This window comes from Thalassophryne amazonica, chromosome 15 (genome assembly GCF_902500255.1).
Source record: "Thalassophryne amazonica chromosome 15, fThaAma1.1, whole genome shotgun sequence".
NCBI classification, from domain to species: Eukaryota; Metazoa; Chordata; class Actinopteri; order Batrachoidiformes; family Batrachoididae; genus Thalassophryne; species Thalassophryne amazonica.
The window spans coordinates 18385360-18457448 of NC_047117.1; the positions used below are offsets into that span (position 1 = coordinate 18385360).

The 72089-nt window shown below is 40.6% G+C and overlaps 1 long non-coding RNA gene across 1 annotated transcript; it reads right to left on the reverse strand.

The window, feature by feature from the left end:
- Positions 1-23278: 23278 nt before the first annotated feature.
- LOC117526417 lies at positions 23279-51405 on the reverse strand. Its single transcript, XR_004565282.1, has 4 exons — positions 50918-51405; positions 39432-39442; positions 25928-25938; positions 23279-23289 (listed from the first exon to the last, which is right to left on the reverse strand). It is a non-coding gene; the product is annotated as an uncharacterized LOC117526417 (long non-coding RNA).
- Positions 51406-72089: the final 20684 nt, after the last annotated feature.

The window sequence follows — 72089 nt, forward strand, 5'->3', positions numbered from 1 at the left end:
TTTGATAAAAATGGTTTTGACCATTTTTGTGGGGCCAACTATTTTCAAACTTTATTTTACTCATACAAATTATTCTCTGAGGGGTGGGAGAATTGAGGAAAAAATGTCAGGTTTACGAAAAAAAAAAAAAAAAAAACAGTCATTGAATGTTGCTGTTTGTGTTGTGATATACAGGATAAGGAAATATAATCAGTGCACATTGCATGATTTCACTGCACTTATGAGGCATATATAACGTTGTTCTTGTGCGTGTTGGGACGTACAGGATGAGGAAAATATAGTCAAAGTTATGGTCATGCTGCATAGATGAATCATTGGATGATGCTGTGTGTGTTATAACATTTTTTTAATAGTTTTAAACATAATAATTTATAATATGTTGGCATTGTTCAGAAAACACAAAGAAAGGTTGAACTGTTAGTAAGAATATTATCAAAGAATAGCTTAATAATTGTTAGATTCCACTAGTTGCATGAATGGGCTGAAGTCTTGTTGCCTTGTTGTTGTTATTGTTAAGAGGAGAGACACTTTTGTATTGCATCAGTGGCAAGTGTGCTGAAATGTGGGGTGTCACAGTTTTCTATTCTCTCCTTTTTTCCTTGGAACTTTTTACATCTTCATTTTTAGTAGTAGTAGTTGACTCTTCTTGGGCAACTTTAGTCACACCCTAGCAGTTCTCTGGAATCTGGGATAGGTGGGAGGTGATAGCTTTGTTAGTGAAGATATTTTCATTTTAGTCTGTATCAGACCCACCATGGGGTGGGTGATTGGCTTGTTAATAAAAATAGAATTATGTGGAATGACATTTTGTCATTTACTGACTTTTTTTTTTTTGGAATAGTCAGGTTGTCTGTGTGTATATACCTGGGGGGAAAGGGAGGATTCAAAAGAAAATTTGGCGTTGGGCCCCAGTTTGATCGGAGCAGTCCTATTAAGGTCTTTGGGGGCAAGTCCAAATCTTTCATCAATGACCTACCTGTCCTACAATGGGTGGATACCTCTACATTTGGACTATTTGTAGCAGTGGTTGGCATACCAAGGAGTGGCAGTTGCTGTGGCTGATCAGCTCCTCAGGAATGAGCTGTTTCAACAAGCATATTATGGAGGCACAGATTTCGGCATTCTTATGACCTCCTGTCTGTTGTCTCAGTCTACGTTCTGACTTTGGGTTGAGATACCTCAGTGAGGGAGACTTTTTTCTCATGATTGTATTCAGTGATGAACAACTGCCCCAAAAGTAGCACTTCTCACACATGTGTGATTTCAATGTAACCACACGCACTGACAAAGACTGGATCTGTCCCAGTGGATTTGCTAAATGTGGAAAATTGGTCAGTGTTCCTTGCAAAACTATGATTGTGTATGTTGTGACCTTGGCTTTAGCATTCAGAGCAGCAACAGTGGACATAGAATTCCAACTATAGGACCTAAAGAAGTGCCAAGTTTGCAAATAATTATTGTCTTGCACTATTTGGCTTGTCTTTTGCACTATTTGATATTGATTTGTGTTACAAATTATGTGTGTGTGTTGCAGCTGGGGTTCACACAGAATGACATTTCGTTCACTTACATGCCCTGTATGTGGCAGAATGACACTAAATCTAACTTGAACTTGAATCTCTCTGTTGCTAATTCCAAGGGCTCATTTGCATGTGCAGACTGCCATTTACTTAGAGCTCCAGCCAGTCTGGCTCAGCTTCAAGTTTGAACTGTTTCACAGGAGTTTACATGCAATTTGTCTGGACGGTTTGCAAACATGGACACAACACATAAGACACATGACCCACATGGAATGATCTTTCACTCAAGATTCAATCCCAATTACTTGTTGCTTAGTGATGGGGAACAGTCTGGGTTCATGCCTAAGAAAGTCAACCAAAAGTTATTTATTTATTTATTTATTTTCGCATTGTCTAATTTGTTGTTCAGGCTGCTAGATGGGACAGCCTGACAGTATCTGTAATCATAAATAAGATGCTGGACATCACTATTGGCCTACACACAAGCTCTGTGAATTCTGGTGTTCATCAGGAATGTGTTTATGGTTCCTACTCTGTTCAGTGCTTGTATGGACAAGCTGTTGGGTAATATGGCTACCTTTGTTGACCAGGAAAGGTTAACAGACCTTGACTTTGGGGACGATGCTACGATCTCATTACAGCACTTTGAGAAGCCAAGCTCAACATAATCAATCAATCAATCAATCAAGTTTATTTCTAGAGCCCTTTACAACACTCAAAGTGACCAAAGTGCTTTACAACAAAATTGAAAAACAAAACATGGTAAAAACAAATATCCAGCAGTAAAACCATTACAAAAACAATTAAATAAAATATGCATAAAAACATTTAATAGCATAAAATAAAGCGCCATCATGCTACTGAGTGTTAAAAGCCAGCCTGAACAAATATGTCTTGAGCCTGGACTTAAAAAGCTCCAAGTCAGAGATGATTCTCATTTCAGGGGGCAATTTATTCGAAAGTTTGGGCCCAGCAACAGAGAAGGCCCGATCACCCCAGCATTTAGACCTGGACCTGGGCACTTCCAGTAAAAGCTGATTTACAGACCTCAAAGACCTGTTTGAGACACGAGGATGCAAAAGTTCAGTCAAATAAGAAGGGGCCAGGCCATTAAGGGCTTTAAAGACAAACATCAAAATTTTAAAATCAACTCTAAAAGAGACTGGAAGCCAGTGCAAATTAAAAAGAACTGGGGTGATGTGCTGACATCTTGATATGTTTGTTAAAAATCGGGCTGCAGCATTTTGCACCAGCTGGAGACGACTCAGAGATGTCTGAGGAACTCCAACATAAAGGGCATTACAATAGTCAATTCTAGAGCTGATAAAAGTGTGGATAGTTTTTTCAAGGTCAATGTGGTTTAAAAATGGTTTAACCTTAGATAAAAGATGCAACTTGTTCTTACCACACTGTCAATTTGTTTGTCAAATCTAAAAGAATTGTCAAATACCACCCCAAGATTTCTTACTATAGGTTTCAAAGACACAGACAACAAACCAGAACCTAGAAGGGCAGGGTCACCAAACAAAATGTAATCAGTTTTGTCCTCGTTCAAATGAAGAAAATTTTGCTGTAGCCACAGCTTTATATCAGCCATGCAGTCTGACAAATGTCTGATAGCGTAATTTGTATTTGAAGACACTGGCAGATAAATCTGCAGGTCATCTGCATAGCATACAACTACACACATAACAGTGTGTAGTTGTAAAATGTGCAAAAGTTGACCTCTTTCAACCTAATCATTTCAGGTGTTGTATTTGCAGTCCACTCTGAAGTTTTTTGTTGTTGTTGTTGTTGATGCTGCACCCAACTAATGGGGGTGAAGCCAGAGAGAGTCTTACTTGAACCCTCATCTGTCTTACCAATGTTTTTTCTTTTCTTTTCTTTTCTTTTCTTTTCAGACCTTACATTTTCTACTCTGAATTGTGTGCCTATTTTTAATTCTGACAGCAGAGATGGAAGCTGGAGCTGGTATAATGTTAGCTGGAGGAGAACAGCTTCACACTCCATTATGTAAAGCGATTTGAAAATTTCCAAATTTTCTGCTTTTTAAACTGCATTTTGTTCACATCGAAGTGGGAGAACTGGGCATGAAGTAGGTTGATAGTTTGACCTGCAGCTGCCTCTTTCTGGGTTGAACAAGACAGTGAATGCCACATGGTGTGCAGGCCTGCAGCTTACAGAGTGCATAAGTGATCTTTGTAAAGCACGGGTTTGCAAAGTGGAATGTGCCATTGCAGGATGGATGGCAAAAAAAGAAGAGAAAACATCAAAGCTCAGAACAGCATTTCTCTTTGATCTCCTGGTGCTGTTGATGTGATTGACGGTATGGCATGACAGATTGACAGATCCTGACATTGGTGCCATTTGTTTGTTTTTTTTATGTAAAATGACTCATCACACCAGCTCCGAATCAGTTTTGAACAGAATGAAGTGATATACCAAAATTATTGGGTAGTTGGAGACATTTTTGGAAATATACATCACAGAATTGATTCAATTATTTGAGAAAATAATTGAGATTGAATAATTGAATGAAAATTACAATAAATGTAGAGGATAGAATGTGTCAGGGTCAGGTCTGGCAACATGCACTGGTGATGCGTCTGCACGTGTGTGTGTGTGTGTGTGTGTGTGTGTGTGTGTGTGTGTGTGTGTGTGTGTGTGTGTGTGTGTGTGTGTGTGTGTGTGTGTGTGTGTGTGTGTGTATTTGTGGCCATATCTAGTACAGTACGGAACCACCTTGGGTCCTGGATGGCAACCATCCAGGCAGACAGCCAGTTCCTCCACCTCTCCAAAGTAGCCAACTACCTGCCAGGTGAAATGCGAGCTTCCCCTTGGACTTCTACCATCACTGAGGTCCTCAATACTGAGGGACCTGTGTGCTGGATCACACGGACAAAATGTCATAGCTGATGTTCTGTCACAATGCTATTGATACTGATCTGAGTATCCTGGAGTAACTATTCATTTGAGTCATTCCAGCAGCACCCAAAGAACCTCATTCAGATTAAAAGGGCTTATCAAATAGATACAAATGATTTAAAATTTGGTTAACTTTGATTCACCAGATCTGTTGTATGGCTGGGGGGCCTGGCTGCCTTTTTGTTTCTGTCTTTTGTTTTTCCTTCCAGGTGGCTTGCATTTGGGACTGAGTGGCTGTGTTGCTGAGGTTATCAGGACCTCACCCTGATCACCTGCGGCTCGTCAGGACTCACAGCTGTGGTGCATCTATATGGATTGGAACATGGTGGCATTTAAGACTGGAGTATACAGTGTGTATTTGCCAGAGACTCGACCTTGTGACCAGACGGGTGAGATCGTCGTCTCGGGAGCCATCTCATCATCAGTGGATGCAGAGAACGTCCAGGGTTTGATGCACGGTCTGTGAAAGAGGAGGGGGTGAGGTCTCACGCTCGTCAGCACACTTCCTGAGGTACGTTAGATTTTGTGACTAACGTTTATACAGTCAGTAAATGTGGTGTCCCTCACACCTTATTATATTGAGCTGTACGTTAGTCATGTATCGGCTTCCACTGCAGTGGAGTTTTGTGAACTGGATGTTCCATGCCTGCAGGTTGGGAAGCTGATTAGTAATTAAGCCAGGAAGTGTTTGCTGTTTATGTACACCTTTGAGTGGTCTCTCTGTGTGTAGAGTGTGGACTCACATAATGGTTCCTTCTTTCACAGACTCGGTTTGTTGCGGCCACCTGGGGGGTGTCGGCGGGGTCCTTGGGTCCGAACGGCTTCTGGCTCCGGACCGTTAGCACTGCTGGGAGCGCACCGTATCACCACCATGCCAGACCGCACACTCTTTTGTTGTTTTGTATCACTGTTATGTATTAAATTCAGTTAGCCTTTGTACCGTGCTCTGCTTATTTCACACTGGGTCCTTCAAACGCTGGTCGGTTCTCCGAGCTGCGTCCGACACATAACAAGATCAGTAGAAATGGATAGTTTTGCTTTAATTAATATGTAATATAGCTGCCTGCCATTGGATGTGTCTGTCCTTGTTGCAGGGGAATAACACTGGTCAACACGATTTTTTTCTTGCATGGAGTTTTTCAGTGAATTTTGGGTAAATTGGGGGTTCTGAATCCGACTCTGGTCTTAGTTTTTGGCAGTCACATCACACTTCGGAGATAAGAAAACATATTTCCCGTATCAAGCAATAAAGCAAAAGCTGCAGTCTCACACACCTCTTCAGAGCCATAAACAATGTTATGGCTGTTTGTTCACATTTTGCAAATCTGGTTTAAAACCTATGCTTTTGTGCATGATAAGTGGCGTCAAACTTGTGAGTGAATGAGCAACTTTTGCGTATTACATCAATACAGAACATGTAGACTGCAAAAAAAAAAAAAAGTGATGTGATAGAGGAAGTCTGAGTTCAGTTTCAGATTCAGCACCCCAAAATTATACCTAAATCAGTTCATAAAATCAATGCCAAAAAAAAATGTATTTATTTCTTTATTTTGACCAGAGTAATCTTATCATTACATACATCAAGATAACTGGATTTATCTCAACATATCTATCAATCAACATTTATAGCTCTTTACAGCAGTCAGACAGTGTCCAAAGTGCTTTACAGTACAATTACAGATCAAGAATTAAAAAATAAAACAAACATACAATAGAGTTAAAACGGCACATAAAAACAAAACATGTCACAGCATCACTAGGTATTAAAACCGAGTTTAAATACATAAGTGTTGAGCTGTGATTTGAAAAGTGTTAGGTCTGATGAACGCATGAATGGCTGTCTCAAGATCACGTCTACTAAGTAAGGCCTTTACTTTAGCTGGAAAAAACAGAGTACATCAAACCTCAAACAGCTGTCAAATATCCCTCTCAAATTCTGGTTTTAAAAGCTGATTTTAAATAATTAGCCAGAACACCAACGTTTGCTGACACATTTGGCATATCCAGAATGTCTAAACACAATGGTCTCTGTTTTACCATCATTCACTACCATTATTTAATGCTTCGATCTTAAATATGATCAATCTATCTTTGTTAGTTGGCTATGTACCACAGGCTTTTAAGGTGGCAGTAATTAAACCATTACTTAAAAAGCCATCACTTGACCCAGCTATCTTAGCTAATTATAGGCCAATCTCCAACCTTCCTTTTCTCTCAAAAATTCTTGAAAGGGTAGTTGTAAAACAGCTAACTGATCATCTGCAGAGGAATGGTCTATTTGAAGAGTTTCAGTCAGGTTTTAGAATTCATCATAGTACAGAAACAGCATTAGTGAAGGTTACAAATGATCTTCTTATGGCCTCGGACAGTGGACTCGTCTCTGTGCTTGTTCTGTTGGACCTCAGTGCTGCTTTTGATACTGTTGACCATAAAATTTTATTACAGAGATTAGAGCATGCCATAGGTATTAAAGGCACTGCGCTGCGGTGGTTTGAATCATATTTGTCTAATAGATTACAATTTGTTCATGTAAATGGGGAATCTTCTTCACAGACTAAAGTTAATTATGGAGTTCCACAAGGTTCTGTGCTAGGACCAATTTTATTCACTTTATACATGCTTCCCTTAGGCAGTATTATTAGACGGTATTGCTTAAATTTTCATTGTTACGCAGATGATACCCAGCTTTATCTATCCATGAAGCCAGAGGACACACACCAATTAGCTAAACTGCAGGATTGTCTTACAGACATAAAGACATGGATGACCTCTAATTTCCTGCTTTTAAACTCAGATAAAACTGAAGTTATTTTACTTGGCCCCACAAATCTTAGAAACATGGTGTCTAACCAGATCCTTACTCTGGATGGCATTACCCTGACCTCTAGTAATACTGTGAGTCAGAAAGGTCTTGTCTCAGAGTGATGCTGAAAAACTAATTCATGCATTTATTTCCTCTAGGCTGGACTATTGTAATTCATTATTATCAGGTTGTCCTAAAAGTTCCCTAAAAAGCCTTCAGTTAATTCAAAATGCTGCAGCTAGAGTACTGACGGGGACTAGAAGGAGAGAGCATATCTCACCCATATTGGCCTCTCTTCATTGGCTTCCTGTTAATTCTAGAATAGAATTTAAAATTCTTCTTCTTACTTATAAGGTTTTGAATAATCAGGTCCCATCTTATCTTAGGGACCTCGTAGTACCATATCACCCCAATAGAGCGCTTCGCTCTCAGACTGCAGGCTTACTTGTAGTTCCTAGGGTTTGTAAGAGTAGAATGGGAGGCAGAGGCTTCAGCTTTCAGGCTCCTCTCCTGTCAAGCAAAGCCGCCAAGACCTCCCGATCCACACACACCTCCCCCAGCTCCTCTGGGGGAACCCCAAGGCGTTCCCAAGCCAGCCGAGAGATGTAATCCTTCCAGCGTGTCCTGGGTCTTCCCCGGGGCCTCCTCCCAATGGGACGTGCCCGGAACACCTCTCCAGCGAGGCGTCCAGGGGGCATCCGGAAAAGATGCCCGAGCCACCTCAACTGACTCCTTTCGATGTGGAGGAGCAACGTCTCGACTCCGAGCTCCTCCCGAGTGACCGAGCTCCTCACCCTATCTCTAAGGGAGCGCCCAGCCACCCTGCGGAGCAAACTCATCTCGGCTGCTTGTACCCGCGATCTCGTTCTTTCGGTCATGAGCCAAATCTCATGACCATAGGTGAGGATCGCAACGTAGAACGATCGGTAAATCGAGAGCTTTGCCCCCCTACTCAGCTCTCTCTTCACCACGACAGTCCAATACAGCGACCGCATCACTGCGGACGCTGCACTGATCCATCTATCGATCTCACGCTCCATCCGTCCCTCACTTGTGAATAAGACCCCGAGATACTTAAACTCCTCCAATTGAGGCAAGGACACTCCACCGACCTGAAGAGGGCAAAGCACCTTTTTCCGGTCGAGAACGATGGCCTCGGATTTGGAGGTGCTGATTTTCTTCCCAGACGCCTCACACTCGGCTGCAAACCGCCCCAGTGCACGCTGAAGGTCCTGATTTGACGAAGCCAACAGAACCACATCGTCCACAAACAGCAGAGACGAGATTCTGTGGTTCCCAAACCAGACCCCCTCTACACCCTGGCTGCGCCTAGAAATTCTGTCCATAAAAATAATGAACAGAACTGGTGACAAAGGGCAGCCCTGGCAGAGGCCAACTTGCACTGGAAACAGGTTTGACTTACTACCGGCAATGCGAACCAAGCTCCTGCTGCGGTTGTACAGGGACTGGATAGCCCTTAGGAAAGGACCCCGGACCCCGTACTCCCAGAGCACTCCCCACAGGTTGCCCCGAGGGACACAGTCAAATGCCTTCTCCAGATCCACAAAACACATGTGGACTGGTTGGGCGAACTCCCATGAACCCTCGAGCACCCGATGGAGCGTGTAGAGCTGGTCTAGTGTGCTGCGACCAGGACAAAAACCACACTGCTCCTCCTGAATCCGAGGTTCGACCATCAGTCGAATTCTCCTCTCCAGTACTCTGGAATAGATCTTACCGGGGAGGCTGAGGAGTGTGATCCCCCTATAGTTGGAACACACCCTCCGGTCCCCCTTCTTAAACAGAGGGACCACCACCCCGGTCTGCCAATCCAGAGGCACTGTCCCCGATCGCCACGAGATGTTGCAGAGGCGTGTCAGCCAAGACAGTCCCACAACATCCAGAGACTTAAGGTACTCAGGACGGATTTCATCCACCCCAGGAGCCTTGCTACCGAGGAGCTTTCCAACCACCTCGGTGACTTCTGCCTGGGTAATGGATGAGTCCGCCTCTGGGTCCCCAGTCTCTGCCTCCTCTTCGGAAGACGTGATGATGGGATTGAGGAGATCCTCGAAGTACTCCTTCCACTGCCCAACAACATCCCGAGTCAGAGTCAACAGCTCCCCACCCGCACCAGTGCCGGTGGAGAGCTGCTTCCACCTCCTGAGGCGTCGGACGGTTTGCCAGAATCTCTTCGAGGCCGACCGATAGTCCTCTTCCATAGCCTCCCCGAACTCCTCCCAGACCCGAGTTTTTGCCTCTGCGACCGCACGGGCTGCGGCACGCTTGGCCTGCCAGTACCTGTCAGCTGCCTCTGCCTATATATATGCCTAATATAAACGCAACACTTTTTGTTTTGCTCCCATTTTGTATGAGATGAACTCAAAGATCTAAAACTTTTTCCACATACACAATATCACCATTTCCCTCAAATATTGTTCACAAACCAGTCTAAATCTGTGATAGTGAGCACTTCTCCTTTGCTGAGATAATCCATCCCACCTCACAGGTGTGCCATATCAAGATGATGATTAGACACCATGATTAGTGCACAGGTGTGCCTTAGACTGCCCACAATAAAAGGCCACTCTGAAAGGTGCAGTTTTATCACACAGCACAATGCCACAGATGTCGCAAGATTTGAGGGAGCGTGCAATTGGCATGCTGACAGCAGGAATGTCAACCAGAGCTGTTGCTCGTGTATTGAATGTTCATTTCTCTACCATAAGCCGTCTCCAAAGGTGTTTCAGAGAATTTGGCAGTACATCCAACCAGCCCCACAACCGCAGACCACGTGTAACCACACCAGCCCAGGACCTCCACATCCAGCATGTTCACCTCTAAGATCATCTGAGACCAGCCACTCGGACAGCTGCTGAAACAATCGGTTTGCATAACCAAAGAATTTCTGCACAAACTGTCAGAAACCGTCTCAGGGAAGCTCATCTGCATGCTCGTCGTCCTCATCGGGGTCTCGACCTGACTCCAGTTCGTCATCGTAACCGACATGAGTGGGCAAATGCTCACATTCGCTGGCGTTTGGCACGTTGGAGAGGTGTTCTCTTCGCGGATGAATCCCGGTTCACACTGTCCAGGGCAGATGGCAGACAGCGTGTGTGGCGTCATGTGGGTGAGCGGTTTTCTGATGTCAATGTTGTGGATCGAGTGGCCCATGGTGGCGGTGGGATTATGGTATGGGCAGGCGTCTGTTACGGATGAAGAACACAGGTGCATTTTATTGATGGCATTTTGAATGCACAGAGATGCCGTGACGAGATCCTGAGGCCCATTGTTGTGCCATACATCCAAGAACATCACCTCATGTTGCAGCAGGATAATGCACGGCCCCATGTTGCAAGGATCTGTACACAATTCTTGGAAGCTGAAAATGTCCCAGTTCTTGCATGGCCAGCATACTCACCGGACATGTCACCCATTGAGCATGTTTGGGATGCTCTGGACCAGCGTATACGACAGCGTGTACCAGTTCCTGCCAATATCCACCAAGTTCACACAGCCATTGAAGAGGAGTGGACCAACATTCCACAGGCCACAATTGACAACCTGATCAGCTCTATGCGAAGGAGATGTGTTGCACTGCATGAGGCAAATGGTGGTCACACCAGATACTGACTGGTATCCCCCCCCCCAATAAAACAAAACTGCACCTTTCAGAGTGGCCTTTTATTGTGGACAGTCTAAGGCACACCTGTGCACTAATCATGGTGTCTACTCAGCATCTTGATATGGCACACCTGTGAGATGGGATGAATTATCTCAGCAAAGGAGAAGTGCTCACTATCACAGATTTAGACTGGTTTGTGAACAATATTTGAGGGAAATGGTGATATTGTGTATGTGGAAAAAGTTTTAGATCTTTGAGTTCATTTCATACAAAATGGGAGCAAAACCAAAAGTGTTGCATTTAGTTCTAAGGCTCTCCATGAAGGAGTAATGCATTAACTGCATTATAGTGAGCCTTAGAACTTTTCAGCCTACCCTCGTGTACATATATATATATATATATATATATATATATATATATATATATATATATATATATATATATATATATATATATATATATATATATATATTAGAGAGAGAGAGTAGATCAGTAGAGTTTGGCACAGTGTTTCATATAGTACAAGTCAGAATGTGACTGAGAAATATTCTGGGAGTAAATGGCTCAAATGATTCTCATTACTGAGAAATACGTTGACAATATTGTAGAAAATTGCCAAAAGGGTATTCAAACTGTGAGCTGAACCAAACAACATAATGAATCAGTGAAATTAATGCAAAACAGTTCAGTAGAAAAGATGATGATGATTCTACTCCATCACTGATCAGATCTACAAAAAAAAAAAGAACAAAAAAATTAAACCTCTTGTAGGAAACTCATTTGTTGAAGCTTATATGTGTGACAGGAACTATTATAGTCACCCATTACAAACAGACTGTAATTATCCCTTTTTCCATTTAGCTCTGGTCCACTCAGTGCAAAGGTGAGCTGCAATGAACATAATTTTAATTGTTCTGAATGTTTACAATTGTTACAGGAGGGTATTTAAGTGTGTTTGAGTCACATGAGTCTATTTGCATTCACTCTTGTCACATTGTTTTTCTGGAACAAATATAGAGTTGAGGAAATAATTTTCAATGATTAATTGAAAACATGTTTTCCTGTTTGACAGCAAATTTTAAAATGAGTCAGAAAACATATATGACCGCTAGTTTCCAAGCAACAGATTTTTCAGCGGTTGCTTTTTCTGTAATTACTCGGCTTCATGTGGTGTCTGTTAAAATGTCATGAAATGTTCTTCCTATATACTGGGACAAAAAAAATCCTGGATATCTGCAAGTAACAGGGCTAGAATATGTGTCTAGCTTATCCAAGCAACAGCCTTTTGTATTCCACTTGGCGCACACTGGATAGTAGACAATCTCTGGAATCACCATAAGGGAACAGATGTTCTCAGGGTGCAGGACTACTTTGTGTACCTAGGGTGAATAAAATGTCTGCGGGTGACAGAGTTGAGATTTAATATAAGGACAGTAACGCTGTGACAGAAATAAACGGTGAACACAAAAATGATCAAGTTTTATTGTGTGCCTTTTAGGCCTTGATCATTCCGTACTTTGACAGATTGATCCTCTCTGGGTTCGGCTGCTTCCGACAAACTTAAATCTAAAAATCTTTGTGGAATATAAAATAAATTAAGAAATGTTGCTGCCATAGCATATGAACTGCTAAATTCACTCTAACAGTTACAACAGTGTTGTTCTTTGCCGTTTGTGTGCCAGTAATCACTCTTAAAGCAAATTCATGCTTTGTTAAGACTTCATTATTGGGTTGTTAGCGATGCTGCGAGCTGGCAGTAATTAATGTTTTTGAAGTGTACAGTGCACAAAGAACTTGTAAAGTGAGTCAGTAATACGGAATAATGCTGATGGTTTATTCATCTTTTAAATGTCAGGACTTATGCTAGAATCCTGTGTGTACTTATATAAGGTTTATTTATGTGGGTTTTAATGAAACATATCCCATTAGATTACAGCTGAATTTTATGGTCCTGACTGACTTAATAGGTTTGGTTTGATTGCAGGGTGCGTAAAATACATTTATTTCTGAGCACCTCTGCAAAACTGCCTACATGGCTGGCTTTAGGCCTAATGCTATGTCATAGAGTTCCGAAACTTTTACATTTCAGCTCAGTTCTGTTTTATGCCATTTTTGAATAGTTTTTTTAGATTTTGCACTTGATCATGAATTTGTATTCACTTTCTGCTACTCATGAATTTGAGTGTTCATGTAGACTTTGTAGACATGTAGACTCTGCAATGGGGACAGGACGACTGCACAGTATTGAAGGGAGGATAGATGGGGTCATGTATTGCGAGATTTTGGCAAACAACCTCCTTCCCTCAGTAAGAGCATTGAAGATGGGTCATAGCTGGGTCTTCAAGCATGACCAGGGAGCTGAAACTCCAAACCTGAAAGATTTGGAGATCTGTATGGAGGAGTAGACCAAAATCCCTGCTGCAGTGTGTGGAAACCTGGTGAAAAACTACAGGAAATGGTTGACCTCTGTAATTGCAAACAAAGGCTACTGTACCAAATATTAACATTGATTTTCACAGGTGATCAAATACTTATTTGCAGCAGTAACATACAAATAAATTATTAAAAAATCATACATTGTGATTTCTGGATTTTTTTTTTAGATTATGTCTCTCACAGTGGGCATGCACCTAAGATGAAAATTTCAGACCCCTCCATGATTTCTAAGTGGGAGAACTTGCAAAATCGCAGGGTGTTCAAATACTTATTTTCCTCACTGTATAAATCAATCATTTGTATTATTTATATTTGATGTATATCCCATTTAGGAGAGATTGAATTTTTTTTTAGTTGGCACAACATGAATAAATGTCTTTTTTTTTATTTTCTAATAACTTTTCTTAATTTCCCTTGTCCCTTCCTTCCTTATGTTGTTTCATTGCTGCTTTCCCTCCTCTCTGTCCCGGCCTCTTGACTGAGTAATAAATCATTCAGTCCAGCTGAAGGAGCTCGGAGCACTCACACGGTCTCTGTGACCTAGAAATACTCTCTGCTTTCTTCTCCACATGGCTGGCTCTTTGACAGAGCTCCTTCACGTCAGTCTTGGGTCTGAGAGGTCACCTCTTATCTTCTAGCCACACTTTTGCTGTCATTTTTACTGCAGTGCAAAAACCTGATGGAATGTGTGCATGCAAATAGTGGGAATTTTGTCTGTAGTTGGCATCACATGGGGAGAACCAACAAGAAATTGGGCCAATTCGATATGAAATGTGGCTGCAGTGAACTTTGTCAGTAGAATACAAGTCTTCCAAACCCAGTATCAGGACACTCTGGTACCATCGTGGAGATATGAGCATGTTGAAAACCCCAAATTGTTTTTCATCAGTTCAGCTAAATAGTTGTCTTTCAGCAGCCCCCATTTTGCCGTTAAGGGTTGCCACAGCAGATCCAGTAGAGCTCCGCATTGGGATTTGGCACTAGTTTTAAGACAGATGTCCTTCCTGACACAACTCCAGTTAAACCTGGAGAAACACCCACAGCCCCTGGTCTTCTAAAGAGGTCTCCAACCAAGCACTAATCAGGACCCACTCTTCTCAGCTTTTGAGATCTGACTGGATCAGGCCTACACAGAGCAGACCGACAGCAGCTCAGCTGAAACAGTCCAGGTACAAATGACTAAATTTTTGTAGCTTGAAACACCATTTTCCAGCTCAACCACCAGTCATTAGTAAAGGCTATAGTTACTACTGTTATGGTCCAAAAAAATTTTGAAAGATGGGGGTGGGTGGCCTGGGGATATGGGATGACCCCATGTGATTTCTATGTTGTCTACTGTTTCCTACATGTCCTACAAATTGCATGATATTGTAACCACAGTGCACCAACACCAAATGAACTGAACATGAATACATGCACCAATCTGTTTGTGATGTGTCACAACCTGTTGTCATACCGTGTGACACTGGCTTTAGCTTGTAAATTCAGATCAAGGAACATGTACCTTGGGGCTTGGATGGCAACCTCCCAGGTAGAAAAGCAGTCCATCCCCACTAGTCAAAAATTAACTGTCTACCAGCTGTAGACAGGTGGAACATTGGCATCCATTTAGAATTCTCCAGCCTCTGGGGTCCTCATCTCTGAGGTGCCTGTGCACTGGATCATGGAAAAAGGCGCCACATGCACAATGCAAGTGACACTTCTCAGCTGTTTTCCCTATAACTCTGCTCAATTGACAGAAAGTAATTCCAGAGTTACCCAAGAATCCCTAAAAAGGCCTTGACCAGAAACCAGAGAGCTTGTATGGATGGAAATTAATTACCTATTTAACTGATTCATCATGTTGACAATGGTGAACTTGTACTAAATGTGCTGTTTAACAATACATTTTGACGATTAGTGGGTGTACCATTTGTTGAATAAATCTTAACAATTAATTATACTGAATAATGCCATTGGAAAATTAATTAAATGTAAAATTCAAGTTCAACCACACAACATAATTAAGAGCAACAATAAACCTAAATGTGTGTCCAAAGTGGTTAAACTCAACAGTGATTTTGAACAGTCTCAAATAAATCATATTTTTAATTTATCTTGAAGTCTCTTAATAAACTAAACTATTCATCAAGGCAGTGATTAAGGAATGTCATTTGACTCTTAATTAGCATTAGACTTGGAAAATACACAGAGCAGCAAGAAAATGTTGTGACTTGATAGTTCCATCAATTTGTGATTCCCTCTGCTGTTATTTTAATAAAGCAAATACCAAGTCAAATTCCATCCATTATCAAAGGCATGAGGTCCACCTAAGTGCACTTTAGATGGGCACGTTGCAACATGTTAAATTTTGTAATTATTTCCTCTGATCCCTGAGTCGTGTTTTAAGATTACATTAGCTAAATTACTATCATGTTCATACATGATTATTGTATAATTTAATTATCCATCTACTTCCATTTATTTTAATTATGCAAATAAAATCATATGCAGAATGGATTACTTCTTTATACTGATGCAATGTTTACAAGCACAAGAAATACAGCTCCGTATGTTTTACACTCAACTATACTGATTAAATTCCGTAACTAAATTCCATAATCTCTTTTTCAGGCACCACGTTTTTCGGTGTAGCTTCTGGTTTGATCATTAGTGAGTATGGTCATAGTACAGACACTTATTATTACACTGGTCAATACGATTTTTCTCACATGGAGTTTTTCAGCGAATTGTGGGTAATCTGGGGGTGCTGAATCCGAATCTGCTGTTAGTTGTTGCCAATCACATCATGTTTTAGAGATATGAAAGCAATTTTTTTTAATTATATTTTTTGCTGAAAGTTAAAAAATTTACATTGCATTTAAGCACCCACATGTGGAATATTGTTTGCAATGGAAGGCAGCTACTCCCTTAAGAATGCATTTCCAAAACTACTTTTATGCTTGCACACCTTTTGAGCATTATTGACCACAGTATACAAGTAATAAATAAGAGAAATATATTGAAACTAGAAGCACTTGGAGAGTGCAAACGTCCGCCAAGGCCATAGCGTCACTGACGTCACATGGAATACCCTTTGCCAAAGAGACTTATTCCACGTCGTTTCACGCATCTACCGTCATGTTTCAGATTCAGTGGTTAAACCCTTAGATCTTCAGCAAATGTAAGACAAACTGCATGAACTACACAAGTTTTTTTTTTATTTTCTAATAAGTTTATTTAATGAGGAGACACAAGTTATAAATTATTGTTGTGTCATAACTTAATTCTTGTTCAGCCTTTGTGACCCGTCTTCATGAAGTTAGATGCAAAAATGTTGAAATTGGCGCTATCCTGCAATGATAAAGAATCCTTAAAAAAATTACTGGATCCGGATCGTGTTCCGGATCATTGCCAAAATTTAATGACTCCAAGTTAGGCCAAGATACACCGCTTGTAAAAAATTTCATTGAAACCCACTAAGGATTTGTTGAGTAATCCTGCTAACAAACCAACCAACCAAACAACAAACAAACGGACGCGACCGAAAACATAACATCCTTGGTGGAGGTAAAAATACAGTCGATCTGCTCTGTGTCTGATCCCATCAAATCTCAGAAGCTAAACAGAGCAGGATCTGGTTAGTACTTAGATGGGAGACCTCTTTGGAACACCTGATATACCAGACTTAAATTCAGTAAAATTGAATTTCATGTTCTTCTAAGCTATATATGAGCTTCGTGTAATGCATGTCTTAGTATAACAGAGGCTGTGTCCACCTGGATCTCAGAGCAAAGGCTTTGTCGTCCACCTTAACAGTAGCAGGTGGTTCGGACAGCTGCAGTGTGAACCGGAGTAACTGCAGAGACGCTCCCCTGACTCAGTGCATGTACTGTAGTTCCTGGAGTCGATACCCAGGAGTGTAATTAAATAGGAATGGCTGTGGGACTACAGCACGGTTGTTTGTCAGCATTGTGCTTTCTGTACTGATTTATGTTTGACTGTAAGAATCTTTTCGTTTTTTTGACTGCTCTTGAGTGAAAACAGACAAACAATTAAGTGAGTACTTAAATAAGCAAATCTGTGCAGCATTGACTGACTGGTATCACAGGTTGTACCCAGAAAGAGGAGACACACAGAGTTTTCAGGTGTCAGTGAAACGATCTGCAGGCATAGTTTGATTTCAGAAATTATGCAGCCTGTTAGACGTCCTGTTGTTGGTTTGTTCATCATATTACTGGAGACAAGATACAAGTCAGGACCAGGAGAGTGTGCTGGTGCCACGCGATGTCAGATTCATCAAACTAAAGAACCGCCTTTGACGCTGGTTGACAAGACAACCTGTTGATCAATCTGCTGCAGCCAGGTGATATATATATATATATATATATATATATATACAGTAGTGTTCAGAATAATAGTAGTGCTGTGTGACTAAAAAGATTAATCCAGGTTTTGAGTATATTTCTTGATTGTCACATGGGAAACAAGGTACCAGTAGATTCAGTAGATTCTCACAAATCCAAGACCAAGCATTCATGATATGCACACTCTTAAGGCTATGAAATTGGGCTATTAGTAAAAAAAAGTAGAAAAGGGGGTGTTCACAATAATAGTAGTGTGGCATTCAGTCAGTGAGTTCATCAATTTTGTGGAACAAACAGGTGTGAATCAGGTGTCCCCTATTTAAGGATGAAGCCAGCACCTGTTGAACATCCTTTTCTCTTTGAAAGCCTGAGGAAAATGGGATGTTCAAGACATTGTTCAGAAGAACAGCGTAGTTTGATTAAAAAGTTGATTGGAGTGGGGAAAACGTATACGCAGGTGCAAAAAATTATAGGCTGTTCATCTACAATGATCTCCAATGCTTTGAAATGGACAAAAAAAAAAAACAGAGACGCATGGAAGAAAACGGAAAACAACCATCAAAATGGATAGAAGAATAACCAGAATGGCAAAGGCTCACCCATTGATCAGCTCCAGGATGATCAAAGACAGTCTGGAGTTACCTGTAAGTGCTGTGACAGTTAGAAGAGGCCTGAGTGAAGCTAATTTATTTGCAAGAATCCCCCGCAAAGTCCCTCTATTAAATAAAAGACATGTGCAGAAGAGGTTACAATTTGCCAAAGAACAATCAACTGGCCTAATGAGAAATGGAGGAATATTTTGTGGACTGATGAGAGTAAAATTGTTCTTTTTGGGTCCAAGGCCTGCAGACAGTTTGTGAGACAACCCCCAAACTCTGAATTCAAGCCACAGTTCACAGTGAAGACAGTGAAGCATGGTGGTGCAAGCATCATGATATGGGCATGTTTCTCCTACTATGGTGTTGGGCCTATATATCGCATACCAGGTATCATTGATCAGTTTGGATATGTCAAAATACTTGAAGAGGTCATGTTGCCTTATCCTGAAGAGGACATGCCCTTGAAATGGGTGTTTCAACAAGACAATGACCCTAAGCACACTAGTAAACAAGCAAAATCTTGGTTCCAAACCAACAAAATTAATGCCTCGTAGATGTGAAGAAATCATGAAAAACTGTGGTTATACAACTAAATACTAGATTAGTGATTCACAGGATTGCTAAAAAAGCATTTTGAACATAATAGTTTTGAGTTTGTAGCGTCAACAACAGCAGATGCTACTATTATTGTGAACACCCCCTTTTCTACTTTTTTACTAATAGCCCAATTTCATAGCCTTAAGAGTGTGCATATCATGAACGCTTGGTCTTGTCGAATTTGTGAGAATCTATTGAATCTACTGGTACCTTGTTTCCCATGTAACAATAAGAAATATACTCAAAACCTGGATTAATCTTTTTGACTCATGCACCCATAAATGCACCACCTGCCCATAATGCCATAGCTTATGTTGCGCTAATAATGCAATTAATATAACTTAATTAAAACTCCTTGGTAACTACTTGCATGTCATTCGAGTGGAACCCCATGATCCTTCAGAGAGATCGAGTACCAAGATGTCCCATTATTGCTTTAGGTCACTGGTTTGCAGCCAAGTTTCACAACCACCCATTAATTTGGACTAGCACTCAGCACCCCCCCCCCCCCCCCCCCCTCCACACACACACTGCCTATGATGAATAACAAATGACAACAACAAAAATAGTTTTAGCAACCAACGAAGGATCAGCACATTGGCATGGTGATCTGTGTGTCATTAAATACGGATCTCAGAGATTTTGTTACTTCTCACAAATGGCAAAACAGCAAAACAATGAAGACCACTTGTCATAGTTATTAAGGTTGGAGCATACGTTTATGACTTCATCCATCAATGAAGCAAGATGCTTCTGTATGTGTGTATGTGGCTCGCATATCTCTATTTGTCAGATCAGCCTCAGCTTTCAGATGTGACTTGCACATGGCATGATGATGTGCATCCTTTATTATGAAAATTAATTTTCAAAACCTTTATTTTTTAACTTTTATTTTGATTACAGGGTTGGCTCGCTCCTTCTCAAAACGTCCCAATGAATAAAATCAAACACACCTTCTCTTCTTCTATGGTGTTTAATGCACCAGTTTAATCGGCTAACGTTGTCTTAGCTGCACAATCAATGAGTCCCATGAATTACCCAGACTGACTGCAAATATGAGTTAATTAAGTAGTTTTATTTATTTATTGGTGTTTTGGGGGGTTTTGTGGCATTTTTTTAAATGCAGAAATGGCCTCCGTCGTCAAAACATACCCTTGTGAACAAATCAAGCACACATTTCTTCTTCTATGGCTTTTAACGGCAGTCGGCATCCTTATTGTTGCATTGTTACCACCTGCTGCATCAGCCCATTATAGCAGTACTAAATACTTTTGATGAGTCCAGTGTCTTTCAAGTATTTGAAAAACCAACAATTACCCCTCCCACTTGACCTTATGTCTAAAATACTTTCTACAGAAGCATCTTTCAGGCCTATTCTTCTAAATTCTGAGAGAAGCTCTTGCCTTTCTCTGGAATATTTGTTATAATACATGAGGACATGCTGCACTGCACACATACCCTTTACTTTACCTCAAAAAACAAATCTAACCAGGCTGAGCCTTCAAAACACTTTTAAAATTCATGCTGTTGCATTACTGTTTTGCTTTTCCCCAATGGCCAAAAAAGCAAAAGGCACCGGTTGGTGCGGTCACATTAGTGGAATGGGGTTCAACTCCCCACAGTGTCCTTGCTAAAAACCAAAATATATGAAAACACAATAGTTATCAATCGATCCACACGTTTCACAACAAACCTAAATGTCCCTGACTCACATTACAATAACTACTGTATTCACATCCATATATTTGTGCTTCATGTACACTGTGTTTATTCCTTTCTATATCTGTTGTGTGTGTGTGTGTGTGTGTGTGTGTGTGTGTGTGTGTGTGTGTGTGTGTGTGTGTGTGTGTGTGTGTGTGTGTGTGTGTGTGTGTGTGTGTGTGTGTGTGTGTGTGAATGCCAATCTTTTTCTTAAAATAACTGTATTTGCATGTTTCTTTGTATCTCAGTGTCAACCATCTCTTAACTAACATGCACTTTGTCTATTAAAACTATGTAAGAGTAAGTACGCCTCTTTCAACAACCCACCTTCAAACATAGCCTCATACGACCATCCATGAAAAATCTACTTAAGTTCCCAATTGTCTATAGAAATACAAACTTCCTACAGAAATTGCACGAGTAAAGTAAAATTAAAGTATAAATGTGAGTGGATTCTATCAAAACCGACTGTAATAAATGATATGCAGAAAATTATGAGTGCAGATTGCACATCAAGACCACTCTAAATCCAACTTTATTACATTGTGCCATGAGATTAATTTAAATCTATGAATGATTAATTTTCACATATAATGACCTTTTCGTAATGAAAATGAGGCAAACATAAAGAATGGAAAAGAAATGTTTGCGTATTTTTAGTGAGTGATTACACTGAAGCAGCGAGAGCTGAGCTTGTCACTGATGTATCTGCTTAATTTATATTATAATAGCCAAGTGGCTGCTTTGTGCATGTGTGTGGCTTCAGTCATGGAGAACTTGACATTTGCTATTTGGCATGCTTATGCAATTTTGGTCAAGGATGAATGCTGTGAAAATGGAAATTTGATAGGACTAATATTTTTGCAGAAATTAGCAATATTATCTAACAACAGTGAACGCTGGGCATTGTGCTACAATGCAGCATGGGAGTTTGAGGTTTTTGGGTTTTGCTGTGATGGTTCATGTTAGTTTAACAGTGTTGATAGTGTTATTGATTTATTGTGTTTTTGTAGTTCAATTGGCTTAGTCAGTTTAGATAAGTGTCATGTTTCCAATAAAATGAGTGAGTTAAGTGTCATGTTGCCATTACCATGAATGAAAAGGATAGTGTATTTGATGTTTTCAGCCACCATCTCTGTTTGTGGGTGCGTACAAATAAAAGTGCACGTGCGTACATTTTTTGACCATGGACAAACTGGGGAGAGCTGACATTTGCTGTTTGGTATGCTTATGTATTTTGGGTCAAGGATGAACGGTAAGGGAAGCTGTCATGCTGAAGAAGGAGGCCTTTCATGCTTGGCTGGCATGGAGGCCTCTGGAATTGGCAGACAGGTATCTGCAGGCCAGAAGGACTGCAGCCTCAGTGGTGACTGAAGCAAAACCTCTGGCATGGGAGAAGTTTTGAGAGCCCATGGAAAATGACTTTTGGACAGTCTCAAAGCGGTTCTGGTAAACTGTCAGGTGCCTCAGGAAAGGGAGGCAGTTCTTATCCCATGCTGTGTTCAGCATGGGATAAGAGCTGCTAACCTGGACTGAGGATATTGTGAGGCGGTGGCAAGAACACTTTAAGGATCTCCTCAACCCTACTGACATTCCCTCCATCAAGGAGGTAGGGATGGAAGACTTGGACAGATCTGGTGCCATCACCCTAGTGGAAGTTACTGAGGTAGTCAAAAAATTCCTCTGGAGTGGGCAAGATTCGTCCTGAGTTGCTGAAGTCTCTGGACATTGTTGGGCTGTCATGGCTGACATGCTTATACAACGTTGCATGGATGTTCGGGAAAGTACCTCTGGCTTGGCAAACTGGTGTGGTGCCGCCCTGACCCATTTAACAAAAGAGGACAGGAGAATGTGTTCTAGTTATAGAGGAATCACACTTCTCAGCCTCCCTGCCAGGATACTAGAGAAAAGACTTAGACCATTAGTCAAACTTCAGATTCAGGAGAAGCAATGCGGGTTCCGTCCTGGTCGTGGAATGAAGGAGCTGCTCTTTACCCTCGCAAGGATATTGGAGGGAGTATGAGCAACCAGTCTACATGTGTTTTGTGGACTTGGAAAAGGCATATGACTGGGTTCCTTGGGGTATCCTGTGGGGGGTGCTGCAGGAGTATAGGGTACAGGATTCGCTGCAACATGCAATCCGGTCTCTATATGACCAAAGTAGGAGCTGTGTCCACAAGGACTGAAACCCGAACACATCAACATCCTTGTGTTTCCAAATAAACCTAAGTTAGAGGCTTAATTCGGGTGTTCTATTCACCATATTTCTTTGTGAATTGGATGATTGTTTTCATAATAGTGGCATGAACAAAGGTATTAAAAATTTTGACTGGCAGACTGCCTCAGCCAGTATTGAGTAACAGTGAAGACAGCATCATCAAGCCCTGGACACCTAATAATTAGTGCAAATAGTGCTAATGTACAAATTAAATAATAAAATTTCCCTCAGTAGAAATACTGGAGCACAAATATTTTTGATGGTCTGTTTGTACAATTAACTGAAGAAACATTATCTCAGCTACTTGTAATAAAATGCTCAGAAACGACAACCACAGTCGAGTCCATAGTAACTAACAACCACTGCTACCGGCAAGGCTGGAAACATGCTACCATGCTGGAAACATTGGCACTAAACTTTGGGATTTTAACATGAGGGTCTATGGCAGTGATGTCCAAAGTATTCCAAAAAGGGCTGATTTCACTCTTCATCAGTGAAATCACCTGCTAAAGTCAGTGACTGCAAGGAAAACCTGCACCCTCTCAGCCCTTTCTGGAATACTTTGGACACCGCTCGTCTATGGGGAGTGACTCACATTTTGAAACGGGCTCAAGTAACCATTCAAGGAATTGCAAGATTGGCGAGGTTGAGGCTTGAAAACAGAACTGGACTGAGATTGGACACAAATGGAAAATCGTAAATAGACTCTGGCTCAGTTTCTATCATTTAACAACAATCAGTGTTGGTTTCTTCAACCGATTAGAGCACACCACATCTGGTACCCACTGGGGTAGATGGCAACACTTTTTAGTAGTTTGTTTTGTTCGACCTGTACTTCGGATTCAGCGGAAAAACACAACTTTAAATCACACCTTCCAGCGTCTGCCGTTTAAAATTCACATGGCTGGAAGAACAAAACACAGAGCTGTCAGTCTCAAACTAAAGCATCCAAGGATGAACACAGCAGTGAGACATTATGATCCCACAAAAATATCCCACGGGAGACAAACCAAGAACACAGAAGACAGGGGAAAAAACATGAGGTTACAGCATGTCAGCTTCCCCTGTAGTAAACCTGAAAGTAGACAAATAGGAATGAAGCGAAACACAGCACTTCACATAAATCTGATTTAAATATAATCAGACTCTGATTTCTGACCATAGACAGATACTGAATCAGCTGTATGTTTACGCTTCATACATTGCATATCATTATTTGCTGCTTTTCTTCATTATTGTCTTTTTTGGTTCACATCCCAGACACATGACTAAAGCACAAAATATGCAAGACCAAAGGCATGAGTATTCTGTGCTACAAAATATATGGATTTACTTTGGTATTTAATTTCTGTTACTCTGTTGAACTGTAGTTAAGCTATATTAAGCACTATATTCTCATCTATATGAATTAGATTTTAACCAGGTACTGTATAGATAGTACTGTCAGCTCTCCCCAGCATTCAAAATGTTGCAGCCAGACTTTTGACATAAAGCAGAAAGTACAACCACATTACACCCATTTTGGCATCCCTTCATTGGCTTCCTGTCCCAGTGAGATCAGATTTGAAGGTTCTGCTACTAACCTATGGAATTGTTCATGGACTGGCACCTCCCTACCTAGCTGACCTAATTAAACCTTACGTACCAGCCCGGGCTTTGCGTTCTCAGGGTGCAGGACTAATTTGTGTCCCTAAGGTGAATAAGAAGTCTGCGGGTCACAGAGCTTTCTCTTGTTGTGCCCCTGTTCTATGGAATGATCTCCCTGCGTCAATAAAACAGTCAGATTCTGTGGAGATTTTCAAGTCCAGACTTAAGACGCACTTATTTTTCCTTTCATATGGCTAACATACTGGTACAGTTTTGTTTTACGCTTTTTACTCTTAATTAATTTTATTAGTAATTGGAGCGGACTGCGGCCTCAACTTTACCTAAATTCTGGGTCTTTTAGTGAAGTTTAGGGCTAGTGGCCGGCGATCACCTTAGTATTTCTTCTGTTTTTCTTGTTGTTTAATGCTGGCAAATTATACAATATTTTTTGTCTTTCTGATGCCTGATTCTGTTTTTTTCTCTGTTTAAGCTGCAGCTCCATCCAGAGATGGGTGTGGTATTTGTGCTGGAGACCCTCATGTCCTGTGCGCCAATAGCATTTCTTGAATATTCGTCCGTGAATTGTTCTGTGAATTGTTCTGTAATTTATGTTTGTAGCATGGCCCAAGCAGAGGGTCACCCCTATGAGTCTGGTCTGCTTGAGGTTTCTTCCTCAGAGGGAGTTTTTCCTTACCACTGTTGCTCTGGGGGTTGGTAAGGTTAGACCTTACCTGTGTGAAGCGCTTTGAGGCAACTCTGTTGTGATTTGGCGCTATATAAATGAAAATAAATTGATATTAAAAATTATAGACCCCATGCATGACCTCCAGTGCTTCTTCCACCATGTTGGATGGCAAACCAAATGCTGACAGATGCTGTGACTATATATTATAGCCACTCTGATGTGCAATGGATGTGCTCTGGACACTGTTAAATGAATGGTAAAGGATAAGATTTGTGAATTCAGTCAATCAATTAATCAACATTTATTTATAAAGCACTTTACAGCAGCCAGATGGTGTCCAAAGTGCTTTACAGTTAAAAACACAGATTCACAAATTAAAAATAAAACTCACATACAACAAAGTAAAAATAGCACATAAAAACAGAACGTGTCACCTCCCCACTAGGTGTTAAAAGCCAGCTTAAATAAATAAGTCTTTAACTTAGATTTAAAAAGTGCTAGGACAAGAATAGTGCACAAGTCAAGAGGTAGCTTGTTCCACAGTCTGGGGCCAGCTACCACTAAAGCACATCTCATCTCAGAGTTTGTATTTTGACCTTGGAACAGCTAAGTAAAGCTGGCCAGATGCCCGTAAAGTCCTACTGTAAGTGCGGAGAGTTAAAATTTCAGACAGCTAAGGAGGTGCAAGGCCATAAAAAGCTTTAAAAACAAACATTAAAATCTTAAAGTCAATTCTAAAATTAACTGGAAGCCTGTGGAGTGAGTACAGGACAGGTGCAATATACTCACATCTAAAAGTGTTTGTTAAAAGATGAGCAGCAGCATTCTGCACCAGTTGGAGGCATGCAAGAGACAACTGGTTAATGCCAGTATAAAGTGCATTACAGTAATCAAATCTAGAGCTGATGAAAACATGAATAGCCATCTGAAGAGGTGAAGTTTGGTGTTACCGCATTCGACATGTCAGAACATCCAAACACAATGGTCTTTGTTTTACCATCATTCAGGTCAAGGAAATTTTGAGACAGCCACTGCTTTACATCATGATGTCATTGTCCTTCAGCTGCTCCCATTTTTTTTTTTTTTTTTTTTTTTTCTTGTTCGGGGTTGCCACAGTGGATACAGCCAGATCCGCACTGGTATTTGGCACAAGTTTTATACCGGATGCCCTTCCTGATGCAACTTCAGTTTTACCTGGAGAAACACACAGCCACTGGTGTTTCAAAGAGGTCTACCATCCAAGTACTAAACAGATCCTGCACTACTTTGCTTCTGAGATCTGATGGGGATCAGGCTTACACAGAGCAGACCAGTTGCTACTGCTTTATATCATGACTACAATTAAATAAGGATGACAAAGCATCGTTACCATTAGCCCTCACAGGCAGATAGATTTGCAGATCATCTGCACAGCAATGAAAGGACAGGTTGTGCTGGGCTTTAATTGACCCCAATGGCAAAATGTACAGAGAAAATAGAATAGGCCCAAGTATAGAACCCTGTGGCACTCCACAACACAGGGGAGTAGTTGATGAGGAGAGGTCACCAATCACAACAGAAAAACTCCTTTTGGCCATATACAATCTAAACCACTTAAGTGCAGTACCTTGAATTCCAATAAGATGTTCAAGATGTTCTAACCGGGAAACAAGTACTGTGTGATCCACAGTATCAAAGGCTGCTGTGAGGTCCAACCGAATCAGTACAGCAGGATTCCATGCATCCACCAACAAATGATGTTATTATGAACTTTTAAACGTGCCGACTGAGCGCTGTGTTGTGATCTAAATCCAGATTGGAATTTTTCAAAGATGAGATTGTCTTCTAAAAATGACTATAAAAACAACCTTTTCTAAAACCTTAGATGGAAATGGCAGATAAGACACAGGTCTAAAATTATATAAAACTGACAAGTCAAGGTGAGGTTTTTTAAGAAGAGGTCGAACCACAGCATGTTTATAAGCAACTGGAACAGACCCTAAACTAAGACGTGTTGATAAAAGTATGGAGACCCACCCCAACAATATTAAAAACCTCCTTCAGCATCTTAGCTGGAACAACATCCAAATGAAAACCTGTAGGTTGTGTGTGTTTCACTACTTCACTGAGGGATGAAAGAGAAATGGGCTCAAAGTGCTCGAGCACAGCAGAATAAAAAACTGAAGAAAAGGCTCACATGTCGTGGTTGTAGCATCCATCAAGACAGAGGTACATGGATTCACAACTGAGTTTATAGTCTGAAACAACACTCTGGGACAATGACAGCTGCTAGAAATAATATGAAATAGATACTGCGCTTTTACTTCCTTAACAGCCTTCTGATAATCAGTTAAATTGTCCCTCAGAATACCCAGAGACATCTGTAGTTAGTTCTTTTTCCACTTCCTCTGCCTGTCTGCAGCATTGCCTGAGAGCACAGGTCGTGGCATTTAACCAAAGGTCGGCTCTTGATTTACCGGATTTGCAGCGCATTGGGGCAACAGAGTCCAGAATTACTGCGCATTTTGAGTGGAAAGAAGAGAGGATGTTTTCTGGGAGTAAAGGAGACACCTGTGAACCTACAACACTGCAGTATTTGGCGAGAAGTGAGTGAGGCATTCAGTGTGCATCATCAAGTGCAAACATGCACTGTGTTTCTGTGAGCCCATGTCTGTGTCTCTGTGCCTGTAGCAACATGAAGGTATGTGACACCATACAAAACACATGACGATGTAATACAGGACATAGGGCAGCAATCATATTGTAGGATTTTTGAGCAAACTTTATCTTCTGCAATGCTGTGTGTTCTCACAAACACACAGTTGTAATACATTTACCATGTTGCTTTATGATTCTGGTGGAAAGCAAATTCATATCACATCGAGTAGTGACGGCTTGCTAGGAAACTATACAAGTATATAAGTTTGTTAGCAGGATTTATCCTATCTGCTTCATGTAGTTTTATTTCACAAATGAGTGAATGAATGAATGAATGAATTCATTCATTCATTCATTCAGCACACAGTTCAACAACAACAAAAAACTTATAAAAAAAAATCATAACAAAACAACTTTACAAAGATCCCGTGTGGCTGAAAGGGTGAGGGCAGAAGCAAAGCTTAGAAATGCCCACCCCTTATACTAAAAATAAAAATTATATACACACATTTATACAAGCATGCAACCATAAACACAATTTTCAGAATACTATTAGACAAACACTATCACACAACCCACAATCCCAGAAGCAATAACAAAAACAATAAACCCAAGTCTTCAATTATAACAAGAAATTTTATAATTCTTGTAATGCCTCCTAAAGCCCACCACAGTACCAAGTACTTTAATGTTGTCAGGACAGTTGTTCCACGTGTTAACCCCTTTAACAGAGACACAGTGACCCTTTGCAGTAGTTCGGATCTTCAGTTTCTCAAAAAACAAAATTCCTCTCAAGTTATAACTGGAGTCCCTCAGATTAAACAGATCCTGGACATGTTGCGGCAGCAGTTTCTTTTTAAACTTCATACATAATTGTATTGTAATGTAATCAACCAAGTCCCAGAATTTTAGAATATGTAAATAAGCAAACAATGGATTCGTTGGCTCGCAGTATGATTTGTTACAAATAATTCTTATAGCTTTCTTTTGCAACAAAAATATTGGATTAGTATTAGTTTAGTTAGATTAGATTAGTATTAGTTTTATATGTATTTCCCCAAATAATACAATTCCACAATAATTAAGCGATAATGTGTTATGTGTCGGACGCAGCCCGGAGAACCGACCAGCGTTTGAAGGACCCAGTATAAAATAAGCAGAGCACGGTACAAAGGATAACTGACTTTAATAACATAACAGTGAGGTGATAATACAAACAAATAAGTGCGCGGCCTGGCGTGGTGGAATGCCGGTGTGCTCCCAGCAGCACTAACGGTCCGGAGCCAGAAACAGTTCGGACCCAAGGACCCCGCCGACACCCCCCAGGTGGCCGCGACAAACCGAGTCTGTGAAAGAAGAAACCATCATGTGAGTCCACACTCCACACACAGAGAGACTGCTCAAAGGTGTACATAAACAGCAAACACTTCCTGGCTTAATCACTAATCAGCTTCCCACCCTGCAGGCATGGAACACCCTGTTCACATACTCAAACTGCAGTGGAAGCTGATTAAACGACTAACATAACAGCTCAATACAATAAGGTGTGAGGGACACCACATATACTGACTGTACAAATGTTAGTCACAAAACCTAACGTACCTCAGGAAGTGTGCTGACGAGCGTGAGACCTCACCCCCTCCTCTTTCACAGACCATGGTGTCAAACCTGGTACAGTCTCTGCATCCACTGATGATGAGATGGCTCTAGAGATGACGATCTCACCCGTCTGGTCACAAGGTCGAGTCTCTGGCAAATACACACTGTGTACTCCAGACTTAAATGCCACCATGCTCCAATCCGTGTAGATGCACCACAGCTGTGAGTCCTGACGAGCTGCACTTGATCAGCCTCAGGTGATCAGGGTGAGGTCCTGAAGACTCAGCCACACAGCCACTCAGTCCTAAATGCGTACCACCTGGAAGGAAAAACAAAAGACAGCACAGAAGACAGAAACAAAAGGCAGCCAGGCCCCCCCAGCCATACAACATAATGTGCTTTAATACTTAAAATCCCAAAGCTGATATGAAGTACATGATTGGTAAATGAATAATGAACCTGTTTTCCCAGACAAGGTTGATCAAGGCTATCAGTCCAGCATAATGATGATGAACATCCTGTAGCTTGTTCAGGTGATGGTATTTATGTCATTACTGACCAAGATGACTAACAGCATTTTCCAAAAAAGAATAGGTGAAAGTCACCAATCTTTAATAGTTTTTGGTCCATCCAAAAATGAATGACTGGGGGTAAAATGATAAACATTTCGTAGCCTGTTCAGGAGATTTTGCATTTATCTCATTGTTGAACAAGTTGATCTAATTCCCCAGAAAAAGGTCAGTCAATACGATCAATATTCAATAGAATAAGATACCCCACTGACATCAACATTATTGCAAAGAAGGGATCATATGTTTATGCGATTACACAGACAGACAGACCAACCCACAGACAACACCCCTTCAGCAGTCAACTGAGGAGTCATAACTGCACTGAAAAAAATTCCCTTCTTTTTACAAATTCTACCAGCTGTAGTTGCCAGGGGAATTCTGTAAAAATGACATTGAATATGCAAATAGATATATAAATAGAGTGTAAACCTGTTGTAATTTTATTGTCTATTTAGAAGATAAAATCTCTGCAAAAAATGGTCAGCTTATGTTTAAATATCATCAAAATGGAGTTGAAACACACACACATCACCTTTTTTCAAACCCTTAATTATCAGTATTTTACCATATTTGTGAAAATGCTCATCTGCAGTCTAACTGTATTGTACATTTTTTGCTATTGCAGTTTTTCTGTGTTTAAACGAAAGTCATTTGTAAATTCCACAATGGTATATGATTATTTTAACATATTTGTACTGTTAAATTCACAGTTCAGCTTTGTTCCACACCGATACACACTATTATTGTAAATTAGATACGACTCAATTGTTTTTCTTTTTACATTATCACAGGATTTCCCTGTTAATTTCACAGACGTTTTTTATAGTCAGTTTGTCACCACGTGTCAAGACTGATGATGAAATAACACAAAACAAAGTTTGGAATCATGTAGAAGCTGACTCATATACATCCCAGACACAGATGACAAAATAACATAAAAATAGAGCCTGGGTCCAAAATAAGTAACTAGAAGTTGATGAAATCTGGTCCAAAATAACCAGAGGCTAAACCCACCAAATTTAAAATGCAGTGGACCAGAACAGAACCAGGATGTGAAACACACACTGCAGATGAATAATGGGCTTTTTCATGGCAGCAGAGATTTTAAGAGCAGGAAGAGGTCTGACATTACTTTCAGAGTTCCAATTAGCTCATCAAATTCAGCAATTATTATGTAGTAACAAGAAATAATGACAAATGAACAAGGCATGAATTTATCTGAGAAGCTGTGACAGGAAGAGTGCACACTTTTCATTCTTTCTCTCATCTGTGCACACAGGAGCACACACACTTTCTCTTTTTCCCGCATTATCTAATTACCTGCTGCTATTCAAGCAAAAGTAATTCAAGAACAAGAAGAGACACTTAGAAAATGCAACACCTACACCTTACGTGTTTCTCATGCAAATGAATCCTTTGTGATTCAGTGACACCATAATATACGGTTCTCCGTGATCTTGACGTTTGGTGAATTATGTCCAAAGCCGAACCACTTTATCCTTGACCAACACACAGGCTATAAATGAAGCTATAATTCCATCATTGTGTGTTCCATGCTATCACCAGGTAATACAACCCCTGGCAAAAATTATGGAATCACCGGCCTCGGAGGATGTTCATTCAGTTGTTTAATTTTGTAGAAAAAAGCAGATCACAGACATGACACAAAACTAAAGTCATTTCAAATGGCAACTTTCTGGCTTTAAGAAACACTATAAGAAATCAAGAAAAAAAGATTGTGGCAGTCAGTAATGGTTACTTTATTACACCAAGCAGAGGAAAAAAATATGGAATCACTCAATTCTGAGGAAAAAATTATGGAATCACCCTGTAAATTTTCATCCCCCAAACTAACGCCTGCATCAAATCAGATCTGCTCGTTGACATTGACCCTATGTGTCTTTTTGCAAGGAATGTTTTCACAGTTTTTGCTCTAAGGCAAGATGCATTATCATCTTGAAAAATGATTTCATCATCCCCAAACATCCTTTCAGTTGTCCAAAATATCAACGTAAACTTGTGCATTTATTGATGATGTAATGACAGCCATCTCCCCAGTGCCTTTACCTGACATGCAGCCCCATATCATCAATGACTCTGGAAATTTACATGTTCTCTTCAGGCAGTCATCTTTATAAATCTCATTGGAACGGCACCAAACAAAAGTTCCAGCATCATCACCTTGCCCAATGCAGATTCGAGATTCATCACTGAATATGACTTTCATCCAGTCATCCACAGTCCATGATTGCTTTTCCTTAGCCCATTGTAACCTTGTTTTTTCGGTTTAGGTGTTAATGATGGCTTTTGTTTAGCTTTTCTGTATGTAAATCCCATTTCCTTTAGACGGTTTCTTACAGTTTGGTCACAGACATTGACTCCAGTTTCCTCCCATTCATTCCTCATTTGTTTTGTTGTGCATTTTTCGATTTTTGATTTTTGAGACATATTGCTTTAAGTTTTCTGTCTTGACACTTTGATGTCTTCCTTGGTCTACCAGTATGTTTGCCTTTAGCAACCTTCCCATGTTGTTTGTATTTGGTCCAGAGTTTAGACACAGCTGACTGTGAACAACCAACATCTTTTGCAACATTGCATGATGATTTACTCTCTTTTAAGAGTTTGATAATCCTCTCCTTTGTTTCAATTGACATCTCTCATGTTGGAGCCATGATTCATGACAGTCCACTTGGTGCAACAGCTCTCCAAGGTGTGATCACTCCTTTTTAGATGCAGACTAACGAGCAGATCTGATATGATGCAGGTGTTAGTTTTGGGGATGAAAATTTACAGGGTGATTCCATAATTTATTCCTCAGAATTGAGTGATTCCATATTTTTTTCCTCTGCTTGGTCTAAAAAGGTAACTGTTACTGACTGCCACAATCTTTTTTTCTTGATTTCTTATAGTGTTTCTTAAAGCCAGAAAGTTATCATTTGAAATGACTTTAGTTTTGTGTCATGTCTGTGATCTGCTTTTTTTCTACAAAATTAAACAACTGAATGAACATCCTCCGAGGCCGGTGATTCCATAATTTTTGCCAGGGGTTGTAGATGTGACTCCCAGCTCTTAATTTATTTTTTTGTTGTTGTTGCTTCTCTTTCCATCTATGAAAAGCAAATTTCAGATTGCAAAATTATTTGATGTATTTGTTTGTATTTTTTGCTGACAGTCACAGGTGTGGTGTTTCTTTCAGAGGTGCTCACCCCATTGGATTTTTACACATTTTCATTTGTTTTGTTGGTCCATTTCAAACACAAAAGGTAATTCAGGCTTCTCTACATTAAAATGAGTAAAATTGCCCTCCTTACACTCAGAATGAAAGCAAATCTCTTGACATATATTGAATAAAAGTATCAAAGCCAAGATGATGGGTTGCATAAGTAATAGCACCCTTTTGTCTAACAAAAGTAAATAATCAGTTTTACAGTTAGTTTCCTTCAGACAAGTCAGGGGATGGATACATGTACATTTCCAAAACACTGAATATGTCTTGGAAAACAGTGTAGTACTTTATGGTTAATCTGTGTGGAGTAGACAGTTCTCAAAAACTGAGTGGCCACACTAAAAGGAGACTATTGAGGGAAGTCACCAAGACACACACCACAACTCTGAAAGAGTTATAGTCTTCTCTGGCTGCAACTGGAGAATCTGGGAATGGGGCAAGTTTTGTATTTTGCATCACCAAACACGCAACATCATTCTGGAATGGAGCAGAGAAGGATTTTCTCAACAAAGCAGACTTGAAAGTTCAGCTACAGTTTCTCAGTAGGCACATGGGAGACTCGAGCCTAGATCTGAGTTGTCCCTGGTTATGGAAGTTCTTCTCTATTCCACTCCACCATGAATCTGTGAGTGGTGATGCAACAGGCCACATTTACCCTATGCACAATCTTGCCAATCACATACACAATTATTCCTTCTGAGTTGTCATGTGTGTTTAAGTGGGTTTCCTCATTGTTCTCCTTTTTGCATGGACACTCAGATTTTAAGAACTGCCTGCTCCACACAGATTTACCATACTACATTACTATGTATTTCTTAATAATTGATGTAAATAAAGTCCAAGACATATTTAGTGACTTGGAAATGTATCCATCCCCTAACTTGTCAAAAGAAAACACAACCCATCATTTTAGGTTTGCTATTTTTATGTCATTTATATCAAGTTGTAGAGATTTGCTTTGAGTTTGAGTATAGGATCATTTTAGAAATTTTTATACAGAGAAACCTGAATTACATTTTGTGTTTGATATCGCATAAACAAATTAAAATATGTAAATGTCCAAGGGGGTGAATACTTTTGCAAGGCACTGCAAAAAGCAAGCACACTGTGTTATGTGTCGGACGCAGCTCGGAGAACCGACCAGCGTTTGAAGGACCCAGTATGAAATAAGCAGAGCACGGTACAAAGGCTAACTGAATTTAATACATAACAGTGATCATAATAATAATAAAAGGTGCGGTCTGGCGTGGTGCGCTCCCAGCAGCGCTAATGGTCCGGAGCCAGAAGCTGTTTCGGACCCAAGGACCCCGCCGACACCCCCCAGGTGGCCGCAACAACCGAGTCTGTGAAAGAAGGAACCATTATGTGAGTCCACACTCTACACACAGAACACTTAAAGGTGTACAAACAGCAAACACTTCCTGGCTTGATTACTGATCAGCTTCCAACCTGCAGGCATGGAACATCCCGTTCACAAATCACCACCGCAGTGGAAGCTGATACATGACCAACATACAGCTCAATACAATAAGGTGTGAGGGACACCACATTTACTGACTGTATAACTGTTAGTCACAAAATCCAACGTACCTCAGGAAGTGTGCTGACGAGCGTGAGACCTCACCCTCTCCTCTTTCACAGACCGTGCATCAAACCTGGACATTCTCAGCGTCCGCTGCTGATGAGATGGCTCCCAAGACGACGATCTCACCCGTCTGGTCACAAGGTCGAGTCTCTGGCAAATGCACACTGTGCACTTCAGTCTTAAATGCCAACATACTCCAATCCCTCCAGATGCACCTCAGCTGTGAGTCCTGACGAGTCGCAGGTGATCAGGGTGAGGTCCTCCTAACAGCCTCAGCAACACAGCCACTCAGTCCCAAATGCACGCCACCTGGGAGGAAACCAAATGACAAACAAACCGGCAGCCAGGCCCCCCCAGCCATACAACACACTGTGCATCACTGTTGCTACACAATGTTCTCGTAATTAGAAAAGTCAACATTCACAAATCTCAATGACAATAATAAAGAAACAAAACAGTGAACAATAAGGACAGGAGTGAGATATTTCTGTATGTCTCAGAGACACTTGTTATTTTCAGCTCTGCGAGTGGAGCACACTAATTGGCTGGCCTGTGCATGGACGGCCCTTTGAGAGACTTTAAGGGAGTCCAGTGTCTGCGAACAGATTCAAGCCATAGCTCCAGCTGTAAGCATCATTAAGCAACAAAACCAACTACAGCACAATCGATATGTGCTTTTTCCATTGTAGAGTTATGAGCAAAGGTGACTCATCAAGCTAACCGCAAGTATAAAATAGCGCTGATTTGTTTCCTATTACCATAACAATGCTTAAAATGGTTTCTAAAACTTTCATCTTTATCATGGATTATATGCAGGTCCACTGTGGAAGTAAGAAAAATAGATTTAGTGCTCCTTGTTTATGACAAATGTTCACTGTGCAGATGTTTATCTTCATGTTAATTTTGCTGTAATTCTAACTTATTTTAATATATTTCTGTGATATACCTGCATCTGTACTGTGATACTGTTATAACCAAAATAAATCAGTTCAATATTTTTACCTCTGCCTTTTGCCTGAAGCAATCTGCATGACAATTTGTAAATGAAAGAACCTGTTTAATAATAGTTATGATGTCTATTTACATATAATCTTCTAAACTTAATGAGGATTTTTTTAAGTCATTGAACAATATGTTTTATTATGTATAGAACTATGTGGATTAAACAGAGGGTACTTCAGAAGAATTAAGGAAGTGCTTCCCTTTTAGATTCTGTGGGAAACTACCCATGAAATAGACAAGTGATCTCCAGAGATGCAGTTTTCACTGTAGAGAAGATTAACACATCATCGGAATGGAGACGGACATGACTGGGGGCCAAATTGTGGAGCGGCTGTGATGAAAACTGCAAACTGTGGAATGATTTTTAGCTCATCAATGATTATGGACTTGAAGATGTGAGCAGTGGCATTCAGTGGTGCAGGGGTGCACTTGAGTGCTGTTCCAAAAAGATGACTCTGCTTTCTTGTCCAACTCCTGTTTGTCTTTCCAGTTGCTGCAGCAATTTTTCAGCTGTCACAGTGATACTGATACGGATGATATTTCTGTTTGATTTTGGGGCAGTCATCCCATTTGTGCATCATTTGTGGTCCTGACCCTCAAGAAAGCAAATTTCATCAAGGTATATTACTTGACAAAACAAATACAAGGACTTAATCATCTAGTTTGGAGTTTGTTGTATGATCTTTGCTAAAACAGGTTGTTTTCACCAAGTAGCAACCTCCAGTACTGAAAAATGAAACTAACATGGTCGTGTCAAAACCTGCAGTTCTTTGTATGGCCACTTGAGGCTGGATCCATAAATGAGTCTATACTCAGAGAACCATATTATAATCTTGAACTTTATAGTATAAACATCTTAGTCAAAGATGTTTTAAGTCAAAGTTCTGCATGTCAGGTCAAGAGCCCTGTTTGCAGTTGCTGCTAGCTGCTATGGGCTCAACCATGCTTGTACTTTCTTCTCAGTTTATTGTAAATATCTCAGATGATGTGCCTTACTATATACTGTAGGTAATTCTACTAACGGGCTGTCTAAGAAGTTTGTGCTTCAGTATTTCCGTTCAATTTAAATTTTTTTAGATCTCCTGTGTATGTTTGGACCATAGCAGGAATTAGCAGGTGCTGATAGATTGATTATGCTAGCTACAGAGAATTCCTTAAAAGTAAATCAAGAGAGGCAGAGATTAAATATAAGAACTATAAAAACAAATTAACAACTATTATGTGAAACTGTAAAAAAAATCGTACTTTGAAAAAAAACTAAATGATAATAAAAATGACATAAAGGAAACATGGAAAATTATGAATAGTATTATATCAAATAAACCCAAATCAAATAACTATCCTAAATACTTTACTTAAAACAACAAATAATATAACATGAGCCAGGTAGTGAACAGTTTCAATAAATTCTTTGCTGTTGGGTCAGATATGGCAGCTGAAATTCCACATAGCCCATGGGAAAATTCTCTATTAATTGACAGAAACCCGCACACAATGTTTCTTGGCCCAGTAGATGAAAGAGAAATTATTAATGTAGTTAGTAAATGTAAAAGTAAAAAGTCAACAGACTATAATGACGTACATATCTCTTTAGTAAAGCAAATAATTACTGAAATTGCAAAACCATTAGCATATATTTTCAATAAATCATTTTAAACTGGAATTGTTCCTAATTGTATGAAAGTGGAAAAAGTGATACCTTTATTTAAATCTGGTAGCAAGCATCTTTTTACTAATTACAGGCCTGTGTCTCTATTGTCACAATTTTCAAAGATACTGGAAAAACTTTATAATAACAGATTGGATAAATTTATAGAACAACACAACTTGCTTGATGAAAGTCAATATGGTTTTAGAGCAAAAAGATCCACTGCAGTGGCACTGCTCGATTCAGTAGAAGAGATCAATAAACATATGGATCAAAGGGAAATAGCAGTATGTTTATTCATTGACCTAAGGAAGGCTTTTGATACAATAGATCACAACATATTATTTCAGAAGATGGAACTGTACGGGATCAGAGGGGTGGCACTGAACTATATTAAAAGTTACTTACAAAACCGGAAGCAGTTTGTTAAACTCGGGGACAACTGTTCTTCATATCTGGACATCATTTGCTTCCACAGGGTTCTGTGTTGGGACCAAAATGATTTATTTTGTACATCAATGATTTATGCAAAGTTTCAGATCTGTTTAAGCCAGTTCTCTTTCCAGACGAAACAAACCTGTGTTGTTCAGGAGAAAATTAGCAACAATTATTATTTGATGTAGAAATTGAAATGATAAAGTTAAAGAGATGGTTTGATCTTAATAAATTATCACTAAATTTGTGTAAAACTAAAATAGTGTTATTTGGAAATTATAAAAAAGACATACAAATTCAGTTAAATATACAAGGGGTAAACATAGAACGTGTCAAAGAGAATAAGTTTTTAGGTGTTTAGGTTTTAGGCCAAAATAAATTTAATTCAATTCAATTCAACATTGTCAGTGCCGTGGTTATTGAGGAAATATTTTGGATATGGTTTTAATACCTGCACCACGACACCTGTTGTAAGAACCAAGACCAAGTCTGTAAAAAAAAAAAATGCAAGAATCATCTGAATTCAAGTTACCTAGCCTGTCAGCATTAGCTATCTTGGAGAGAGTTGGGTGTGTCTATGCCAGTCTTGCCCCATCTCCATGTCATTACCGTTTTATGGAATGGTTGAAAGTTAGGCGGAGTCAGGGGCTGCCAACATGGTGACATTTGGAGCCATGCTCCCCGCAACACATCCCCCCTTTGAGCTTTAAACCCGGTCATCAGAACTCCTATGGGTCTTATCACTGAGGATATCTTGAATATAAATACAGTCTATGGTTTTCACCTGCATCTGTGTATAAAATGACTGAGCCAGTTTTGTTGAATGTTGCTGGGAGTGCAGAACATGGACTACAGATTAAACTTTAGAAGTGGAACAAAATAAAGGGGTGGATCCAGAAACCTATTTTTCTTTTTCTTTAATATTGTAAGATATGACACTTTCATATTTCCTGCTTATGACAAATGAAGCATATATGCATTAATTCCCGAAGAAGCCGTGCCCTACATATGCCTGAAACCTCCCAGCTACATTAATCAGTGATTTCTATAGACTGGAGTTTGCTGTGTGCCGAGTTGCAGTCACTGCTTATGGAGATCCGTGATATTAACCGAGTGGCACAGCTACATCACACTTATCATGTGACTTAGTGTACTAACAATTTGATTTTGTGTAGCAGCACAGTTGCCATATCTGTATTTTCTACAGCATCATAATACTCTGCATTTCTTGGGAGAGACCTGGAAAGGAACATTGATTTGATCTGACAGTACACTGCTCCAGTTTCTATGTCTTAAACATTATTGAGTCTATATTAGTTGGTAATAGTGACAATGTTGGAACCCATATAAATTATGTTACATCAGAAAATATCATAGCATAGTCATGATATTTTTAAAGCCTCCCAGTGGTATCGAGCTCCAAAGTGTGACATCACATATCCATCCAAGTAGTCCTCTCCTATCTTTTCAAAATGGCTTTTTTGTGTTTTGAAGACCTATTTGAGCAAAATGTGTGAAATTTTAAATCCTTGAGATCAGCAATGATTAATGAAACCGATAAAATGAGTTTATACTGTTTAGATGTATGCACAGACGGGTTGAAAGACACATTTTTATTTGAGTCTTAGTTCATAGTATTTACAGATAACACAGCAGACACATAAATGGAAGATGTTCTGATCCACCAGAACTCCTCCTAGAACTGGCCACCCATCTAAAGTGAGTGATCAGGGGAGAAGGGCCATAGTCAGGGAGGTGACCAAGAACCCAATCGTCACTCTGTCAGAGCTCCAGTATTCCTCTGTGGAGAGAGGAAAACCTTCCAGAAGGACAACCATCTCTGCAGCAACCCACCAATCAGGCCTGTATGATAGAGTGGCCAAAAAGGCTTCTGTCTAGTAAAAGGCACATGGCAGCCCCCCTGGAGTTTGCCAAAAGGCACTTGAAGGACTCTCAGACCATGAGAAACTGATGAGACAAAGATTGAACTCTTTGGTGTGAATGCCAGGCATCATGTTTGGAGGAAACCAGGCACCATCCCTACAGTGAAGCATGGTGGTGGCAGCATCATGCTGTGGGGATGTTTCTCAGCAGCAGGACCTGGGAGACTAGTCAGGATTGAGGGAAAGATGAGTGCAGCAAGCACAGAGACATCCTGGATGAAAACCTGCTCCAGAGCGCTCTTGATCTCAAACGGGGGCGATGGTTCATCTTTCAGCAGGACAATGACCCTAAGCACACAGCCAAGATATCAAAGGAGTGGCTTCAGGACAACTCTGTGAATGTCCTTGAGTGGCCCAGCCAGAGCCCAGACCTGTATCTGATTGAAAATCTATTGGAGAGATCTGAAAATGGCTGTGCACCGATGCTCCCCATCCAACCTGATGGAGCTTGAGAGGTGCTGCTAAGAGGAATGGGCAAAACTGCCCAAAGATAGGTGCACATCATATTCAAGAGGATTTGAGGCTGTAATTGCTGCCAAAGGTGCATCTACAAATTATTGAGCAAAGGGTGTGAATACTTATGTACAAGTGATTTCTTAGGTTTATATATATATATATATATATATATATATATATATATATATATATATATATATATATATATATATATATATATATATATATATATATATATATATATACTCAACAAAAATATAAACGCAACACTTTTGGTTTTGCTCCCATTTTGTATGAGATGAACTCAAAGATCTAAAACTTTTTCCACATACACAATATCACCATTTCCCTCAAATATTGTTCACAAACCAGTCTAAATCTGTGATAGTGAGCACTTCTCCTTTGCTGAGATAATCCATCCCACCTCACAGGTGTGCCATATCAGGATGCTGATTAGACACCATGATTAGTGCACAGGTGTGCCTTAGACTGCCCACAATAAAAGGCCACTCTGAAAGGTGCAGTTTTGTTTTACTGGGGGGGGGATACCAGTCAGTATCTGGTGTGACCACCATTTGCCTCATGCAGTGCAACACATCTCCTTCGCATCATCCGTGAAGAGAACACCTCTCCAACGTGCCAAACACCAGCGAATGTGAGCATTTGCCCACTCAAGTCGGTTACGACGATGAACTGGAGTCAGGTCGAGACCCCGGTGAGGATGATGAGCATGCAGATGAGCTTCCCTGAGACGGTTTCTGACAGTTTGTGCAAAAATTCTTTGGTTATGCAAACCGATTGTTCCAGCAGCTGTCCAAATGGCTGGTCTCAGATGATCTTGGAGGTGAACATGCTGGATGTGGAGGTCCTGGGCTGGTGTGGTTACACGTGGTCTGCGGTTGTGAGGCTGGTTGGATGTACTGCCAAATTCTCTGAAACAACTTTGGAGACGGCTTATGGTAGAGACATGAACATTCAATACACGAGCAACAGCTCTGCTTGACATTCCTGCTGTCAGCATGCCAATTGCACGCTCCCTCAAATCTTGCGACATCTGTGGTATTGTGCTGTGTGATAAAACTGCACCTTTCAGAGTGGCTTTTTATTGTGGGCAGTCTAAGGCACACCTGTGCACTAATCATGGTGTCTAATCAGCATCTTGATATGGCACACCTGTGAGGTGGGATGGATTATCTCAGCAAAGGAGAAGTGCTCACTATCACAGATTTAGACTGGTTTGTGAACAATATTTGAGAGAAATGTTGATATTGTGTATGTGGAAAAAGTTTTAGATCTTTGAGTTCATCTCATACAAAATGGGAGCAAAACCAAAAGTGTTGCGTTTATATTTTTGTTGAGTGTATATATATATAAATTAGTAGAAAAAACCTTTTCATGTTGTCATTATGGGGTGTTGTGTGTAGGCCTTTGAGGGAAACAACGAATTTACTCCATTTTGGAATAAAGCTGTAAAATAAAATGTGCAAAAAGCAAAGCATTGTCATCAGTGAATATACTGCATGAACCTGAACCTATAAATCATGTGTAAATGGTAAATGGACTGCATTTATATAGCGCTTTTCCACGTCCCAGCCTGTACCATGTCTGATACCTCTGCTTCCATGTCTGACTACCTGTGTCCCGAACCCAATGCCTAGTTTCAAGATAAAGCCTATTATTCATCTAAACCAACCATGTCTGTGAGTCTGCATTGGTCTCCTACTGCTTCCGGTTTCAGCCCACCACGAGCCCTGACAGATATTGGTAGATATAGGTTTTTACATGGCAGAAATTTGAAGGTCCAAGATGGCCATCATAATGCATCCAGAGTAAGTAGTGCCTATCAAAAATGGAAATCTTCAGCAGCAGATAGCAGCTGGGGCCAAAAAAAAATGGCACTTTTGTCTGGACCATCCACATCAACTTGTTCACATGACTGTGCCTCTGGAGACCCCATTGGTGGACACAGCACACAGAGGAAGATAGGACAGAACAAAAACATCCCACACTATGCACAGGCATAGGGTATACATCAGTTCTGCCAGGTTTACACTTGTTTTATGACAGAATTGCACCATGCTTATGACATTGCATGGGAGCTGTGCTACTTGTACATACAGTATATTTCCCTTCGTGGACACCCCATTGTATCCCAAGGATATAGACTTTCACAAGCTCTCACTACAGGGAAAGAAATAATGATTTGAACTGCAAAACTGGGGGGGTAAATATGGACCAAGAGAAGGCAAGAGCCTTCACCAAGCATATATTGATTGCTTGGCCTTGGTGGGGTTAGTGAGAGTTTGGGTCTAGATAAAATTTGTTTAATAGTATATTGGTCAAATCCAGGAGGTCATTTGTATCATATGGCCAATTGTCCACTAATGCAATGCTGTCCAAATCTGATGATTGAAAAATACTTCACTCTCTAGTATCCAATAAATAAATATGTTACAGAATTTAATCTTTCAGGAACATTTCTTCAATAGTTTTCATTACTTTCGACTGCCACAATTCGGTCCTTAGTTGAGGTTCTGTATGTGCTATAATTAAACCCAGCCTACCTGTCTGTATCTTAGCAAAATCCATTAGTCTTTGTCATACCAGTTTCTTCCTCCGATTCCACCTCGAGGCTGTTAAAAATGTCTTTGAAAATGATGGGTAGAGTAGTGTGTGAAAGTGTCTTGTCTTTAATTACAGTGACAACAAGGTGATCCCACTTCTGACTGTACTCCACCACTGCAGGAACAAGAAACCCCTCAGGAGATGGGTATGAGCTGTGCTGTTGTTATCTGGCTGTAATTTGGCTGTAATAAAACCACTGACAACTTAAGTGTTATAAAAATACCAACAGACTCAAAGAGGAGTCTTAACTAGCTAAGGATATGGGCATCATCTGCACAAACAATTCCCATAGGTCCTGTCCCATTAACCTACCCCGTCACAGCGCACTCTGTAACCCTGCTAATGTGTATTTAGCTTTAGGCTGTTTGAAATAAACATGTACATGTGCTATATTTGTCTCTTCCTCCTGAGAATGGGGAAAAGACAGTAGAGGCGTTGACACCCTGTAGATCCAGTGTATGCTCGTTGTCGCATTAACTACCTTTATCATGGGACTCGCATTCGATAAACAACTCGCAATTTAAACTTGTGCTGTTTTCAACTTTTTTGTGTTTTCACAGTTTAATAACATCAGCACAAGTGATTTATAATGTAACTGTGTAGCCACACTGTAATTACAGTGTGCAGCGTTTGTAAAGCTCATTTAAAATATGATGTGACACAGATGATCCTCGTTTCAGATCTCAATTAGCTCCTGCTATAATTTACAGTAAATTGCATTCTGTGTCACTATTGCTCAGTTTTACATCACATCATGATTGGCAGTTGTGTACTTCTGCTACGCATCTTGGCCGATAGAGAAATTAACAGATTAATTTACATGGAAATGTTGGCCTCGTTTTCAAAAACATCCTAATGCTGAAGACACTTGTAGAATCACACATACAAAGGTTGTTAAATTACAGTGTTTACCAAAAGCATCCTCATTTAAGAGGCTTGTTAAAGGGATTGGAGGTTTACATCAACACCTGACTGCCCACACACAATTTAGGCAATTATACACTAACGAAAGACTATATTTCATTCTTGATAATTAACACTCCTAAATCTGGCGCATTGTATCTTTAAGAATTTTCCGAAAGCCTCCAGAATCTCAGGCCTCACTCACAACCTGTTGTATGTGCTTCTGCTGACAGTTTTCGAGGGAAAATATGGCAAACCTGTGCTTGAGACGTCCATATCACTTGCGTATGTGCAGCGCTGTAGATTGCTCCGGACACTTTTCGTCCTACACATGCAAATACTTCGGGTCTTGCAAAAAATCTGAAATGCATACAACACATATGGGACCTGAAGCAAGTCAGGAGCGTGGCTAGTAGGGGCTTTGGATGGACAGTAAAATGCATGAGTGACTCACGGTCATTGTATAGATGATGTGCTTCAGAAATACGAGTATTACACAAGTACTCCACACTTGCTATTTGTGTGGCCCCCTACACAGAAGTACATCTCACTTTGCACCCTATGTGTGGAATGACTGCAGCTCACACAACACACATAGCAAGACTCCAGGTATATATATTGAGGAGATTGTGTAGCATGTGGCATTAGAGAAATGAAGAAGAGGGTGCCACCAGGATTATATTCCATAGTACACACCAGACGCCCCCCCCCCCCCCTTCCTAAACCAAACCTACGCAGATGGCAGGATGCACATTACATCTTGATGCTATAGATTGATACAACATTTTTCCACCATGTGGTATATCCCCGTTTCCAAAACACATTATACACCACTTAACAACAAATAAAATTTATTGCAGAAATTTCAAATTGCAAAACATACAAAAAAGGTCTTTGGGTAGGGAGAAAAGGCAATCAATTAAACACAGGCAATACACAAGTTTATGCAATGGCAAACAAAATTGCTCTGACCAGTCAATCACTACTGCAAAAAGTAAACAGTAGATAGACTAGTGATGCACGTTTTTTTGTTAAGAGGAGATGTGATCAGACATGACCTCTGTGGTTGTCGAGTGCCAGAGCGTTGCACTATAATGCAGCACAGGCCCACAGTGGGCATTTTCACTCTTTCAGCACGTTGGACAGCGGCACAGCCTTGAGGCTTGTATCAATGTGAAGGGTCATATCCACACAACTTATTTTTATTGTTTTGATATTGAATTATTTTCACAAATAAAGCTGTGAAAAAATCTATGTACAGTGAGCACAGGATTATGGCTGTTGCTATACCACCGCAACGTCTGAGGGTGTTGGACCTCAACAAGCAGATGATAGAAGCTGAAGAGATGCATGAAGAGACATTTATTGGTTGTGCTAATACATGAACACAGACATTGGAAGGCAATGTGTGTGTGTCCACAAGACATACGGAAGAGTTGTAAGTGAGGCCAAGTGCTTGGACAATAACAATTTTTGAAATTTTGTCTTTGTATCTCAATTTTCAGAGGCTTATTTTTCACACAAATCATCACGTTTACAGGCGAGTTTCTGCATACAAGTTAGAGAGATTATGGGCACATAAACGTTTGCAAGCCACTTAATATGTCTTCATTTACATCATTAAGAAATCTAGACAGTGTGGTACTGTATGGTAAGTCTGTCTGTAGTAGGCAGTTCTACCAAAAGATGTAGCTGCTTAAGAGGATTGTATTACACAACTTGCTATAAAGTGTAGTGTTTGTTTTGGCCTTGGTCCTCGTTGAGGCAGTGGGATGAGCAGAGTGTCTTGAATGCCTCTAATAAAAAAAAAAAAAAGGCAGGAGTCGGAGCCCATCCCCTGTGGCAAACAGGGACCAACTCGTCATGGTGAGGTGGTGAAGGAAGGTTTGTGGTGTCAACTGCAAACAGAAAGGAGGTAAGTAAGACAATGAGCTATTAATGGTGAAGCCTGCACTGTATTGGTTCATGGTGATGGTAATGTAAGGCAGCTGTTTAGAATTAGGGTGCTCAGTGGGATTTAATTAGCTGATCCGCTGACATGCTGATTTATGAGTTTTCTGCCAGGACTAACGCTACACTTCATTTCTCGTAAATTACAGTAAAATGAAGTGAGGGAAGCCACCAAGACACCTGTGACGACTCTGAAGAACATATAGGCTCCTGTGGCTGTTGTTGTAGAAACCTTTGTTGCAATGGCAGTTATACAGCGTGGTGGTGTGAAACAAAGAAATGATTTCTTGCAAAGAAGATGTGAAATTTCTGCTCCAGTTTGCTAGAAGATGTGGGAAATTCAAGCCAAGATTTGGCCCATTTTCTGCATCAGTCCACCATGAAGCTGACATTAAATGTTCACTGACAACCACAGAAGCCAACAAGTTGTTCAGAGTGGCCATGGGTGTCTTGGTGGCTTCCCTCACTATTTTCCTTACACATACACTAAGCTTTGGAGAACTGCCTTCTCATTCATGATTAACTATACTGTTAGTACTTTTGGAATGATTGATGTAAATATAGTGCTGGACATATTGAGTGATGATGTGTATTAACAGTAATACTTATATTAAATTTGTCCAGTTATTTATTCCCTCTGAAAAGGGAGGGACTGTGTACAAAAATATCTGTGATTCCAAAATGGCTAGAGTGATGGTTTTGTTCACCCAAAGAGGTAGAACTGAAAGTCTGCACCCCAAGAACATTGTTTCATTTTTGTGGTGGTGCATGGATATAAAATTGCAAAAATTGCATGCTTGTCCAATTATTTATGGACCAAATGGTGTATTTGTATAGGTATGTTCTATTTGACAAACAAAGGTGTCCCTCCACATGTACATGTGCAATATATACACACACGCACACACACAGACACACACACACAGTCACAATGAAACCAACATAAACCATTAATCCCTCAGAATTAACATTTTCAAGCTTCAGTATAGATTATCATTTGGTCTCATTAGCATATTAATTGGTGCACACAGAGAGAATAACAACAGTATTTGCAGCATATTAGTCTTGTCCAAGTGAAATGCTCTTCTTCTCCGTTATTCAATTTTTGGTTTCATTGTTGGATTTGTTAAATACTAATGTACATGCAAACTGCTGGCCCTGTTTAGTTGTTTTGAACACACAATAAGTAGAAGTTAGTTTGATCCTGCAATAATCCTAAAATAACAATGGATTCACAACAATATCTGATGGTCTGTAAATTTAAGAGCCCATTAACTTAACTTTTTGCAGCTTGGTGGCACAGTTTCCGCTTCAGAAGACAACATTCATTTTATTTTGATTTGTGTGCAGTCAGGGGGGGCTGCAAAGCCCTGAATGCAGACATCACAGAAAGTTCTGTTTTCATAAAAAAAACATGTGTGCTGCTGTGGAAGTTGATTTAACAGATCTGAACATCATTACAATGTCATTTAACACCACATGTTGTGTGTTGGGGGGTGTGGCTGGATGTTTTGGTGTTCTTTTCTTTTCTTTGCTCTTCAGGTGGCATGAGAACTGATTCTTCTGTGGAGAAGGTGCTGGCTGAAGAATCCTCACCCTCATCAACATCATGTGTAGCACCTGTGACTGGTGCTCACATGCAACCTTAAAGACTTTCAGCTGAAGCAGATAATTGGATGGCGTTCTGCATTTAAGGCATGTGTGATTCAAGCAGAACTGCCGGGAACGCGACCTTGTGATGTCCGTTTGTGAGAGGCTGAGGACCGCGCCTGGGTTTGACACATCGAGCCCGTGAAGCAAGGAAGGGTGAGGGACACATGCTGTCAGCACACATTAAAGGTGATTAAGTGTTCGACTAATTGTTGATAGTAACTTGGTGTTTTGCTACGCAGTATACTGGAATTGTGATGAGAATTGTGCAGGTTGCTTCTCACTGCTGTGGCGTGCAGGATAAGTGATCCTCCACTTGTTGTGAGAAGCTGCTCATTTGCATAAAGTTAAAAAATACAGACCTGAATGTGTTGCTGATAGCGTGTGTCTTTTGGAAGATATTGTTGTAACTGCTGACTTACCTCACCTCTTCTTTGCTTCACAGAGAGTCAGTTTGTCGTGTCCACCTGGGGGGTGTTTGTCTGGTGGTAGTGGGTCCAGGAACGCCGGGCTTCTATCCTTTTGGGCGCTTAAGAGCGTGCCAACAGTCACTCCACTAGAAGGACGTTCCTTTAGTTTTGTACACATTATTATGCACAGGTGAAAAATAAATTGTTTCTGTTGTTGGAACCGCTTTCTGGTTATTTTTAGCGCTGGGTTCCGTCTGACGCAGGTCCGCTCCTCAACCCGCGTCGACACATAACACCACATTTGAATTTGTTCTGTGTCTGAGCAGCACCATGGAGAGCTCCCCTTACAAAGCCCCCTAAGAGAGTGTGTATGTTTTATGTAACAAGTTATAACAGACCAGATCAGACCAGATGAACGCATTCACTTCTGGCATGAGTGAGCCTTACATATATACTCATGATCTACACCTCACAATCTGACATGGCCATTTCCACTTTGCTATCTGGACAGCACATATTCTGAGCGCAAAGTGAGACACAGGGAGCATAGAGTTTATATTTGGTCACGATCATTGGTGGTAATTTGGGTGCAGCAGTTAGTGTCATCTGTTATTACCTTCAAGACTTGGGTGAGCTGGAACCTTGCACATTCCTATTGAGGTTGTGCACTCAAATGAAAGGGTTTCTGATAAGGAAATTGATCTGAACTCAAAGCATCAAAGCACACACAACCACCAAAGCTCCCTGATGTGATGCAGGTGATGCTAATGAGCATCTGTGTGTGTGTGCGTGTGTGTGTGTGTGTGTGTGTGTGTGTGTGTGTGCGTGCGTGCGTGCGTGTGTGTGTGTGTGTCACAAGAACATCTGTGTGAGATGTATCTGAAAATGGCACAATCAACATGCTGATGACTGAAAAGATGAGCGTGTTAAAAGATGCCAACATAGCCCAAAATAGGATGCTCACTTTTATTTATCAAAACCAAAAAGTTTAAAAGCCAAATATGCAGTAGTTATTTCTTAAAATTTTGCAGACCTACTTGTTCACTTTCTGACTCCAGTTATCTGATGAATGTCCTGCTAATTTCAGGGAATTTGATTGAACAAGTATGATTATGTAAGTCTTAAAGTTGCACAGCTTTAAAGAAGACAGCAAAATTATTTCACATTCATATCAACTATTTGTATCTCAAAAATCTCAAAAATTTCACCTTAAAAACTTACAATTATAAAAATATTTAGACAGTGAATCACCAGATTTATGTGGAATAAATAGAAAGTAAATAATAATAAAAATAGTAAATAATAATATTCTAAATAATATATGAGTTATATACTGCAAACACTCAAAATACACTGTAAATCATTGGATAAACAGTTCACTTTTGGGCAGGACATCTATTCATAAATGCCTGTTGCCCCAACTCAACTAAAATTTAATTAAATTGAATTACTGTACATTAATGAGCTTTGAGTTGGAGCACATATTTATTAGATGGAATTTCTGCCCAAAATTGAACTTGAGTTCATCCATTGAGTTGTTTTTGAGTAAACCCTTTGTTGTGCGATCATCTGTTTCTATACAGATACTGTAGCTGAATAATCTTGAATGACTGAGGACCCTTCAGCTGAGTAAAAATTTCAAGGCAATCAGGGAAATAGCTTTCAGTTCCTATGTTTAGAAAAACAGGACATTTTTCACACTTTAACTGCATCTGAGAGGGTTAAGCTCTTTAGTTTTTGAGCTATGTCACCTTAAATATTTATAACAAAAACTATGCACAGAAAACTGAGAGAATATTGCTGTCGGTGAAAATGGGATTTAATATGTAAATGTAAGAAACTGATCATCAACCATCATGCTATTTTTGTGAGGGTTAATAGTGTGTTACTGTATAAATACAGTATATTGATGTGTTTTTGTGTTGCTGTTATGGACCAGGCTGCCGTAGCATCAGATTAAAGTTTAATAAAGATGTCTTGTTCCTCACTCCTGAATGGGTGGATGGATGTGCTGCTGGAGGTGACATTGCATGTACTGAAAGCTAATTTCCAGAACCACAGCCCTGTCATTCAAGACACTAACCTTCATTGGTCTGATAAATGCACCATCAGACCTCTACTTTTGTCCTTACAGATAGTAAAGTGGGAGGGACAAGAAGCAGTCATTGTCACAGATGCGATCATGTTAAATGAGGAACTTGCAGATTCATTTAGTGTTTTTCCTCATCATTGTGATCCATTTATCATTCCGCTGATGTCACCTGAAACCGTGCAAGAAACAGCATGAAAAACAAATAAGAAAAAAAAATGTGGTAAGTCAGGTAACGCCAGTGGTCTTGACCAAAGAACTACTGCTGGGTAATAACTAGTTACAAATTCTATCAGACACATTCCGTCCCTTTTTAATGTTAATAGCAAAGACTACAGCAGGAATTTTGGATCTATATGATGGTATGACTCGTAATGTGCATCAGAGACACCATACATAATCTTTTTCACTTTTATAGCAAGTAGGTAGATCAGAACCCCAAAATAGAAAATACACTATTTCAATTTAGTTTATATAATGCCAAATCACAACAAAGCTGCCTCAAGGCCCTTCACACAAGTAAGGTCTAACTTTACCCTCCCCTAGAGCAAGCACACAGGAGACAGTGGAAAGGAAAATCTCTCTCTGATGATATTGAGGAAGAAACCTCAAGCAGGCCAGACTCAGAGGGGTGACCCACTGCTTAGACCATTCTAACAGTTACAAGTTTTATAAAAACAGAACATAAACAAGACAAGGTGAATTTAATGAGAAGTCCATGCAGGCATCCATTCCACAAGGACAACATGAAATTTAACAAATATTTAGCAGTTACTTGATATATTTTAATTGTTTCACCTAGTTGTGGCAGATAGATGGTTATTTTGGAGAGGTGGGGACTGGCCAGTTGTCTGCCTGGGTGGTTGCTATCTAGGATCCAAGGTGGGCTCATGGTGCATGCTCCCAGACTTGACTTAACTCCATTGATATTATTCATTCATTTATTTTCTATAGCAGCTTATTCCAATTAAGGGTCACAAGGGGTTGGAGTCTATCCCAGCAGTCACTGGGGGAGAGATGGGGTACAACGTGGACAGGAAGTCTGTCTTGTATAGCGCTTTTCTGGACACTCAAAGACACTTTACAAACCAAAAGAAAAGGATAAAAACGCTAAGAAAAAAACACATTAAAAATCAGGGCTGTACATTAAAAGCTAACTTAAACAGATGGGTTTTGAGTTCTTTCTTGAAGGAGGGGAGGTCGGGGCAAGCACGGAGTGGTTGGGGCAGTGAGTTCCAGAGGGTAGGGGCAGCGATGGAGAAGGCTCTGTCTCCCCAGGTTCGGAGCCTGGTCCTACAGGGAAAGGACAAAAGGTTTGTGTCGGAGGAGCGGAGAGAGCGCGATGGAGTGTGGCGGTGGAGGAGGTCAGTGAGATATGTGGGGGCCAGGTTATGGAGGGCTTTGAAAGTGATCAGGAGGATTTTGAAGTGAATGCGTTGAGTGATGGGGAGCCAGTGGAGGTTTTGTAGGATGGGGGTGATGTGTTCTTGAGTGCGGGTGTGGGTGAGGAGACGGGCAGCAGAGTTTTGTATATACTGTAGTTTATTGAGTATTTTGGAAGGTAAACCATAGAGGATGCTATTGCAATAGTCGATTCTGGATGTGATAAAAGCATGTATAAGGGTTTCAGCAGCAGAGAAAGTGAGGGATGAACGGAGACGTGCGATATTTTTCAAGTGGAAGAATGCAGTCCGGGTTATTTGTTTAATGTGTGGGTCAAATGAGAGGGTGGGGTCGAGAAGGATTCCAAGATTGTGGACAAGGGGGGATGGAGTGAGTGTAGTGTTGTCAAAACAGAGTGAAAAATGGGTTGATTTTGTGATGTTTTTAGGGCTGATGATGATGATGTCTGTTTTTTCAGTGTTTAATTTCAAGAAATTGTGCTGCATCCAAGTTTTTAACTCAGACAGGCAGTGGGTGAGGGTGGAGTGAATGTTAGGGTTTATGGATGTGGTGGAAATGTAAAGCTGTATGTCATCAGCATAACAGTGGAAGTGGAGACCATGATGACGGATGATACGTCCGAGAGGGAGGATGTAGAGAATGAAGAGGAGAGGACCAAGTACCAAACCCTGGGGTACACCTTGAGATGGGGGGCTATGGAGGAAGAGCAGCGGTTAACGTGGATGAACTGTTGCCGGTTTGTGAGGTATGATTGAAGCCAGGAGAGGGCGGAGCCGGTGATGTTGAGGGAGGTCTTGAGGCGAGACAGGAGGATGGAGTGGCTGATGGTGTCAAAGGCAGCGGTGAGGTCCAGGAGAATGAGAATATTGAGATGGCCGGAGTCAGAGGAGAGGAGGAGATCATTGGTGACTTTGAGAAGAGCTGTTTCAGTACTGTGTTTTGGACGGAAGCCGGATTGGAAAGGTTCAAATAGACTAACGGAACTGAGGTAGGTTTGGAGATGATCAGCAATGACCCGTTCTAGGATTTTAGACAGAAAGGGAAGGTTGGATATAGGCCAAAAATTGATGAAGTTATCGGGGTCAAGACCAGGTTTTTTGAGAATGGGCGTGATAGCTGCCAGCTTGAGAGATTGTGGAACAGAATCAGAGGACAGTGAGGAGTTTATGATCTTTGTAATCAGTGGAGAAATTATGGGGAGACAGGTTTTAATGAGGGGGGAGGGGATGGGATCCAGGGAGCAAGTGGGGGTTTTAATGCCAGATAGTATTTTTGTAAGCTGAACAGGGGAGATTTTATACAGGCCTTGAAGCATATTGGAGAATAGAATGTTGACTGTCTGCTGCATTTGTAGACTAGCAGCCTTGGGCTTGGTGCCAACCAGACCCAGGCTTTGGAAATGAAAGAAACACACACAAGGTAATTTCAAGCTACATGTAACTTCAAAGCTACACATATGTTTGTCCATCCAACATACATACATCCGTCCAAGCAGTCACTGTACAAAAATACGCAGTGATTTAACTTTGTATAGCATTGAACAAATGTCAAGGTCACAAACCAAGGTCAAACATTTTGTCCCAGTGGTTTTATATATAGGAGATAGTTTGAATGGCTATGTTGATAGTGTAAGTTCTACCAAGAAGACTCAGGTTTCATTCAGATTTGCCTCATCAGCAAAAGCTGTATATCTAATAGGTATCAGCTGGTCCTCTGTCAGTCATCAACTCATGACCAATAGGAAATCTACAGATTATTTTAAAATGTCAGTTCTAACTAATCTCTTTGCTGTTTCCAGTTGCTGGCCAGAAACACTTCCTCCTCCACCCCACCATACAAGTTGGTCCCTGTCTGACACCTGGGGTAAGATCTCCTCCTGCCTTATTGTGACAGAAGTGATCAATGTTCCAGTTCACTGTCAAGACTGGGACCTCCTCCAAACACTGTTCCAACATTCACTACAATATCACTTTGAATTCAGTCTAACTGTTTCAATTCTCCTGAGTCTTCATGGTGGATCTGGTTGAAGATACACATACGGTTTTAATATGTATGAGACACTAATTTCACTGTTCTATTGGTCACATGGCTTTGCGTAATGAAATATCAAACTCATTTAGATTAATTATTTTTAATGTGTGCCCCAAGGAAGACTGTTGAGTCAAAATGTGCTGGTTCTTTTATAATATATCCTGGAATAAGATAAGGGATTTTTATTTTTTTAGGTCAGACTGCCTAAGATGCCTTTCTTTTGGACTGCCCCTTGTACGCCAGTTGTCTTTTTGCTAAGACTGAATGGACAGTCATTTTTGTGAGTTTTGAATAGACTGTTGCGCTTATCCTTGTTGAGCACCTGATTTTTATTGATGTTGTTTTCTTCACAGTTCTTTTGATGAATTGGCTATAGATACACATACGTATATTTACTGTTAAACACTAATATTTCAATTCAGTTTAATCAGCTTATAATGCGCCAAATCACAACAAAAGCCACCTCAAGGCGCCTCACACAGAACAATTCAACAAAAAAATTAAATAATTAATTAAAAATGAATTTAAAAATTCCAATGCATAATTTAAAACAGAAGTAAAAGAATAAAACAGATAAAAAATGAAAACTATTCATAAGAAAGAGAATAAAAATGGGTTTTAAGTCTTGACTTAAAAATGTCCACAGACTCGGACTGCCTCACAGTCGCAGGAAGACTGTTCCACAGTGTGGGTGCACGGTGAGAAAAAGCTCTTTGACCCGGTGACGACTTCTTCACCCTGGGAACACAGAGAAGTCCCGCATCCTGCGACCGCAAAGCCAGGGCCGGCATGTAAGGTTCCACCAGATCAGCCAGATAAGACGGCGCCAGTCCATGAACAACTTTATAATTCAGTAACAAAAACCTTAAAATCTGCTCTCACAGAGACAGGGAGCCAGTGCAAAGATGCCAAAATGGGTGTGATCTGTTCAGACCTTCTGCTACGTGTCAAAAGTCTGGCGGCAGTGTTCTGAACCAGCTGAAGACGCCTAATGCTGGACTCTGGTAACCCTGAAAATAGGACATTACAATAATCTAGTCTAGAAGAAACAAAAGCATGAATCAGGGTCTCAGCATCAGCCATAGACAGGATGGGGCGGATCCTCGCTATATTTCGCAGATGAAAAAAAGCAGTCGGTCAAAGGACAATGTGGGATCAAAAATTACCCCAAGGTTCCTCACTTTGTCCGTATGATGGATGACACACGAACCTACCTATATGAAGACATATGTCTTGGTCACATGACCTTTCACATCAGAAGATCATAAAAGTTCAAACTCTCATTATTTTTTAACTCAGTTTTCAGACAAGACAGATTAAATATGATGGAAGGGTTGTGTGTTAGTCAAGAGCAATAAAGTTGTTCAGTTTTGGGCAGAGGTGAAATGTCAGTGTCACACAGAACCACATATTACTGTATTGTAGAATCACAAAGACAATAAGCACGAGTCTGTGTCAAATGTGGAAGATGTGGGCTTTGCGTTTATTGTGGTTCAAGTGTGAAATTTGTCAGAAGAGACAAAAGGGAGAGAGATCAGAGTAAAATATATCTTAATCACAAAGATTAATCATGTATAAGCCCAAAAATTACCATAAGAAGATGAATAAATGATGGCATAGTTAGACTCCCCTCATCATCTGTGACACAAGACTCCCCGGCAGTAAAATGTACATTATTTTTGAAAAGAAAGCATCTATGCAGCACAACTGCTGTGCAGTAAATAAAGCCTCAAACTGCCTGTTATACTGAGTCATGATGCTGCTTTTAGTGGCTGTTAGTCAAATCATTTCAGAGATGTTTTCCCTTCAGGAAAGTGTAATTGATGTACATGTATTTAGGCAGAGATGATCCTCAATAAACCATCATCAGTGTACTGTTGATGGGACAATTTAAGATATTCTAATTTATATGCAGTTACTGATTATATGTTGTCATACCAAGAAGAAGCACATTTTAACTGTGACTGTACTGTTGTATTAGTTGTCAAAACTGTGTTTTTAAAAAGGGCAAACCCAGAGAAAAGCAATTCCCAACATACAAAGAAAATACTTTCTGAAGACCTGATCGACTTTATCGAAATTCTGGGTCTTTTAGTGAAGCTTAGGGCTAGTGGCCGGCGATCACATTAGTATTTCTTCTGTTTTTCTTGTTGCTTAATGCTGACAAATTATACTGTATTTGTTGTCTTTCCGGTGCCTGATTCTGTTTTTTTTCTCTCTGTTTGAGGTGCAGCTTCATCCAGAGATGGGTGTGGTGTCTACTTCTACAACTTTCCCGTCCTGTGCACCGGTAAAATTTCCTGTGTATTCGTTTTGTAAATTGTGTCGGTAGCATGTTGCATGCAGAGAGTCACCCCTTTGAGTCTGGTCTGCTTGAGGTTTCTTCCTCAAATCATCAGAAGGAGTTTTTTCTTACCACTGTCACCTGTGTGCTTGCTCTGGGGGTTGTTAAGGTTAGACCTTACTTGTGTGAAGCGCCTTGAGGCAAATTTGTTGTGATTTGGCGCTATATCAATGAAAATAAACTGAAAACTGATGTCAGACTGTGTGTTTGTTGCTTTTCTGGTTGAGAAGATGGTAAGGGCTACAGCAGTCTGGTATTTGACCATAATGGCCTTGATCTTCACCAATACGACTGACCTCTGACTGATCTTTCCAGGGCAATTGCAATGTCCACCTAAGAGTGAACTCAGTAGGTGACAGAAGCGAGAGGTTTTCTGGCAAGGGAACAGATCTATGCACATGGTGGTATGGGGCTTAGTGGTCAGCACTGTTGCCTCACAGCAAGAAAGTCGTGGGATTGATTCCTGCCCTTTCTGTGTGGAGTTTGCATGTTCTCCTCGTGTCTGCATGGGTGTCCACCAGGCACTCTGGTTTCCTCCCACAATCAAAAACACGCTTATTTAGGGTCTGCCATTTTCTCTGCCCCTGACCAAGGCAGCGTTGAACTGTGGCTGTTCCTGGTAGTTGGATTGTGTCTAACTGTAATTAGGAAGGGTTAAATGCAGAGGACAAGTTTCATTGTATGTATGTATGTATGTATATATGTGCAATGACAATAAAGTTTCTATTCTATTCTACTCTATTCAAAACATCAAAGCATGCAAGTGAACAAGGTGCTCAACACCTCTACCATATCTGTCCAATCAATCTCCACTGCTTCAACAAAACTTGCAGAGCAAAACTTTTTAATGTTATGAATGGTTTTAATGGCATTAATTTGTATGTTTCTTTACCCATTTTTGTAAATATACGTAGGAAAGAAGATGATAGAGCAGAAGTAAGTGACAGACTTCAGACAGTCAACAGCAATATTATCTCACACGCTGCTGTGGTTTTTCAGCAGTGTGTCAAATGCACACAGATGTCTTCCAGTAACTCAAGTGCAGCCAAATTTATAAAGTTGATGTTTATTGTAGATGCTAGTGCAACCATGTTGCAACCAAAGTTGACCAGGTATGGCTGTAGTGTTGTAGAAATGCATACATAATTGGCATTTCCAATTATATGTAAACTTGCTGGACTGTCACATGAAAAATAAATACATTTTTAAAAACTACTGTTCGTGGCTATCTGCATAGGAATCAGAGCAAAACATTAAAAAAAATAAAAATCTCATTAAATATTATAAGATCGGTTTAGGAATGGAACTACTTATTCAGCTGTATAAATGACTTCAGTGGTGCATAATTTATAACAGTTTCTACTCTGTAATAGTAAAAAAAAAAAAAATAAATAACATTTATTTATATAGCACTTTCAGTTATATACACTAAGTCCTGCACAAATTAAAACACAATAGAAGATATATAGCACCATATAATTCATATGCTCAAAAAAAAACCTTTATTTCATTTAAATCAAGTTCCGCTGACAGAGAATAAGAACCATGAAAAAGCATTATTCAGCTCAACATATCAAAGGGCTGATGTGTTTAAAGGTTTTTATATGTCATATTTTAGACATAGTTTACTGAGCAAACTTGTAGGATATACATTTGCACAATATGCAATTATTTCTAATTCCTCTGTCCAAAATAAGTCAGCAGAAATGGGAAAATTGCTTTCTCTCAGAGGAAACCGGGCATATTGACCTCCTCTCTTGTTCAGTTGTTGTATCTTGTCATACAATAATTGCTCCTTTTAAAAGTTTTCAAGGTTGGAGAGAATCAAATATTCACATTGGTGAGTCATGAGAGACAGGCTGATATTAATGCTTCTTCACTGTCAAGCACCACCTGCAAGTCTTCTGTCTTTGTGTCTTGTTACAAATGAGGTAGAACCTGTAATCCATCCTATAAATCCTTTGAACAGCAATTTCACACGCAGCAGCATTTCTGAATATTTTTTACTCTGTTTGTGCTAATGAGGTGTAATTCTGTGCATTTTGAATTAAATCTGCAGTACAGGGAAATGATTGCCACATTTAATCTTTTAGCCAGGAGAAAATCATCCTTTTTTAGCAGTGTGAAATGTCATTGACCATCATTGCCTGCTTTGATCCTTTCATGGTAGGATTTAAAATTGTGATTAGTGCTAAATGTACCACTTGCGTCTTGGATCCTAATCAAACCACCTGTTTTTAAAGGACATGTCGCACTGAAATCCTAACAATTTAGATTTAGACTGTTAGTGACCATCCAATGATCCACCAGAGGACATTATGCGCATGCATAATGTCTCATCGCAGCTCTGCCTTCAGCTCAAATTCTGTCATGATTGTGGCACAATAGGTAGTCCATTATCTCCTGAAAATAGTGTCTTCTGAGTTTGTGCACTTTGTGCACTTCTGTGATCGGTATCAAAGTATACAGCATACAGCTACGGAGACTTCCAAAAACAAAGTACTTGTGAGTACTCAGGTGTTTCCTACAGGTGACGTAGATACTAGAAGCGTCCCAGCGTGCGTTTCAATGGAATGTAGCTGATAACGTTAAAAACGGAGGCACAGATTCATTTCAAAGTTTACACCAGTGAGATGTTGTGTCCTGACGACTCGTTTTTAAGTGATAACTGTTAATTTTGATGCAGCTGTGAGAAGGTTTTGTGCACCTGTGGCCAAGCGTAAAAAACGCAGCCTGTTAAAAACACTAATAGGTGTTGTATATGACTGTGAAAAATCGAATAAATAGATATATGTGTGTCATCATGTTGCCTGTACAAATGTCACGGAGACATACCACATCCATTAAGCGACAATAAATGGCTGACACGCGGGTTAAAACAGCTGTTAGGCTGTTTTAAGACTGATGTTGTTTTGAGATTGAAAGTTTTATGAAATTTGAGAGAGTCTACAAGCTTAATTCTGATTATATATTGATCAAATTCAGCCAGAGGTCCGTCTAAATTGGGGGTTAAAACAGCTGCTGCGCACACACACACACACACACACAAACACACACACTCAAAGTAAAAAAAAATACTTTCATTGAAAGCTCCATTGAAAAAAACACAAAGCAAAAGATGAAAAATAGTTAACATTCCACTCACCCCAGTGTAAAGATTTACAAATTAGTCCACAACAAAAAGAACAATTGCGATCGCCGGCCATGGAACGGTCCACTTGTCCCCACTCTGATCCACAATCAGAGATCATTTTCAAGTTCCACTCGGCCAGACAATAATGTCCAGGTCCACTTGCTCTCAGGTCCTGATCGCGCGATCCTGAAAATAGTGTCTTCTGAGTTTTTCCAATACGAGACATACATCTGCGTGTCCAGGCACGTCCGCAGTAGTAAACCAGCAACTGTGACACAAACAGCAGCGTTACGACAAAATCCGACAGACTCTGAAAAAGTTAAGAGTTATCTCCTCTGTAAATCCGAGCCACTGCTTTCAAAGAAAAGCTTTGTTATCAGACATAACTGCATTCGTTTCCCTCTGTCTGTCTCTGTCTGGGATGCTTCTGGTTTGCTATTAACTATGTCACACGCAGAGAAATATTGAGAATTGCAGAGTGAGACGTTTTCCAGAAATGCACCTGTTATCTCACTTCAAGAGAGGAATAAAAAAACATCAGAAACCATTCATTATGAGCACATGTGCGCATGGAGACTTACAACCATGAGTACTTTGATGTTGTGTTGCTAACTGGGGCGTTAAAACACATGCAACATGTCCTTTAACACTGAGGCCCCTTTTGCTGAATATTATAGAATTATGGCTGGCTACTTTAAGTGGACTTGCAGTGTTTAACTACTTCTGGACAAAGCCACTTTGGTGCAAGGGTTGCTGCCAAATTGTAGGGTGATTTCTAACTTGTCATTCTTTTCAAAATCAATGGAAAAAAGTGTAATGCAGAACTATTATGTTAAACAAGTTTGAATAAGTGTTTCACAATCACTGCCTAAATGTTTACAGTCACTTTTTAAACTGTACTTTAGTCATATGTTGATATTCATATATGTATACGAGCGTAGGCTGAAAAGTTCTAAAGCCTAGTTTACACAGACGGTTTTGTCGGCGGGCAGTACGTAGACCGAAGTTCGCGGTAGATCCGGCTGTTTTCGCGGTGGAAAGGGGCAGAGCATTTCGCCGGCGTTTTGGCCGCCGTACTATCCGCAAATACGCGGATAAAACGCCGCTAAATCCGACAAATAAAGCAGCGTTTTGACGCCGTAGCATCCGGCACACGTCAGGCAACGGGGGTTAATGCCCAGTTCTATCCTTTACAATCACAGGTTAAGACGCACGTGAGAACGGCGGTGTTCTGCTGCCGCCAATAACGCCCTGTGTGCCGCTGGATTTATTCAGGCAAATCCTGCGTTACTCCAGGAACTTTTCCATATAGGCACCGCCCCCAGAGTATAATAGGCTGAAGTCTCTGTCACTTCAGGGGGAGGGAGATCATCCTCAGCCTTTTCTTCTCCTTTCTTTCCCCCTCCACCACAGGGCTACCCTCTGCTTCTGAACCAGACCTCTTGGTAAGTCCTTGCCGCTGCCAATTTTCTTTTAGGAGGCATACTGGAGCTTCTCTGCAAAAATATCTGGAGCTGGCCGCGAGTGAGAGGCCTGCATGCAGCGCGCTAGTGTTTTTATATTGACCGCCGCCTATCGGCCATTTGGAACACCGTTAACCGGGAGGTGGCGTTTAGAACGGCGTACTGTCCGCTAGCACTGCTGTTTTGTCTGCCTCTGTCACCGGTTAAAACGCCTTTGAGGACGCCGATGTGGGCTCTATCGCCGTTTTACACGCCGTTGATTAGGGATACAACGCCGGCCGCCAATTACGGCAGTGTAAACTGCGGCACTACAGGAAGGGGCAGGATGAAACAGCAATTAAAAAATATCAAACGCCGTTATTCGTGTTGTCTCCGTCATCACGCGAATTCTCCGGGAGTGCTCCCGGAATTATTCGACATGTTGAATACTTTTTTCGACGATTCCCGATAAAGCCGTAACTAAGCCACGCCCCCTAGTGCCAGCGTTAACAACAGCGTGTGATCCTTAAGACGGCCGAAAACTCTTCCGGGATGCTACCGGGAGCTCTTACCATCTATGTGTAAACGGGGCTTAAGGCTCCCCATGAAGGAGTAATGCATTAATTGCATTATAGTGAGCCTTAGAACTTTTCAGCCTACCCTCATGTATATATATATATATATATATATATATGTATATATATATATACATATACGAGGTCTGTTAGAAAAGTATCGGACCTTTTTATTTTTTGCAAAAACCTGATGGATTTGAATCACGTGTGATCGCATGAGCAAACCTTGAACCTTCGTGCGCATGCATGAATATTTTCACGTCTGTCGATTGCGTCATTTGCTGGTAAGCAGCCTTTGTGTGTGGACGTGTGTAGCGCTCTGCGGATTTTCATTGCAAGGAAAATGATGGAATGACTGGAGCAGCGGCGCATCAAATTTTGACAGAAACTGGGTGACAGCCAGGTGGAAACCATTCGGAAGATTCAGACGGCTTTCAGTGACTTTTCAGTCGTGTGACTATCTGAGAAATTGTGGAAGAGGTGGGCATGTCACAGCATGTTCTGTGAGACTTCAACACGAAGGTGCTTTTGCTCTGCCGTCAGCAGCAGCACAAATTTCACGCCACTCTTTTCATGGCCAAATCTTCTGTCACAGTGGAATATACCAAAAAAGTGCTGATGTCCACCTCTTCCGCAATTTCTCAGATAGTCACACGACGGTCCCGCATCACCACTACGTTCACTTTAGAAATGATCTGGTCATTTCAGCATGTTGATGGCCGACCGGAGTGCGGCTCGCTCTCCACCGTTGTGCGGCCGTCTTTAAACCGGTTGTACCGCTCCTTAATCTGTGTGATGCCCAGAGGATCGTCACCGAAAGCCGTCTGAATCATCCGAATGGTTTCCACCTGGCTGTCGCCCAGTTTCTGGCAAAATTTGATGCAGTAGCGCTGCTCCAGTCGTTCCGCCATTTTCCTTGCATTGAAAATCCGCCAAGAGCACAACACATGTCCTCACACAAAGGCTGCTTGCCAGCAAATGACGCAATCGACAGGCGTGAAAAAATTCACGCATGCGCACGAAGGTTCAAGGTTGGCTCATGCAAGCACACGTGATTCAAATCCATCAGGTTTTTGCAAAAAATAAAAAAGTCGGATACTTTTCTAACAGACCCCGTATATACATACATACATACACACACACGCGCACACCCTCTCACATACCTCCATTTTTTGCACTACTCCATATAGTATATATCAGTATACAGTACATATTTCATATTTCAACAGTTTTGTTTGTGTGGTGTATAAGATGTCTTGTTTTTCTTTTTTACTCTGGTGCAAATTTCATTGTTTGTACAATGACAAGAAAGACTATTCTATTCTAAGATGTGCCTTTACGATCCATGTTTAAAGGTACACACACATTTAATAACTACACACATTAAAATAGTGACCAGGTGGATTCCATGTCATTGTTGCTGTTATGAATGCAGCTTATGATTGTATTTTGTTGGTGAGAACTGAGAGCTCTAGCATTTCTGGTAAAGTACGTTCATTGCTGAGGGCTTTTTATAGCAAATATAACTCTATATTTTGTTACAGTGAAGTGTGGTGTACCTCTGTGTTCCTGTGTCTAGTTTCACAAGAGCCTACCACCAAACTCACTGTGACCTTGTTCTGAGAGTTGAAGCAGAAATAGGAGTAAAGCTGGATTAAATCAAACAATATGTGACATTCAAATCTAGCCATTGGCCGGTTCATAGTATATTTAGATCACTCCAGGGGTCCATGGATCCATTTAGCCGCATCTAAAATCAATTCTCAATTTGAACTGGTTAAATGTTGAACTGGCAGTGGTTTAGCACTTAGCACTGTTGCTTCACAGCAAGAAGGGCTTAGGGTCGCTTCCCACCTGATCCTTTCTGTGTGGAGTTTGCATGTTCTCCCCATGTTTGCGTTGGTTCCCATAAGATGGTCCAGCTTCCTCCCACTTTCAAAGACATGCAGGTGAGGTGAATTGGTGAATGTGATTGTCCAACTATAAGTGGCCCTGCGATAGATTGGCATCATGTGCAGGGTGTATCCTGCCTGATGCCCGATGACTGCTGGGATAGGCTCCAGCCTCCTGTGACCCTTAATTGGAGGAAACAGGTATAGAAAATGAATGAATAATTGATGAACCCATACCGTTAACCTTAGCTATCTTGGCAACTTCAAGATAGGTATGTTCAGGGTTCATTCATCCCACAAGCTTCACAATGGTCTTGTTCATGTTCCACCCCGTTGCCCAGCTGAGAGATAGGCAGAGTCAGGCAATGCCAAGATGATGACATTTAGAGCTGCCCCATATAAGTTCACAACCCTGCCTCAGAAAACTGACGGGTGACATCATTGGGGATTTGTCACATACATGTATACAAATGTTCATTTGGATCATGTTTGTTTTTTTACGTGGGGGTGGTGTTTGGGTGGCAGTAATCCAGTGATGTGTTTGGTAACCATCGATTACACTTACTCACACACACACACACACACACACACACACACAGGATTTTAACCCATTTGGTCTGAATCATTATCTGAATTTGTCTCATTGATTTTTTTTTTTTTTTTTTTTTTTGAAGAAAACTGAATAATAACAGCTTTTGATGATTTTATTTAATATTCTACTTACAAATAGACTGCAGTGGAAACTACTTCTTTGGCAGAGGTAACATAATAAGGTAGAGGTAACAAATTCTATGAGGTTACAGATTTTTGAAAGAAAAGCTGCAGTATGTGCAAGCACTAAAACACACTCTAATTTTAATATATATTTTTATTTAATTATATATATATATATATATATATATATATATATATATATATATATATATATATATATATATATATATATATATATATATATATGCTGCCAGGTGCTATTCTTCCACTGAGCTGCTCCTTTCTTCACCTCCTTTCACCTCCCTCCCTCCTGCTCCTGACGGCACACCTGCTCTCCTTTTTCCATGACTACTTCCATCTGTCACTTTGCCTCAACTTCCTGACAGGTCGTCTCAACTTGCTCTCACAGTTACCACCTGTCTGCTTTGTCTCCTTTATTATATATTTGTAACTTTGTGTCTGGGTTTCACCAGCATCAGCCTTGCTCCTTTAAGAAACTACTGAATCAGTCATCTTTCAAAATGCCAGCTGTTGTTTGCTGGTGACGTCAAGTCAGGTCAGTTGGCCATTTTTGAGCCGCCTCTTTCCTCTCAGTCTGCGTTTGTGTTTGAACATGTGTGCATCAGACCAGACAGTAAATCACATTTATTTGGACTACTGCAATGTTCTATTTTCTGGTTTACTAGTTTACCGCAGTCCAGCATTAGGGTTCTCCAATTGGTTCAAAATGCTGCAGCCAGACTTTTGACAAGAAGCAGAAAGTTCGACCACATTAGATCCATTTTGGCATCTCTTCACTGGCTTCCTGTCCCAGTGAGATCAAATTTTAAGGTTCTGCTACTAGTCTATAAAATTGTTCATGGACTGGCACCTCCATACCTAGCTGACCTAATTAAACCTTATGTACTGAAGTTATTGTACTTGGCCCCACAAATCTTAGAAACATGGTGTCTAACCAGATCCTTACTCTGGATGGCATTACCCTGAGCTCTAGTAATACTGTGAGAAATCTTGGAGTCATTTTTGATCAGGATATGTCATTCAAAGCGCATATTAAACAAATATGTAGGACTGCTTTTTTGCATTTACGCAATATCTCTAAAATCAGAAAGGTCTTGTCTCAGAGTGATGCTGAAAAACTAATTCATGCATTTATTTCCTCTAGGCTGGACTACTGTAATTCATTATTATCAGGTTGTCCTAAAAGTTCCCTAAAAAGCCTTCAGTTAATTCAAAATGCTGCAGCTAGAGTACTGACGGGGACTAGAAGGAGAGAGCATATCTCACCCATATTGGCCTCTCTTCATTGGCTTCCTGTTAATTCTAGAATAGAATTTAAAATTCTTCTTCTTACTTATAAGGTTTTGAATAATCAGGTCCCATCTTATCTTAGGGACCTCGTAGTACCATATCACCCCAATAGAGCGCTTCGCTCTCAGACTGCAGGCTTACTTGTAGTTCCTAGGGTTTGTAAGAGTAGAATGGGAGGCAGAGCCTTCAGCTTTCAGGCTCCTCTCTTGTGGAACCAGCACCCCTTTGAGTCTGGTCTGCTTGAGGTTTCTTCCTCAGAGGGAGTTTTTCCTTACCACTGCTGCTCTGGGGGTTAGTAAGGTTAGACCTTACTTGTGTGAAGCGCCTTGAGGGAACTCTGTTGTGATTTGATGCTATATAAATAAAAATAAATTGAAAAAAATTTAAAATATGTCTGACAAGCACCCAAGCATCTTATGGTTGAAAATAAGATGATGCTGTACACTGTGGAGATTTAAAAAAAAATCTACTTAAGTGATGTGGTGAGAAGGTAGGGATCATCCTGTCCATCTGTATGTTCATCTGTCAAGGAATCTTGGAGGTGAATCTCCTCCAAAAGCAGAGGATTTCAACTAAATTTCATACAATGGCATGAAGATATGAAGATGTGCATGAAGGAAAATAAGTCTGGTACACCATCATCAACATCTAAGGTGACAACAGGATGTCTTTGATGCTAGATCTCTTCAGACGATCCTTCAAGACCGCTGGAATGACTATCTGTCAAATGAGCTGTTACATAGGGGATTCAGACGTCATAGCTAACTTCATTTTCATGTTTTTTAAGGACACCATATCCTTCATTTGTATAGCAACAGTTCCAATTTGTAACACTTGACACAGTCTGAGGAAAAGCAAATCATGGTAGAATTTCGATACATGAATGATTACATTTTGACATAAATTACATATATACATACAGTGAAATGTGTATTTTATGGTTTGCCTACAGAAAATCTAAAATGAACACTATGTAGGTATTGATGGGTGACAATACTGATTTCCAGAATTCCTATGCCCTGCAAATTACAAAAAAGGATTGGTTTGGTTTGAATAGATTTTTTTACAGATTCACACAGGTAACAACTGATGTTTGTTGAAATAAATTAAATCAAACCATCACACTGCAGCACATTGTTTTTGGCAGGCATTTGAAAAAACCAACATCAAACAGAGATTATTTTCCATAGCTGGGTAAGAGGAGTCTTTCATGAATCAAAAGAGTAATACTAAATAGTATATTAAACAGCTTGCCAACTCTATAGCATTTATCTTTGAATTCTACCCACACTGAGCGATGGAGGAAGAAAAAACCTTTGTATTTTTTCCCCTGTAATCTACCTCATTAGTGAGGCTCGAGAATTTATTTTAGTGTGCTGTAGCAGCTCCCTACCGAGTGCTTTATGAAGTTAATATCAAATAACTTACCTTGAACTTTGCAAAGAGTATTTGTGGTGCTCTGGTTTTCCTCCTCTTTCAGTCATTTCTGAAAAACATTCTTTGTGCATTAATATGCAGCTATCATCTTCTAACCCTTGGTTGTCTGGGGTTTTTTATGTTGTATGTTTGATTTGCTCTCTATGGCTTTGAGTAGACTACTTGACCTTAATGAAGCTTTTGACATGACAGATCATTGCATATTGCTAAACAGACTAAATAAAATATTTTGGCTTTTTCAGTCAGGCTTGTTCTTGATTGGCATCATATCTATCAAACTGAGCACAGAGTGTCTTGTATAACAGCACTAATTCCAGATTCTCTGCAGTGAGGAATTGGGTACTTCAGGGTTCTATTTTAGGTCCTTTGTTATTTTCAATTTCAAAAATAACTTGTATTGTCAGATACACTGAAGCAATGGAATAACCTTTCACTGTTATAGTGCTGGCACTCAGCTTTACATGCCCACAAGTATAAATATTCTCTCTCATATTGGGAATTTCGAGAATTGTCTGGCTTTAATGAAAAACAAGATGTGATGTAATGTCCTTCAAATAATTTCAAAAAATACAGACATGACAGTCACAGAAGCACAGACACCACTATGATGAGTAAGTGACAAAGCTAAATGTCTTGAGTTGATCTTGGATCAATAATTGTCCTTTGATTTATAGCAGGGGTGGGCAACTTGTTCCAGAAAGGGCCAAGTGGGTGCAGGTTTTCATTGCAGCCACTGACTCCACCAGGTAATTTCACTGATTAATATCACTTTGAGCAGATGGAATCAGTTAATCAGTGAAATCATCTGGTGGAGTCAGTGGCTGCAAAAAAAAAAAAAAAAAACCTGCACCCCACTGGCCCTTTCTGGAACAAGTTGCCCACCCCTGATTTATAGGGTATTCAGAAAGTTTTCACAGATCTGCACTTTTTTCACATTATTTTATGTTACAGCCTTAATTCCAAAATGGATGAAATTCTTTTTTCTCCCCCTCAAAATTCTACACACAATAACCCATAATGACAAGGAGAAAAATGCTTTTTGGAGATTTTTGCAAATCTATTAAAAATAAAAAAACAAATGAAGAAATCACATGTAAAGAAATATTCACAGCCATTTCCATGAAGCTCAAAACTGAGCTCAGGAGCATTCTGTTTCAACTGATCACCCTTGAGATGTTTCTACAACTTAATTGGAGTCCACCTGGGGTAAATTCAGTTGATTGGACATAATGTGGAAAGGCACACACCTGTCTACATACAAGCTCCCAGAGTTCACAGTGCATGTCAGAGCACAAACCAAGTATAGAGTCAAAGGAATTGTCTATAGACCTCCAAGACAGGATTGTCTCCAGGCACAAATCTGGGGAACATTTCTGTTGCTTTGAAGGTCCCAATGAGCACAGTAGCCTCCATCATCTGTAAATGGAAGAAGTTTGGATCCACCAAGACTCTTCCTAGAGCTGCCCAAAAACTGCCAAAAGATCAACATGCCAATCTTGTGGTATCATATTCAAGAAGAATTGAGGCTGTAATTGATGCCAAAGATGCATCAAAGCTTGCACTTTAGTGAAAAAGTGGTCTGCTTGCACACATGTACAGAGTTCTGCCAAGTGTTTTGGAGATGTTGCAAAAATATTTTTCATCCACTCAGTTTTTCTATTTTTTAGGGTTGACTGCTGATGTAACTAACTATGATTGTGTGTGCAGCTCCGGTGCTTACTGCTTAGCATTGATATAATGCTACCCAGTCGATGGGTGTACTTTAAAAAAAAAAAAAAAACACTTCACCTTCACAAGGATGCTACCAAGCCATGGTTGGAGATGACACCGGTGACACTTTTTTGGGGAACAATTCAATTTGATGCAGTTCAACTTGGCATGATGTGATGCAATCCAATATAATTCTTTGTATAATGTTGATATTTATTTTTCATGATCAATTAAAGTAAGATTGAAGGGGAGAGTTTACAGTAGACAGTAGTGAGACCAGTTATGCTGTACCGCTTAGAGATCATGGCGCTAACAAAAAGACAGGAGAGGCAGAGCTGGAGGTGGCAGAGCTGAAGATGTTGTGATTCTCTTTGGGAGTGACAAGAATGGACAGGATTAGGAATGAACATATCAGAGGGACAGCTCAGGTGGGACGGTTTGGAGACAAAGTCAGAGAGGCGAGATTGAGATGGTTTGGACGTGCAGAGGAGGGACCCAGGGTATATAGCAAGAAAGATGTTGAGGATGAAGCTGCCAGGCAGGAGAAGAAGAGGGAGGCCAAAGAGGAGGTTTATGGATGTGCTGAGGGAAGACATGCAGGTGGTTGGCATGACAGAGGAAGATACAGAGGACAGGGTGAGATGGAAATTATTGACCTGCCATGGCGCCCCCTAATGGGAGCAGCTGAATGAAGAAGAAGATTTAAAGTAAGAAAAAAGTGCCATTTTTTTCCTTCAAATACACATTTCATGAAAGCCCATGGACATTCTTCAGGTAAGTACTACTGCATGTTGGTACTGAATCAACTCACCACTGGGGGCAGCGCCACATACAGTGGCAGGAAGTGCAGCATACAAGAAGCCCAGAAGAAGAAGCTGGCTGTTGTTGGCATAGAATAACGTTCCCATTTTGAACTGAACATAAAGTTCAAACAAGAACATTACTTATATCACCTTCCACTATGAGACAATTTTGTTTTTACTTTGAACTTTTATGAGAGTTGAAGACAAAAAAGTAGCATTGAAACAACTCAATCGATTCCATCCATCCATCCATCCATCCATCCATTTTCTTCCGCTTTATCCGGAGTTGGGTCGCAAGGGCAGCAGCTCAAGCAAAGCCGCCCAGACCTCCCCATCCACACACACGTCCCCCAGCTACTCCGGGGGAACCCCAAGGCATTCCCAAGCCAGCCGAGAGATGTAGTCCCTCCAGCGTGTCCTGGGTCTTCCCCGGGGCCTCCTCCCAATGGGATGTGCCCGGAACACCTCTCCAGCGAGGCGTCCAGGGGGCATCCGGAAAAGATGCCCAAGCCACCTCAACTGACTCCTTTTGACGTGGAGGAGCAGCGGCTCGACTCCGAGCTCCTCCCGAGTGACTGAGCTCCTCACCCTATCTCTAAGGGAGTGCCCAGCCACCCTGCAGAGAAAACTCATCTCGGCCGCTTGTACTCGCGATCTCGTTCTTTCGGTCATGAGCCAAATCTCATGACCATAGGTGAGGATCGGAACATAGATCGATCGGTAAATCGAGAGCTTTGCTCCCCTACTCAGCTCTCTCTTCACCACGACGGTCCGATACAGCGACTGCATCACTGCAGATGCTGCACCGATCCGTCTATGGATCTCACACTCCATCCGTCCCTCACACATGAAAAAGACACCGAGATACTTAAACTCCTCCACTTGAGGCAAGGACACTCCACCGACCTAAAGAGGGCAAAGCACCTTTTTCCGGTCGAGAACCATGGCCTCGGATTTGGAGGTGCTGATTTTCATCCCGGACGCTTCACAGTCGGCTGCAAAGTGCTCCAGTGCACGCTGAAGGTCCTGATTTGACGAAGCCAACAGAACCACATTGTCAGCAAACAGCAGAGACGAGATTCTGTGGTTCCCAAACCAGACCCCCTCTACACCCTGGCTGTGCCTAGAAGTTCTGTCCATAAAAATAATGAACAGAACCGGTGACAAAGGGCAGCCCTGGTGGAGGCCATCGTGCACTGGAAACAGGTTTGACTTGAGTTGAGTTGAGTTGAGTTGAGTGTTTAACTCAATCGATTCCTGACATTAAAATCCAGCCATTGAATGTTTCATAGTACATGTAGATTGATTCAGAAGCTGTATCAGTGTAGTTAAATGTATTACTTTAAAATCATTTTTTTTACTCATATCACCTGCTATGCCCTCAGTTATTTATGTAATAAAGGGTTCAAAATGTGTATGGCTTAATTATGTTTGGTGACCTAGGCACCCCACTCCCCACCCCAAAAAAAACTAACCCATTTGTCCCATTTCAGAGTTTGTTGGTTGGTAGGCACGTCAGAGACCCAGATATGTGCACAAACATGGAAAAAGTTGGTTTTTCATCATGTCTCCTTTAAATTTACTTTTAGTTTCATCCATCACTGATCATTTGCTTGTCAGGCTTGTGGCGGGCACTGGCTGACCTGATCCAGGACCTGTCAGGCCTGGAATGGATGGCACTGCTCCTATCAGTGCATGCATGCAGTTCAAATGAAAAGACGAATTCCAGCCAGCAGTAAAAAAATATGAAGGCACAATACCTAATTGTTCATTCTCTGCCTTCCTTTTCCATTACACACCACTGAACTCCTATTTTACACTCACTTCCAGAGGCCCACAGTTCACGGGTTTTGATCACAGCTATTAGTAGTCACCTCAGCTGGTTGGCTACCTCTTATGTTTGTTGATTTCTACACAGTATAGATTCAGCGCCCGGTGCTGTTTTGATCTGTAAGCTGTGCCTCAACAGCAGCTCGCTTAAAGTCCCACACTTCATCTGTGACCCTTTGTCTCGTCACTGTGCCGTTACTGTAAAAACTGATGATATTACACGGTGACAGGTGGGGTGGGAACTCAGAATTTAAAGTGCATTTCATTCACATGTCTGAATGTTACTCTTGACCTGTCTCAGATCTTGAGATCCTGAGCTGCAGGCGTGGAAATGCAATACTGCAACATTTTAGTGGGGCATCAAAATTTCCACTGTGCTTTTGAACCATGACGCCATACAAAAGCTGTGCAGAGCTAAATTTCTACAAAAAAGGAAAAAAGGAGTCAATAGGCTTTTCTGCTCGTGACTGACGAGCAGAAACTGAAACTGATGCTGAAACTGATGCTCTGTCCCAAATCCACCAATGCACCAAGCAATAAGCTTTCCTCTGCTTGATGACATTGTATCTTTGAGGGCAAAGTTAATACACACACACACACACACACATATATATATATATATATATATATATATATATATATATATATATATATATATATATATATAAACACACACAGGGATCTTATATAAGGGAGCAGGTAATATTTGACATTTGTGATGCCTTAGCACACCTAGTGCAGCAGATAACAGAAAATTTACAGAGGAATCCTTCAAATCTGGAAAGAAGCACCAAAGTTGGCACAAATACTCCTTAGACATTACTCTTTTGAAAAAACTGAGTAGCCACATGAATTTTCAGTAGGGGTCAATTGAAGAATTACACAGGGGTCAAAATTTAAAAATGTTTCAATCATATTGAAAGCTATACCACATTATTTGTCTGATCACAACGATACCAAAAAGGTATAGTGTGGACTATCTATGACTGAATGTTATGGAGTTATGGGGTAAAAACAGCAAGAATGGTAACAAAGGTCAGCATTAGTTTGTACAGGGGTCAGATGTTAAAGTTGCTCTAAATATTGTAAAATGTGATGCAAATTACTGGTTGAGTTAATAGGGTTTTAAAAAGAATAGTTTGCACTATGTGGCATGCTTAGTTATCATGTTACAGGGTAACATACGAGGTCTGTCCAAAAAGTATCGTACCTTTTTATTTATTTTTTTTTTAACTATATGGATTTGATTCATATGTTTTCACGTCAGACAAGCTTGAACCCTTGTGCACATGCGTGAGTTTTTCCATGCCTGTCGGTGATGTCATTCGCCTATGAGCACGCCTTGTGGAAGGAGTGGTCCCGCCCCGTCGTCGGATTTTCAATGTCTGGAAATGGCGGAATGATTTGGGGTTTTTTTCCATCAGAATTTTTTCAGAAGCTGTTAGAGACTGGCAGCTGGAAACTATTCGAAAAATGTATCTGGCTTTCAGTGAAAATTTTACGGGCTTCACAGCGAATAAGGCCTGGTAGTACAGCTTTAAGGACCCCTTAAAGCTGCGACAACACGGTACAAGCCACCGGACCATTTCTGAGCTGATGGCTCTGTGGATACGAGACCGTCGTGTGCTCTTTCTCTGGTTATCACAAGAGCTGGACATCAGCCATTTTCCGGCAGATTTCACTTTTAACAA